Source organism: Podarcis vaucheri (genome assembly GCF_965113315.1).
Source record: "Podarcis vaucheri genome assembly, chromosome: Z".
Taxonomy (NCBI): Eukaryota; Metazoa; Chordata; class Lepidosauria; order Squamata; family Lacertidae; genus Podarcis; species Podarcis vaucheri.
The window spans coordinates 27,338,719-27,409,490 of NC_138758.1; the positions used below are offsets into that span (position 1 = coordinate 27,338,719).

Sequence of the window (70,772 nt, forward strand, 5' to 3'; positions counted from 1 at the left end):
ATGAGATTAAGTTAAAGAACATTGCATTAAACAACATATGTAAAAACAGCCAAACAGCCAAATAAAAGAAAGGCAGATAAAAATATATACTGTATTTTAAAAATCTTCAATTGCATCCGCCATCACCTGATCAAGAGTAGTATGTCTAATGGAACAGGTGAATCCAAATAGCCCTGATAGAAGCAACTGGTGATGGATCCAGGGAGATCTGTCCAGCAGGGCATTCCACAGTCAGGCTACTTGAATATAAAAGACCCGCCTCCTTTACCTCAATCAGGCATCTGACTGAGGTAGATCAGAAAGCAGAGGTGAGGCCATTGATCTGATCAAGCACAAACAGCTTCAGATGGGAAGTGCATCTCTCAATATATCCTGGTCCCGGGCTGTAGCGTTTGTTACGTTAGTTTCTCTCAGCAGTGTAAGCTGTGTGGGCTCTAGGGTGTTTTCTGGGGAAGGGAGGCTTGAGCAACACGCTCTCTATGTGCTCCCCTTCCTGAATGGGCCTACCTCTTCTGCACCAATGGTCCTGCTGCTCATTTGCTTGCCTCTCGCTCTGGATCCAGTCAGCACTACCTCCCAGAATGAGCGTGGCGGAGGTGTGCAATGGAGGTTGTCTTTCTTCTCCTTGCTCCTTTTGCTACTCACCCACTTGCAGAGTGCAGGTGAAAAGCCAGCAGCAGAACCGACAAGGTCTTACAATGGGCCTCCTACTCCTGTGTGGGCTTCAGCAGTGGTGCCAACCCTGCCTGTGAATCAATGGGGAAAGGGTTGCTGGTTCTTTTAAGCCAACTTTCCTTGTACAGAAAGAGCACCTAAAATGATCAAATGGCTACAGCACCTTCCCTACAAGGAAAGAGGATGAAGGAATCAGCTGAGGTGTCCATACAGCTAGAGTGTCCCTATTAGCTAGTTACCAGGTTTCTGCTCCCTGGTCCCAATTCCACATCTTCCTATGAGACATTATCTTTTTTCTTCCACAGCTCCATGCCCGAATGCATGAGTTAAATCCTGGAACTCAAATTTGTAAAAGCATCCCATTTGGATAGAAAATCAACTGGATCACATCCCTAGAGATGTAACAAAATGGTGTATCAATGCCACTGTCAGTCATTTAATTGTATTGAAAACCCATCAAAACCAATTAAAACCATCAAAGACAGAAATGTGTTCAATTGTATTTTAATCTATTTATTTTTAATTGGCAAATTTATATGCCGTCTTTCATGACACTGCAAGACAGTTAACACAATCACAATTGCAAAAATGGATGATATGTAAAATGCAAAAAAGGAGAGGAAAAACAAGTTGCCATTATAGCTTGAATAATATATATTTTTTAAAAATAATAATCTTTAAGGAATTCTCAGTTATTTGTGGTTTCTCTGCAGTCAGTCACACACAAAAGTGGGTGTGGCCAGAGGCAAAAGTGGCCAGAGCATCTTTGTATTGAAGGGCCATAGCTCTTGCCTTCCATGCAGAAGGACCTGGGTGTCACCCCAGCTTCTGCTGGGGAGAAAAAAACTCAAACACGTGGCAGAGTTCCCAAAAATAGACCAGAGGCAATTGTACTTCATCCAGCAGAGCTTTTACTTGCTACTGAAGGCAAATGAACATAATGGTCACTAATCCAGTACATTCAGGATTGGCACAGTCCATAAAAAATCCAGTTGCAGTACTTACAATAAAACTTACAAAAACTTATAACAAGACTAAAACTTAACAACACTACAGCATACAGAAAACAGAACACTGGAAGAAAACAAAAGAGAGGGAGAGAGAGAGAAAGTGAGTGAGACCAGGCTCCTCCTGGTCTTACTACAGTGGTGCCCCGCAAGACGAATGCCTCGCAAGACGGAAAACTCGCTAGACGAAAGAGTTTTCCGTTTTGGAGGTGCTTTGCAAAACGAATTTCCTATGGGCTTGCTTCGCAAGACGACAATGTCTTGCGAGTTTCTGCTGGTTTTCCCCCCTCCCCCCCTTTTCTAAGCCGCTAAGCCACTTATGATCCGATAGCAGATAAGCCGCTAAAAGCTGCTAAAAGCTGCTAAAAGCCGCTAATAGCGCTAATCCTTCAATGGGCTTGCTTCGCAAGATGAAAAAACCGCTAGATGAAGAGAATCACAGAACAGATTCTTTTCGTCTTGCAAGGCACCACTGTATTATAATCAGCACAATCTTGACAAAGATAACAGAACCAGTTTAAGCCAACTGTAGCTCAGCTCCCCAGCAGAAATAACCCAGACAAAAACCTTATTCCTGTTTCCTTCACATAGAAAGAAAACTTTCTTTCACAAAGAGAAGAAACCTTCTAGAACCCTCTTGAAACTAATCAGAATAGGAAAGACCTCTACACATCAGATCAATACTTTCTGTACTGAGAAATGCAAACTGACAGTGCAGTCACTGGGTATCTCCTGGTAGGAGTGGGAATGCCCCCTGCCTTAAATTCTGGAGATCCACTGTGAATCCATGAAGAAAGTTCCAAGCTTCATGGACCTAGTGCTCTGATTCAGCATAAGTCGCTTCCTAGGCTACATTCCAGCCATGCAAAAGTCAGAAAACATTATCTCTATCCAAGATACCTAAAATGATCAAAAGGCTAGAGCACCTTCCCTAAAAGTTGATCTCCTACTGAGACAGACAGACTGCCATTGCAGGGATGTGCCACTTCCCCTCATCTTGTTATCACCTTTACCATTGTGTTTTGAGTCTGGATCTTCAGACCACCAAAAACGCTGAATTAAGCTGCAACCCAGCCAAGCAGAGGTTTAAGGTTCACACACACACAGACACACACACACTACTTCTTCATCCAGGCAATTAAGAGGCAATATCACCATTTGATAATACATTCCAGCCATGCAAAAGCACTTGAAAAGAGTGGGAATTAGGACCATTAACAAGTCTGGTTGGGGATGTGGCACTGCCTGAGGAGAGTTTCAATGGAGCCCTGCACCTGAAGTTCCACATCAATGGCACCATCTCCATTTATGCAAGCTGTTTTTTCTAATATAATGCCATTCTCATATACGTTGGATACACCATCTGCTTATATATGCATTTCCATACATATTGTTTGGATGGAGAACTGCTGTTCCACCATCTATTGTTCTCTAATGGTGATCGTGGGGGAGAGTCCCACACCTTGGTGCGTGTTACCTAGCAACCAGCACCACATAGTACAAGACATTTTGGTCAATACTGGGTGGAGCATCTATTTTCACTGGCAGCTGGGCAGTCAGTAGCTCCTGTCTTTTTTAGTGGCAAAGGAGCCTAATGAAGTCTCTGGGGAACAATGCTGTAAAATGTCCACTCACTGGGCCTTACATGTTACTGTTGCTATACTGGCTGTTTTATATATTGATTTTGGTAGCTCTGGCGTCTGAAGAAGAATCAGGAAGCATATTGCTGAGCAATCTCAAAGAGTGAAACACTGGGAATGAACAAAAAGCAGCATGTGAAACAATTCTTATTTTGTGCATTTTGCTGTATAACAGAGCTTCTGTTAATGGGGGAAGCCCTCATCTACTCAATAACTAAGCTGAAGAAGGAGCCTCTGTGATCATTAATGAGATAAAAATAAAAACAGAGAGCTGAGTGTTGTAATTTTTTGATATATATTTTTTAAAGAGACAAGAAGAGAAAGAGAACTAATTTGGTTGCTCTGAAAGGTTGTTTGTTCTACTGATGCTCCAGCTCCCAGATTCCCATACAGTCAATGCTGGGGAAAGAACATCATGGCCGCCTGTTTTTCATTCCTTACCTCTAAATATTCAATTATATTTATTATATTCCTTAGGTTATCTTTCATCTGTCTTCCTGGAAGAAATCCTTATTGATCTTGATGAATTATTTCTAGCAAGGTGCCTTTCATTCTGTTAGCTAGTATATTTGCAAATAATTTATAATCCTTATTTAATAATGAAATTGGTCTGTAATTTTAACCTCCTCCAAGTCTGTTCCTTGCTTTGGAATTAAAGGCCTCTTTCCAAGTTTTTGGTATTCGTCCTGCATTTATAATTTGATTAATAACATTTTGTAGTGGTTGAATTACCGGTAGATAATTTTGCAATTCTTTAAATAATATTTCGCTGTTAATCCTTCTGGCCCCAGTGCTTTACCTATTTTTGCTTGTTTAATGGCATCTGAGAGCTCTGTGATATAGGTGCATTTAATATTATTAATTTTTCATTTGGAAATTTTGGCACTTTGTCTTAAATATCTTTCAGTTTCTGCTTTCTTTTCTAGTCCTGCTCAGGATAAATCTGTAAAATATTTTATAAATTGTTTCCTAATTTCTTTTCGATTATCTGTCACTTTCCCTTCATAATAAATAATCAGATTATTTCTTTTCCTTTTATTTATTTGCAAATAAACAAATCAATTAAAATACTTCCAGCCTGCCCATCGGAAGTGATGCGTTGGTCAGTCCAGGTGGAGGCTTCCACTTAGATCAAATAGGGCAACCCCTGCAGGGACCGCTGTCTGGGGGAGCACCATTGGCCCTGGCCCTGCCTGGGCACACAGACATGACCTGGATCCCTTTAGCAGGATACCGCAGCGTTTGGAGGGGCAGGCGGAGACTACAACCACCCCTCCATCCAAGATAAAGGATTCCCCCGATGCCCAACCGCCAATTGAGGAAAATGCTTACTGCCAAACCACTTACATCTGCATCCAAGCCTGATAACTGCTACAATGTCTGCTAACCTAATATCATTTCCTAATCAGGCCTAAACAGAGTCTCTTCCAAGAATTTAATATTGGGGTTATGAGAGACTGTCTGAGGTCTGAGGGACTGTGGACCGGCCCCCTGATAAAAAAGTTTCCTGACCCCTGGGTAACAGCAATATCACATAGCTCCAGACTACTCTGTCTCGCCTGGCCTGGTCTGTTTTGCTCATAGACACATTCCCCCACTCTTAGTGCTCCAAAGAATGCCACAGAATATGCTGCCCTGAAGAGCCTATGCTAAGGTTACCAGATTTTTTTCAATGAATCCGGGGACACTTTTCAACTTCCTACTATATAGATGGATTTTGTCAGGGGACTGATTTGTAAATCCAGGGACTGTCCCCGGGAAACGGGGATGTCTGGTAACCTTAGCCTATACTCAAAGCGGGACCAGCAAATAGCCAGCAGCTTTTTCCAAATCTGCTTTACAATGTCAAAAGTTATAGGTTGTGCTTGTCAGGAGCTGGGAGGTTAAGTCTATGCCATCCTTCCAAAGCCTTTTTAACCAAGAAACCTGAGCATGGATTGATGGAAAATAAACATTTTGAAAAGAAGGCTGTTCCTGCAGCTTGGACAGAAACTAGGACCTTTCCTAGAAAAGGTGAGCGGACTTGTTCCATCATCCATGTGACAGCCCTTCAAATATTTGAAGCCGGCTATCATATCACCTCTCAGAACGTTGTACTGTGGAATAGAGTCTTTGGGAAGGAGGCAAGAGGTCTTAAGGACCCTCTCAGAACCCTCCTTCCTCCTTCCCAAAGCCCAGCACCTCACTTTGGGAAGGCAGTGTGAGAGCTGGGAGCAGGGCAACAAATGTTGCAGAAGGCCACAAAAAAAGGCCTCAAGGGCTGCATGTGGCCCTTGTCCTGCGCATTGGACCACACTGCCCTACTTGCAAGGGTGCTCAGCATTCCCATTACATTTGCATCAGGAGCTGCAGACCTTGGTATTTCTGCCTGTTCCAATGCAATGAAGGGGCTTTGTTTTGCTAGGAATGTATCATGCGGCTAAATTTAGTGCTGGTCATGCCACAAAGAAGAGGCAAAAAGAAGCCCACAGGGCTTTTTTTTTTTTTAAATTGCCTTGCAATTATGCTGGAAATCACATGAGAAGCAGATGTGGCTGGAGATACGTGAAGGTTGCTCAGAATTAGTACTGAGGGAATATGCAACCCTATCCGGGTTCTGTGGCTGATTTAATTTATGAGGATTCCAGAAAAACTGGTACCTGCTTTTCAAAGGTACTGAATGCTAACAGATGCCATTGGAAGCCACCAGTCTCTGCATTATTCTGTTTCCCTTTTATGAAATGCAAAGAACATGCCCACTTTTACAGGAGCACCATCAAACCTTTCTCATTTGACTTCAGAAATAGCACATCTTGGCTCTGTCTAAATCTCACTACTGAGCCAGATAGAAAGACAGGAAGCTGTGTTATACTGAACAAGACTACTGGCCCCTCTAGTTCAATCCTGCCTAAGCCATGGGTAGAGAATGTGGGGACCTCCACATGATGTTGGACTGCAGCTGAAATGCAAACAGGGGACACAGAAAGGGCTGAACTACTCAATGCCTTCTTTGCCTCAGTCTTCTCCGATAAAGAAAACAATGCCCGACCTGAAGAATTTGGAGCAAATGATTCAGCAAAGGAAACACAGCCCAGAGTAACTAAGGAGATAATACAAGAATATTTGGCTAGTTTAGATGTATTCAAGTCTCCAGGGCCAGATGAACTGCACCCAAGAGTATTAAAAGAACTGGCAGATGTGATCTCAGAACCACTGGCAGTCATCTTTGAGAATTCCTGGAGAACAGGCGAAGTCCCGGCAGACTGGAGGAGGGCAAATGTTGTCCCTATTTTCAAAAAGGGGAAAAGAGAGGACCCAAATAATTACCGCCCAGTCAGTCTGACATCAATAGCAGGGAAGATTCTGGAGCAGATCATTAAGCAAACAGTCTGTGAGCACCTAGAAAGGAATGCTGTGATCACCAATAGTCAGCATGGATTTCTGAAAAATAAGTCATGTCAGACTAACCTGATCTCGTTTTTTGACAGAATTACAAGCCTGGTAGATGAAGGGAACGCAGTGGATGTAGCCTACCTTGATTTCAGCAAGGCATTTGACAAGGTGCCCCATGATATTCTTGTAAAGAAGCTGGTAAAATGCGGTCTTGACTATGCTACCACTCAGTGGATTTGTAACTGGCTGACTGACCGAACCCAAAGGGTGCTCATCAACGGTTCCTCTTCCTCCTGGAGAAGAGTGACTAGTGGGGTGCCACAGGGTTCTGTCTTGGGCCCGGTCTTATTCAACATCTTTATCAACGACTTGGATGATGGACTCAAGGGCATCCTGATCAAATTTGCAGATGACACCAAACTGGGAGGGGTGGCTAACACCCCAGAGGACAGGATCACACTTCAAAAAGACCTTGACAGATTAGAGAACTGGGCAAAAATAAACAAGATGAATTTTAACAGGGAGAAATGTAAAGTATTGCACTTGGGCAAAAAAAATGAGAGGCACAAATACAAGATGGGGGACACCTGGCTTGAGAGCAGTACATGTGAAAAGGATCTAGGAGTCTTGGTTGACCACAAACTTGACATGAGCCAACAGTGTGACGCGGCAGCTAAAAAAGCCAATGCAATTCTGGGCTGCATCAATAGGAGTATAGCATCTAAATCAAGGGAAGTAATAGTGCCACTGTATTCTGCTCTGGTCAGACCTCACCTGGAGTACTGTGTCCAGTTCTGGGCACCACAATTCAAGAAGGACACTGGCAAACTGGAACGTGTCCAGAGGAGGGCAACCAAAATGGCCAAAGGCCTGGAAACGATGCCTTATGAGGAATGGCTAAGGGAGCTGGGCATGTTTAGCCTGGGGAAGAGGAGGTTAAGGGGTGATATGATAGCCATGTTCAAATATATAAAAGGATGTCACATAGAGGAGGGAGAAAGGTTGTTTTCTGCTGCTCCGGAGAAGCGGACACAGAGCAATGGATCCAAACTACAAGAGAGAAGATTCCACCTAAACATTAGGAAGAACTTCCTGACAGTAAGAGCTGTTTGACAGTGGAATTTGCTGCCAAGGAGTGTGGTGGAGTCTCCTACTTTGGAGGTCTTTAAGCAGAGGCTTGACAACCATATGTCAGGAGTGCTCTGATGGTGTTTCCTGCTTGGCAGGGGGTTGGACTCGATGGCCCTTGTGGTCTCTTCCAACTCTATGATTCTATGATTCTATGATCCCTGATCATTGGGCATGCTGGCTATCCCTGGCTAAACTCTCTACACCCTCCAGCAGTTCTCCAGGGTTTCAGAGAGAAGCCTGTTTCTGTCCTGCCTGAAGAGCTAGGCATCTTACCTCTTTGCCATGACTGGAACACAGGGCTTTTTTTCCCAGTGAGTGCTCACTGGAGCTCAGCTCTGATACCTCTCAGGTGAGTGCCATTGCCATTCTAAGGGAACAAGGGAGAAGTTTGTAGTGAGCTCCAGCACCTCTTTTGGAACACATACGTAAACAGTGTATGTGAGGGTAGTTGAAGTCACCCATTGCAACCACGGCAGTGACTGCAGTCATTTAGAGACATTTCCTTACAAGAGACCCTTTTCTAAAGTTATTGAACTCTAAAGTTATTACAGTGATACCTCAGGTTAAGAACTTAATTCGTTCTGGAGGTCCGTTCTTAACCTGAAACTGTTCTTAACCTGAAGCACCACTTTAGCTAATGGGGCCTCCCGCTGCTGCAGTGCCGCTGCCACACGATTTTTGTTCTCATCCTGAAGCAAAGTTCTTAACGCGAGGTACTATTTCTGGATTAGCGGAATCTGTAACCTGAAGCGTCTGTAACCCAAGGTACCACTGTACAAGAATGCTTCTTCTTTTGGGTGCTTTCTTGATTTCATTATACATCTCAAGAGCTACCTGAGCATTTTGATCAAGGAGATGATAGCAAAGTCACCAGTCCTAAATTGCTCTTGAGGTGTAGTATAACAATATAGGAAAAAATAAAACATTTACATATATGAAGATAGTTAAAGCCATTTAATATTTAAAACTCCTTCTCTGCCATCTGCTGCCACTGACTCATCCCCTGTCCCACGGACTCCTCTGCCTCCCCAATTATAAGAAAAAGGGGACCAAAAAGAGGCCGTGTGGAGGGGGGGGGAGGGAGTCAGCAGCAGCAGTGGGGAGGGGGAGAAGGTGGCAGTGGAGGAGGATTCGGCACTGGGAGGGCAGAGGAGTCAGGGGTGATGGCGCAGGAAGTGGCGGCAGTGGCGTAGCGTGGGGGGTGCAGGGGGGGCCCGGCCGCAACATCTGGGGGTTAGGGTGCGCAAATCCACGGGTTAGGGGGCGCAAATTACTTGCCTTGCCCCGGGTGCTGACAACCCACGCTACGCCACTGAGTGGCGGAGGTCCTCATAGGCCCTGATCTGCTGCCTCTCCTTTCTTTCTCCAACCTGCCAAACTGATGCAATTGCTTTAGCTTGCCTTGTAGGCAGGCTGGCCCTGGATGCAGGATGAGGAAGAGAATGGAAAGACCTGCCTTTCCAACTATTCAAGATCCAGAAACTAGCACAAGGCTTGCTAGGTCAGGCCACCTCACCCAGCATTCTGTCCTCACAGTGACCAACTAGATGATTGTTTGAACCCCCACTTTATATTTTGTTTACTCACTGCATTTATATACCACCTTTTTCTCAAAGGAGCTCAGTAGTCTGTCCCCCCCCCACTCCGCATTTAATTCCCACAACAAGCCTGTGAGTTAGGTGAGGCTGAGGGGCACTGTCTCTCATTTGTGCCACCTTGGATACAAGTCAGAGGGTGGCCTAAACAGAAATGCCAGGTAGATAATGGTAACATGAGATCCAGAGGTGTAGTAAAGGTTGAGAATGCAGCGAGGGAGAATGATGCTCTCATCACAAAGGTGATAGTAGAATCCACACCTGTTGATTTAGTTTATGAGATGGAGTCATTTCTTCCACCACCACCTACAAAGGGCCTACAAGGTGTTTTTTGAACATCTGGCAGCTAAGAGGCGGACTTAATATAAAAAACACACCAGGGGAGAAGCCTTCAAACTCTCTTAAACATGAAAAGGTTTACTCTGAGTCTCTGTAAGGGTTAGAACTACTAGATTTTAAAGGGGTATGGCTCTGAGTTCTGGCATTGAGTCACTAATTGGAAAGCTTTGAGCAGTAAGATACCCCATCTCTAGAACTGCAAACAAAAAAACAAAAAGAAACCCTGATAATTAAAGGTCGGTATCTCTTAGCCTAAACTACCTCAGAGGGTAGTTTTAATGTCAGGTTTTTTATGGGGTTTGGATATAAAGGCATATTCAGAATTAAATCATATGCTGTTAGCCAGAAATGACTCAACTGCGGGACAGGGAAGATTACTGTAAGCTTCATTCAGAGTTGACTCAACCCATGACTCCTGGACAATTGGATAGTCAAAGGGCAGTCTGTGTCTGAAATGCTTCTGGCTTAGTTTTCCATCAAGTCTGGGTTGATATATGGGTCATACTGGAGGTCACAGGAAACCCAGTTGGTCTGAAACTAGTCCAAACCTGAAGATTCTGGTTGTTCTTTGCTAAGGCTTGTGGGATTCATTTACATCTAATAATAACAACCAGGAGATGAAAGAATATACAAACTGGGGAAGAAAGAGCACTCCATAAATTCCTGTTAATTAATTTGCCCTGCTTTAACGTCCGTGTGACACTCCAGTGACAATGCCATATTGCTGAAAGGCTGAGTTTCAAAAATGCAAAATGCCCACAGATCTCATTGGTGTGTGTTTACTTACTTACTTACTTACTTACTTACTTACTTATATCAAACATTTATATTCTGTAGTTTCTAGGCAGCATACAATGATGTTAGAAAAGGAATGCAGTAAGAAAAGATTACCTAAAACACATGCCAAAATAGACAAGTTTTCATCAAACACCAGAGCTTTAACAGGAAGGGGGCATGTCTCATCTCATCTGGGAGGGAGTTCCACAAAACTGGGTCCACAATGCACAACATACAGCTCCTTTAGCTGAGTTTCCAAGGCATGAGGAATTGCTAAGAGTGACTTTCCAGAAGATCTCAGTGATCAGGCAGGGATATTAGGAACCAGGCAGTCCTTAAGGTTTCCTGTACCCAAGTTGCTAAGGGTGCTGAGAGTTCTTAGTGGGGGCCTGTTCCCCTAACATAGCTGCAATTCCCGGAGTTCCCTTGGAACTGGGATTGATTATGTACCCTCCAACATTTCTTTGATGAAAATAGGGATGTCCTGTTCTATCATCATCATCATCATTATACACCATTCATCTAACTGGGTTGCCCCAACCACTCTGGGAGGCTTCCAGCATATATAAAAACATTGAACATTAAAAAACTTTCCTATACAGGGCTGCCTTCAAATGTCTTCTAAAGGTTGTGTAGTATAGTTACTTATCTCCTTGGCTCAGGGGTCATATAACTCCATACCCTCCAACATTTCTCCAATCAAAATAGGGGTGTCCTAAGGAAAACGGGGACATTCCAGGATCAAATCAGAAACTGGGATGGCTTCTGTATATCTGGGACAGTGCCTGGAAAATAGGGACACTTGGAGGGACTGTGATTATTTAACCACTCTGGTCCTAAGATGTTTGGGGCTTCAGACATCAAAGCAAGCACCTTAAATTGATTCCAGAAAACAACAGGGACCAGTACAGCTGACAGATCTATGGCTACTGTCTATACCAGGAATCAGAGACCAGTATCCCTCCAGATTTTGGCCCTGCTGGTAAGGGCTTATAAGAGCTGGAGTCCAACAATGCATTGAGGAACACAGGTTCTTTACCCCTGTGTATGCCAGGTTTAGCTTATGCTGTTAAGAATCTTCCTTGGTGACGTGAGGAATATGCGCCAGCTCTCTTTGGGGGCATCTGGGGGTGATGGTCATTGGCACAAGGAGAGACTGAGGTTGCAAGCTGGGCAAAGATAATCAGCTGTGTTGTGTCTCTCCCAGCCTCAGCTCTGCCAAATGACTCTTGTTTACAACATAGCACTTGACCTGACGTATTTTACAGCCCTGAAGATGTAAGTGCTTCACAGCCTTGTGATTCTCACTTGAGAGTAAGATTCTCAGCAGCAAAAGAAGCCTCCCAAACACACATTTGAAGCTCTGCTTTTGTGTGAGATTGTAAAACAAAACCATTGAAAGAGAAGAGCAAGAGAGGCCAAAGACCTGGAAGCTGCACAGATACCTCAGCGCATTGCAGCTATGCTGACTGCTGTATTTGAAGGTGCAGCATGCAGTGCCTGAGCCCTGTTCAGAAGGTGGGGAAATACATTAACAAAGCATAAAAAACAATTTGCAACAAACAGTGTGAGCCTATGTATCTGGTTGCAATATTTTGCAATCTCGTCAGCACTCTGCCAGATAAATGAGCGTTGCCTGGGTTTCTTTTTTGTAGAACCCAATAAGGTTACAACTGTGACAGTGCAGTCTTTGGGGATACTTTCAGATGCCTATTTATTGCCATGGGATCAGTTAGTGCTCCTCATGCTCAACAGCCTTCTTGTACAAGTGATGGAGGTGATCTCAGGCATGGTGATAAAGACATCAAGACTGTTAATGTTACTTCTGGGTGGCAGTATTTGCACACAAAAATCAGATATCACAGGCAGTATTATCCTAACAGATCCAGCACTAGAGCTTTTAATTATTTGATCTCCTGATGACCCTCAGCTAAGCCAACCTGATCTGGTGGTTCTTCTGCTGGCAGCAGCACAATTGGAGATAGCCAGTCACTGGAATTTGGCTGGACTTTCTATTAAGAGGCTGTCTGGACAAAATATGGCATTGTCAGAAAGATTAGCTTACCAGAATCATGTGGTTTGAGGAATAACTAAAAAAAGAGAAATTTGATGCAATATTCCGGCCTTTTATTTCTTATAACAAGGATAAGAATCACTTTCTGTAAACTGCTTTGAGTTTATTTGTTTAAAATCAAGCAGTATATAAATTTTATGAAATGAAATAATTAAATAAAATAAGGACGGACATTTACTACAACCTTCAATGTGTCAGGTTAGACTGTGGAGGGTATATCTAAATAGCCAAAATTCTGCCTAAGAACTTCTGCTTATAAGAAGAAGAGTTTGGATTTGATATCCTGCTTTATCAATACCCTAAGGAGTCTCAAAGCGGCTAACAATCTCCTTTCCCTTCCTCCCCTACAACAAACACTCTGTGAGGTGAGTGAGGCTGAGAGACTCCAGAGAGGTGTGACTAGCCCAGGTCACCCAGCAGCTGCATGTGGAGGTGCGGGGATGCGAACCCGGTTCACCAGATTACGAGTCCACTGCTCTTAACCACTACACCACACTGGCTCTCATTATATTGGACACACACTCTAAATTCTCTTAAATTCTGACTCACTGCATACTTCCTCTGATATTCTGCGATATGAAATTTTGTAGTACCACCTCAAGTGAGGTTATAGACATTGCTTTAATGTACTTTGTCTACATTGTTCTATGTTCATTTTATGTTTTCCAAAACTCAATAAAATAATTTACTAAGGATGACTGTTTGTCTTGGGAGATGTCAACATTCACACCAATGCCATATTGTTTGGAGTAGCTCAGGACAATCATGGGAACATCCCAATATTTCATCAGAGCAGTATATGTAGCTAGCACACTCTGGATTTCATTTTCTCAAGCAGGCAGGGAGAAGGTGGTCTGAAGGTGGGGGACTATAAAGCAGTCCCTGTGTCATGGTCAGATCACCTCCTGGTGAGTCTCACAACGTCTCCTGGTGTGGCTTACAGTGGCCTTTCCCCACCCTATAAACCACTTTGTGGAAATAAAGGACTGTCCTCCATACGTTAGGTCAGGTGGCTACCCTGTTTCTACTTCTATGTCTAGGAAAACACAACTGAAGGCTTCTGTAACTTACAAATCTATCATTGTGGGTAGAAACTGTGGGTTTGCAGCTGAATTAAGGAAAGAAGAATGGTACTTATCTTTCAAGCAACTTACTGGCTGTAAGTGGGTGCTGAAGTATTCCTGCTCCTGAATCACCATACAGGTCTGTCAGCAATGGCAACAAAAACTCATCAGGAAAGGCTGATTATGTTCAGAGAGAGAGAGAATATGACAGATGGACACCCAAAAGACCAAACATATCAGCTGGCACGCTTTGTTCCTTGAGGAATCTGTGAGCTCTAAAAAGCCATCCAACCACTGAACTGAATCTCTGAGTGAACGAAAATCATTTCCAAAGGTTGCCTGTTCATGACAGTCAATATTCTGAAAAATGTCGTAGTTTTAAAAAAATGAATAAATTCTGAGGAGTGGTTTATTTTTGCCAGCACTGGGAAGCTACAGGATGGCTACCACATTGAATGAGAACCAGTGTAGGGGTACTTAGGGTGTTGAACTAGGACATAGGAGACCATGGTTCAAATCCCCACTCAGCCATAAAACTCACCAGCTAACTTGGGGCTCTCTCTCAGCCTAACCAACCTCACAGGGTTGTTGTGAGGGTAAGATGTGGGGGAGGAAGTACCATGCATGCCACCTTGAGCTTCCAATGAGCTGCTATGTTTTTACTGTGGGAAACATATTGCCTACTGTGAACAAGAACTCCTGGATTGGTCTGTTTTTAATGTAAAATAGTCATTATGTGTCACTTTTGTACAGAATGCATTTTCTTCCTTTGCTATCTCAAGTGCATCTGTCAGAGCTGCCACCCAGTCCCAGCTCACATAGGACCAAGTCCGCCAGTGTTCACTTTATAAGAGTCTTTATTAAGTTACAGGTTTCATTTCCGAACTGCAGCGTGCAGCTCTACACCTTCTGCCCTAGGTCGGCGAAGACCCGTCTGAGTCCCCGCCTCTTGCACACCAGCTTAATACCCTAGCCTTGCTCCACCTCCTTCGCCTCTCCCTACGTCTCTGGGTCCTTCTGCCCCCCTGGGCCTCCTCCCTTCTACTCTCCTCTGACGCTGACCCCCCTGATCCTTCTGCCTCCTTGCGGCGGGCTTTAGGACCTGGCTCACTCTCCGGGCTGCTTACTGCTCCAGCTTCCGCTGCATTTGAACTTGGCGCGCGCGCCCAACTCTCTACTTTCCTCTTAACCGTTGCCTCGCTCTCTGAGGAGGGCGTGACCACCCCGACTCGTGCCCTCCCTCCTGCTGACAGCCTCCGGAACCCGATGCCTGGCTACCTTCCTCCCTGCTGCTCTCAGTCTTGAGCGTGGGTCCCGACTTCCAGCTGCTGCCGCCCTCAGTTATGAGCGTGGGTCCCGACTTCCAGCTGCTGCTCTCTGAATCTCCTCTGTTCCCTTCCTCCTGGGGTGTCCCCCCGGATCCCCCCCTTGCTCTGCTCACTGGGGCTCCCTTTTGGGAGTCCTCTGACTCACTGCTTAGGCTTGGAGATCTCGGGTCGTCATCATCACTCATTTTCCCTTCGGATTCCTCCCCCTCGCTCTCTGCTTCCTCCCTTCTCTGCGTCTCTGCTCCTGAACCCCTGACATCCATCCCCCCCTCGAAGCCCCCCCTTCCCCCCTCCCCGCTTTCAGGTGTGGGTGCTGGGTGCTCCATCATCACGGGAGGGAATGCCGGATACAGTTTGCTCCCCGTGGTTGGCCGCCAACTGAAGACCTCCGAGTCTTCCTCCTCGCGGTCGCCGACGTTGACCTGTTCCGCTTCCATCTCTGTACCGCCGTGCTCGAACCCAAGGTCCTCCCCGAACACGTCCATGTCAGTCTCTGCGTCGGTCGCTCGACCTGGCATCTCCAGCCACTTCCGGCGCCATTGCTCCTCCGGTCGATCGTCCCACCAATACGAGGTGTCTGACGCCGAACCCGCCGGCGATCCTTCTGGGGAACGGGTGCTCAGTGCGGGTTCCCCGTCCGAGTCGAATCCATGGAACGTGCTGGAAGAAAGTGTGGGCGTGAACAGCCAGTCGTCGAAGAAGCTCGCTGGCATGGGTCTGTGTGGGAAAAGGGCATGAAACTCGTCCTTGAGCAGGGGTTCCTCCAAAGCGTAGTCTGGCACCCAGCTATTGGCGCTGGCCCGGGTGCCCTCTCTGGCTAGGAGGTATTCGACTCCCTCTTCCCCCCATCTGGAGTCCAAAATCTCCGTGACCTCGTTGATGGGGTCTTGCTGCGTCACCCCTCGCGTCTCCGTCCGCTCCCGGAACGGACTCGGTGCCGTCCCTGGCTCCTGGAATCTGTGAGGTGCCTTGTAGGGAGTGAGCACCGACCTGTGGAACACCGGATGCATTCTGGAACCCTCCGGCAGCGCCAGTCGGAAGGCTACCGGGTTGATCTGTGCTTCGACTTGGTACGGACCAATTTGCTTGTGCCCCAACTTCTTCTTGGCTAGTGACCTGGTCGGCACTGCGTGGGCTGCCAACCAGACCCAGTCTCCCACTTGGATCTCTTCGCCAACCCGCCTGTGCTTGTCAGCTTGCACCTTGTAGGCGTGCTTAGCTAGCTCCAGCTGCCGTCTGAGTTGATCGTGTACCGCCTGCAACTCTGACGCGAACGCGTCCGCCGTCTGTGGTTCTCCGCCCCCCACTCTCTCCCGTCCCGGGAAGGTTCTGGGATTCCTCCCATTGTTGGCGAAGAACGGCGTCACCCCTGTGGACACGTGCTTCGTGTTGTTGTAAGCGAACTCGGCGAGCGGCAGGTAATCCACCCAGGTCGCAGGTTGTTGATTGGCATAGCATCTCAGGTACTGCTGCATGATGGCATTGACCCTCTCTGCTTGCCCGTTGGTCTGCGGGTGTCTTGCTGATGCCAGATCGACCTTGACATTTAGAAAACTCATCAGCTTCTGCCAGAAATTCGAGACGAACTGGCGCCCGCGGTCGGACAGGATAGACCGCGGCAGACCATGCACTTTGAACACGTGATCTATGAACAGTTTGGCGGTGTGTTCCGCCGTGGCCACCTTCGCACACGGAATGAAATGTGCCATCTTGGTGAACAAGTCCACCACCACTAGTACAGCTGTCTCGCCTCTCGAGCTGGGTAGATCCGTAACAAAGTCCAGGGCCACTCTCTCCCACGGTTCAAACGGCGTTTGCAGCGGTTCCAGCAGTCCCGCCGGTGGTTTGTGCACCGGTTTGGCCCTCTGGCAGGTGTCGCACCTCGCAACGTAGTCCGCGACTTCCCCTCTCAGTCTGGGCCACCAAAAGTCCCTTGCGACTAATTCCACCGTTTTTTCCGTGCCAAAGTGCCCGGCCGTGGGTGCGTCGTGCAGCTGCTGCAGTACCCTGGCGCGAAGTTCGTCTCCCGGCACGTAGATGGCCCCTTTACGTAAGAGCAAGCCGTCTCGTATCTGGAACTCGTCGCCCTTCGCCGTGCCCTTGTGCACCTCTGCCATCTTCGCCCGCGCGAAGGAGTCGTCCTGCAACGCCCGCCGCACCGCATCCAGGTCTACTGTGGCTGAAGCGCACGCCCACGCTGTTGGCGCGAAGATGTGCATGGCTGCCGCTGGCGTCGCCTCTTCGAGGTATTGCGGTTTGCGGGACAGTGCATCCGCCATGACGTTGGTGTCGCCTGGGACGTACTCTATTCGGAAATTGAAGTCAGCAAAGAACTCCGCCCAACGTATCTGCCTCTGGTTCAGGAACTGAGCCGTGCGCCAGTGCTCCAGATTCTTGTGATCCGTGCAGACCTGCACCGTGTGCTTGGCGCCGATCAGGAAGTGCCTCCACGCCTTGAAAGCTGCATGAATGGCCAGCAACTCCCTGTCCCAGATGGTGTAGTTCTGCTCCGACTTGCTGAGCTTTCTGGAGTAGAACGCTCCCGGCCTCCAGACCCCCTGTGGGTCCCTTTGCAGCAGGACAGCTCCCACTGCTCTATCGGACGCGTCTGTCTCTACCCGCATCGGTTTGCTGGGGTCGATATGCAGCAGTTGCTCTTCCGACGCGAAGAGACGCTTGAGTGCCTGAAAGGACTGCTCCGCCTGCTCCGTCCAGATGAATTTCTTTTTCTTGGAGCTTAGCGTGTCCGTAATGGCCGCCGTCTGCATCGCGAACCCCTTGATAAACTTGCGATAGAAGTTGGCGAAGCCGACAAACCGCTGGACCTCCTTCCGATTGCGCGGGCTCTTCCAATCCAACACCGCACGAACCTTGGCGCTGTCCATGGCTAGCCCCTTGTCCGACAACTTGTAACCCAAGAAATCCACCTCCGTCGTGTCGAACTGGCACTTCTCCAGTTTGGCGTACAGTCTATGCTGCTGCAGCCTCTTCAGCACCTCCCGAACATCTTGGTCATGGGCTTGCTGCGAGTCGGAGAATATCAGGATGTCATCCAGAAAGCAGACGCACTTCTTGTAAAGGAGTCCCGCCAACACATGATGCATGAAAGCTTGGAAACAGTGAGAACCGTTTTGCAATCCAAACGGCATCACTCTGTATTCGTAGGTGCCCAGAGGCGTGAACATGGCTGTCTTCCACTCATCGCCCTCCCTCATGCGGATGAGATTGTACGCACCTCGCAGGTCCAACTTGGTGAACACGCGTCCCTTGCGCACCGTCGCTAGTAGGTCGTCAATCCTGGGCATGGGGAAATCAGAAGGCTTGGTCATCTTGTTTAAGAGGCGAAAATCCACCACCAGTCTTTTTTGGGGCGTGTCCTTCTTCTTCACGAAGAAAACAGGACTGCCCCCTACTGCCCTGGACTCCCGGATGAAACCGCGCTGCAAATTGTGATCTATGAACTGTTTGAGTTCCTGTAATTCGTCCTCAGACATGGAATACAGCTTCCCTTTCGGCAGCGTCGCCCCTGGTAGGAGGTCAATCTTGCAGTCATATTGCCTGTGCGGTGGTAGCTTGTCAGCCTCTTTCTCGCAGAAGACCTCCAGAAAGTCTGCGTATTTGTGGGGGACTGCTTGCAACGTTCCCAACTGCAGTTGTGATTCCTCCTCCTCTCCCTCCTGCCTGGGCAGGATGCAGTGTTCTGCGCAATAAGAGGAGCCGAAGATCAGCTGTCTCTGGTACCAAGCCAGTGTCGGACTGTGCCTGTCCAGCCAACTCATGCCCAACACAATGGGCGTGTCCGACAGTTGGGTGACATTAAAACTGATGACTTCCCTGTGGTTGCCAAGGCGCATCACCATCGGTGGCGTTTGCTTCACCACCTGCCCCCCTAGCAACTCTCTGCCATCCACTGTGACGACTTGCAGGGGCAGAGTGGCAGGCAGTAGCTGTATAGCGTGCTGCTCCACAAAATCCTGCGCTATAAAGTCTGCGTTGCTTCCAGAATCCACAGAAAGCGGCACTTCGATAGTGACGCCATCGGGTAGCTGGAGAGATGCTGTGAGCTGCACTACTGGTTTGGGTGGGAGGGGGTCCGTGGGTTGCAAGATCGCTGGGGACTGCTTCACTGATGCGTCTGGCTGGGCCCCAGTGCCTCTGTCTCCAGCCAGACATCGTCGTTTCCCTGCTGTGGTTCTCCTTGCTGCGTTGCTGCAGTCACCATTGCTGAGGCTGCAGTGTGTTTGTGGAGCCTCCGGGGACACTCTTTCGCCAAATGGCCTGTATCCTCGCAGATGTAACACTTCCTGTTCCCTCTAGGAGGCTTCGCTTTCACTGCTGTCGGTGCTTGGGCTCTGGCTGCTGACTGAGCCCTTGCACCTCCAACCTCCATCGGTTCCCCTCCCCCTCCTGGCGGAGGTGTGGAGTGCGCACGCGCTGCTTCTCTTGGAACGAAAGAGAAACTTCTCGCTGCTTCTCGCCCTCCACGTCCTTCATCTCTGCACCAGGGACGTTCTTCCAGCCTCACCCCCACAGTCAGCGCCCTTTGGACCACCTCCTGCGTGCTTCGGGGCCTCTCCCCCCTTGCAATTTCATCCTTGACCGCTGAGCTTAGACCCTCCCAGAACAGGTCTCTGACAGGGGGCGAATCCCGGTCCCACTCTAAGGCACTGACCAGCGCAAAAAAGCGGGCGTGGTACTGCCGGACGCTTGCCCTCCCTTGTTTGAGTCCATGAATCTCCCGTCGGGCAAGATCCACATCAATAGTAGACAAAAAACACGCATCCATCGCTTTGATAAAGGCATCTGCATTCTGAAGCGCCGGATCTTTATCCCTCCACAAATTGCGTAGCCACGCTTTAGCATCCCCATGCAAATGGGATAGTATGAACCCCACTTTCTCTTCCTCATCTCTAAAGTCTTTTGCCAGCAGTTGCAGTGCGCACATTACGTCTGCTCGAAAATTGGGGTACTGTTGTAAATTCCCATCGAAGTGAGCCACAAGCCCTCCTGCTCTCCGTGCCAACCCAACCCCCTCCGGTCTGGGTCCTGGCTGCCCGTGTTTAACCCATGCTTCAAACCTGGCGTGGAGATCTCTGTAGGCGGCTGCCGCATCCTCCTCCCTCTTCTTGGATGCCAGTACCTCCGCGTTCAATTGGGTAACTGCCTGTTGCAGCGCTGCAACTTTCTCTGCTTCCGTCATCTCTGCTGACCGTCGTGAGCTTGCTCCCAAACACCGATCCCCTCCTCCAGCTGCCTCTCTCTCCGCTGCGAGATATCAGGTGTCCGAAGCTTTTGAGAGACGGGTCTTACTGTCTGAGCTGCCACCCAGTCCCAGCTCACATAGGACCAAGTCCGCCAGTGTTCACTTTATAAGAGTCTTTATTAAGTTACAGGTTTCATTTCCGAACTGCAGCGTGCAGCTCTACACCTTCTGCCCTAGGTCGGCGAAGACCCGTCTGAGTCCCCGCCTCTTGCACACCAGCTTAATACCCTAGCCTTGCTCCACCTCCTTCGCCTCTCCCTACGTCTCTGGGTCCTTCTGCCCCCCTGGGCCTCCTCCCTTCTACTCTCCTCTGACGCTGACCCCCCTGATCCTTCTGCCTCCTTGCGGCGGGCTTTAGGACCTGGCTCACTCTCCGGGCTGCTTACTGCTCCAGCTTCCGCTGCATTTGAACTTGGCGCGCGCGCCCAACTCTCTACTTTCCTCTTAACCGTTGCCTCGCTCTCTGAGGAGGGCGTGACCACCCCTGACTCGTGCCCTCCCTCCTGCTGACAGCCTCCGGAACCCGATGCCTGGCTACCTTCCTCCCTGCTGCTCTCAGTCTTGAGCGTGGGTCCCGACTTCCAGCTGCTGCCGCCCTCAGTTATGAGCGTGGGTCCCGACTTCCAGCTGCTGCTCTCTGAATCTCCTCTGTTCCCTTCCTCCTGGGGTGTCCCCCCGGATCCCCCCCTTGCTCTGCTCACTGGGGCTCCCTTTTGGGAGTCCTCTGACTCACTGCTTAGGCTTGGAGATCTCGGGTCGTCATCATCACTCATTTTCCCTTCGGATTCCTCCCCCTCGCTCTCTGCTTCCTCCCTTCTCTGCGTCTCTGCTCCTGAACCCCTGACAGCATCGTTTTTACTTTCTGATTTCTGTGAGATAACCTCTTCTTTCTTTTCTTTTGCATGTCAACAAGAATACCTCAGGCATCATGATATCACCCAAATCTCAAGTAGTTCCCAATAAAACTGGGAGCAATGAGTCTCTTATGTTGGACATCACACAGTGCTTTGGTGCACCTGCTCTCTGCAGGACGTTTGGGCTGAGCCTGTACCAGTCACTTACTTCTGAAAGCAGGTCTGGTCCTACTCTTAGGCAAGATGAGGCACCTACCTCAGGCAATAGATACTAGAAGTGGCAGCAGCCCCTAACCATTCTTCCTGAGTCCCCTAAGCTACCGCTAGCCTGCCGCGCTCAGTTGTGATGTGGGATATCATTATCACATGTTGCCAGTGTTGAAATAAGATTCTAGTGCCAGTCTGGTTCGATTTTGCACATAGAATGGGAGGGGATACCATGTTGTATTTCATAGGAACACAGGGAGTCAGACTCTTGGTCTGCCTAGCCCTGTATTGTCCATAGTGAATGACAGCAGGGTCTTTCTGCATGCAGAGCAGATGCTCTGGCCTCTGAGCTATTGCCTTTTATCAAATGCAATTCTTGGCTTTATCATTTCCACAGTAACCCATCTGCATGTATATGTAATGTCATTTCAGAACATTCAAGGATCATTCCTCCCTTCCTCTCCTTGTCTGTCTCCCGCATCTTCCAAGTGATGGTCAGCATCATTGGGCACCTGCAGAGGGTCCTGCCAGGGTCCGTTGCCAACTCCCAGAGCCACTATGCCCTACTTGTTTCCCCTTCTCTCATGCAGCAAAATACCTTGGGCCAGTCTTTTCTGAACTCCCCTCCCCAAAACCAGGCCAATGGGTTGTGTCCAAATAGGTGTCTACATGTAATGGGCATTTTTGGCCCCGCAGGATGTTTCCTATTGACCTAGTTGCATGCTATAGCAGTGAACTGGGAACCCCGAAGCTGAAAATGGCTCTACACCTGAAAGCAACCAGGATTTCATTCTGTCAAATGTGGCTGCATACAAACAGAAGGGGAGGAAACTTGCAAGTTACCGTATTTTTTGCTCTATAAGACTCACTTTTTCCCTCCTAAAAAGTAAGGGGAAATGTGTGTGCGTCTTATGGAGTGAATGCAGGCTGCGCAGCTATCCCAGAAGCCAGAACAGCAAGAGGGATCGCTGCTTTCTCTGCGCAGCGATCCCTCTTGCTGTTCTGGCTTCTGGGATTCAGAATATTTTTTTTCTTGTTTTCCTCCTCCAAAAACTAGGCGCGTCTTACGGTCTGGTGCGTCTTATAGAGCGAAAAATGCGGTATATGACACAAATATCATTGGCTGTGATGTATTGCACTTACTTTATTTTGAAGGTTTTCAAAGCCCTGGGGGTGGGGGCGGAACCCTGAAAAACATCCTGATTTGCATGCCTTGTTTGACTATATATTTAAAAAGAATGCTTCCAATCCTACAAAATGTTTTTTAAAAATCTCTTTTTTGTTTTGTTTTTATAAAAGAAATCATAATGAGAGAGTGATCATTGCCTTCAAATCTAAGCCTCTGCTTTGTGGCTGGTTGCCTAGAGGGAAAAGGACCAGCCTGCAGCATGGAAGGAATTAAAAAAGGCTTATAGAAACTTTGCTACTAGTGTTGTTGGCAGCTTTCTTTTTTTTCCACCTCTCTCTCTCCCTATTGATGAAGCATAGCTGCGCTTGGAGAGATACCTTTCCCAGCTTACTGTTTCTGTTGCCTATAGAAGCAAAAGGAGGAGAGAGAGAGAGAGAGAGAGACGGTTGACGGAGGCTGCTGTGGTTCAGCCATCCAGAAGATATATGGATCTGTCTCACCCGTGCAGGAAAACCATCAGCAGCACAGTGAGAGCAGGACCATCAACTAGCGTCTAAGGAATTAAGCAGCGCCCCTCCGCCTGTCGCAATGCAAAACTGTGGCGTGCAAAGGAGACGAGAGGAAAGTGTACTTTCTCCTTGGAAAGCCTAGTCTTCCAGCTCAAGCGACAAAACAACAGCTGGTCTCTTTTTCTTCCAAAGCACCTGCATCTTAGAGGGGATGCTTCCAGGACACCTTGCAGAAAGCAGTCTAGGGTACACCTACCAAGGAGGTGTCTTGAGGGGTCACTCCTCTGCTCCTGCTTACGATGAAAGGTAATTGGCTGCACTTGTCAAAATCCAACTGTTTTTATCTCTGTGCCAAGGCTTAGTTAGAAGAATGTGCTATTTTATGCATTTGATATGAAAGGAGAAAATAGACTATCTGCCAATAAAAAAAGGAAAGCTAGTACTTCCAATTGATGGTCTTTCTTTTTTTTTTAAAAAAAAGCATGCATTGAGGTATCAATTTTCTTGGTGTCTGTGCTTTTTCAAGGGGAAGTAAAGAAATTATGTGTGCTACAAATGAGCTAAGCAAAAGTATTGATTTCAGTAGTCAGATTAAGCCCAGACAGCTTGTTTTGGAAACAGGCGGCCTTCAAAAACGCACTAAATGCTACAGCAGCAGAGTGTTTTGACTAACTTTTTCTGCAAGCAGTACCGACTTAATTTCTAGCCCCACAAATATTCACAATAATACTATGCTGTCTACTCTAAAAATCATCCCAATCTGAGTTAACCTAAAAAGCTAAAACTGATCCTTTTAAAAAGATGGTTAATTTGTTTGTGCTTGGTGAAAATAAGACAGATAGGCTGACTTGTTTGTAACCGCAAGAAAGATGTTTACTGCAGTTGCTTAGTCTTGTTATTCAATCTCTAGAGCTGGGGATAAATAAATTGAATTGTAGAGTTGGAAGGGACTCCAAGGGTTATCTAGTACAACACCCTGCAATGCAGGAATCATATCCCCCCTCTTCATTTGTATGTAGGGGCATTTAGAGGCAATTAGCTCAGGAGCACAGGAAATTGTGATCTTTTTAAAGCAGAGTTGTGGACAACATACCACCCTCCAGAAGATGTTGAAGGAAGCCTCCAACTCCCTTCAGCCCCAGCCAGTGTGGCCAACATTTGGGGATGATGGGAGTTGGAATCTAGCAACAGCTGGAGGGTTGCAGGTTCTGCATTCTCACTATCGAGTTAGGCATCCAGTGAGTTGCTTAACTGAGGATTACTTTTGTGGAAAGATCCACAAATCTTCGAATATGGGATAAAGGTGTCATGTTGTAGTAGTATTCATAGTTCTTCCTCTTTTATCCTCACAAGCCCATGAGGTTAATTAAACTGAGAGAAGGTCGCTGGCCCAAGGTTACCCAGTGAGATTCATAAGTGAGTGAGGATCTGAACCTGGATCTCTTCCGAGTTCAACACTGGGACCGCTAGAATGTGGGTGTGTTTTATTCACTATAAACTACTTCATGATCTTCTGGTAGCAAGTGGTCTATAAACGGAAACAATAAGTAAATAAATAAATACTCCCATCAGCCCCAGAATGACCAATAGTCAAGCATGATGGGACTTGGAGTCCAACAACACCTGGACTCCTCACTCCTCATGCAAAGTAGGACATTTGGCTATACTGTCCTTGGGAGATCTGGCTCAGAGGGTTCCAAGGTGAGTGTCTGTGGGTCAAGGCACTTCTGGTTAACAGACTCTGCCTCTGGCTCAGTATTGGTGACAGGGTCTGGATAATAATAATAATATTTTTTTATTTATACCCCACCCTTCCCGGTTCAAAAACCGGGCTCAGGGTGGCTAACAACAAATTTAAAACACTTAATTGTAAAAGCAGCATAAAATACAGTATAAAAACATGAATAACAATAAAATTCAAAATTCAGAAATCAATTTTGGGGAAAGTAAGCATTAGATAATCCCCAGGGCTAGCTGGCTGAATTGGTCCTACTTGGGCCAGCGAGGAGGCCAGGGGAGAATTAGCTGTGGGGTCTCAGAGCGGGTAATCTTCATAAAAGGCGAGGGGGAGGGAAGAGAAGGGAAATAAAGGATCAGGCTGAGTTCAAATTAAAGGCCAGGTGGAATAGCTCTGTCTTACAGGCTTGACGGAAGGAGGTTAAATCCTGAAGGGTCCTAGTCTCATGGGACAGAGCATTCCACCAGGTCGGAGCCATCACTGAAAAGGCCCTGGCCCTGGTGGAGGATAGTCTATAACTATGGTTATTCATGGACCTTAAGGTCCTCTGCGGAGCATACCAGGAGAGGTGGTCCCATAAATATGAGGGCCCTAAGCCACAAAGGGCTTTAAAAGTCAAGACCAGCACCTTGAACCTGACCCTATACTCCACCAGGAGCCAGTGCAACTGGTAAAGCACTGGGTGAATATGCTCCCATGGCAGGGAACCCGTGAGGAGCCTCGCTGCAGCATTCTGCACCCGCTGGAGTTTCTGGGACAGTTTCAAGGGCAGCCCCACGTAGAGCGAATTACAGTAGGCAAGTCTGGAGGTGACCGTCGCATGGATCACTGTGGCCAGATCAGGGTGGGAAGGGTAAGGGACCAACTGCTTAATGCGGCGAAGATGGAAAAATGTCGCCTTAGCTGTTGCTGTAACCTGCGCCTCCATGGAAAGGGGGGTGTCAAGGATTACACCCAAACTCTTAACAGATGGATCCAGCACCCTTATGGCTTCTGCCCCTGGCCCTTCTGATCTAGTTGATTCCTCTGCAGAAAAGAACATTTGCAGAGTGGGCTTATCTGTAGCCCTACCATGCTCCCTACAAGAACTTTACTGTTCACAAAAAGAAATTCTATTGTATGCAAAGAAATGGGCTCTTCGGCAAAAGAAAACAAGAAAGCCCTTGTGCAAGGAAGCATGCACAGACTTTTCAGCTGAGTCTATTCATTCAAATCGATTTGACTCCCCCATAATTTATTTGATCTGTATGTGTAAAGCCTCCCCTGTGGCATTCCTTATAATCTTCTACAAGTCAGGAGGTGTTCTGCATGAAGATTCCCTCTTGCCCTCATCACAGAGCATTCCCTGACACAGAAGACAAGGCAGGAAGTCCATGCACACACATAGTTTTGTGAGCAAATCAGATTCTTCCCTTGCAAGGAATTGAGCAACTACTCTTAAGACTGGAGCATAAAACGAACCACAGGCATCCATGCTAAACTCCCAGCCTCATTGAATTATCTCCACTCCTTAATCTCTTCCATTTATTAGAAGTGCCTTGTAGAGGCTCATTAATTTGGGGCTCTTGTTTTGTAATTGATTATTACACATGAACTTAAGGTTAATAACTTTAACATAATGCCACCTAATTTTCAGAAGTAACATCTGTGACACGTATTATTTCATTACCAAAAATGGTCTGTTAGGATTTGATGCGAGCTCTGCCTTTTTCAGCAGAAAGAGCTGCAGAAGACAAGAGAGGGTGGCTGTCACCACTGTCATGCCACACACCCTCCTCTGCCAGGGGGTGCTCTGTCACCACCCAAAATTACCCTGTACCACTTCTCACTCTTAACAAGATGTATGGCTCTGAGCTGTGTTTCTTATGGGTAACTCTATAACCTGCTTCCACCCCAAATAATATTTATCTGAATAAGTGGGTGGGGTATAATAATAATAATAATAATAATAATAATAATAATAATAATTCTCCTGATGTTAGCAAAGTATGAGGCATGCGGTATAAAGCAATTAATTTATTGAAGAGGACTCATAAACAATGGCTGTGTGATTGCGGATTGTACCTAAGCACATGGTTTCAATCTGTTTATCTTATTTGTTGCTTTATTTTATATACAGCAGTAGCTACTATAATACTGATACTACATTAGATGACTAACCCTGCTTCACATCCGCCACCAACTCTCACACAGTCTACCACCCACCCCCAAATGCAACTCCGCTGTCAACTCAACTCTCAACTCGATTCCAAACCCTCTCAAACTAGTATTCAAACTCCCTTTCAAAACCCCCAACCAATCACCGCTCACTATCAGCATTCCAAATTCACCCCTCCCTCTCATCTTAGTTCCTCTGATTTCATTTTTTTTTAATTAATTGCATTTATATCCCACCTTTTTCTCCAAAGAGCTCAAGGTGGTTCTCCCCACCCCCCATTTAATTCCCACACCAACTCTGTGAGGTAGGTGAGTCTGAGAGGCAGTGGCTGGCCCAAGATTGCCCAGTGAGCTCCATGGCTAAGTGGAAATTTGAACCCTGGCCCTAGTTTCACCCTTTAACCGGTACATCACACTGGCTCTAACCTATGCTTACCAATGTATTTACCTTAGTTACTCTATTGATATACGTGCTTATAATGTACAGAAACACCTGAACCTTGCAATCACATTTAACCTCTCCATATTGCAACCCATATCATGATATTCAATAGTATCCATTTGCTTCCTCCAATAGTAAGCTCAGTACCCCTTTGCTAGTAAGGGGAAACAAGAGGGAGACACCAGGATGCTCAAGAGAACCTTGAAGTTTTTAGCAGTACTGAAAAAACAAAACAACAACAACCACCTAATGCCAACTGACCATTTTCAGTGGCAGCTAAGGTGTAGAGGAATGTGAATGAGCTGGCTTGAGCCCATCACAGCTGGGGTATGATGGAGAAAGGCATGGCTGACTGCAACTCCGAAAAGGACTCAAGCACGCTCCTGTTAGGGAGCAATACTGCAAAGCTTTGTTGCAGAGCCCGTTTGCTGTCTCTACTTAACTTCTGTGTGATTTGTAGTCCGATCACCATATTTAAATGGGTTCACTTATTTATGCCATTTTAACCTGCATGTTCTAGACAGTAATGCAATTATCTATGCAAGTCCTTAGATATCTAGTACACTGCTAGATCTCAGAGAGTAGACACAGTATAGTACTCTCTACCTGAGCTGTAGGAGCCACGCCTTGAAGAATGCTTAAGGATGCTGATGGCTGACTCCGTGCGTATAGAATGTGTTTAACAGTGTGTTAAATAAGGCAAATGGAGTTTTCTCCGGCAGGGCTAGATTAGGTAATTAAGATTGTGCCTTGGATGACTTAACTGTGGTATTGACCAGGCAAATTATCAAAGTACTATTATGTCTAGGAGTTATCATGTATTACTGCCAAGACTCACTCCTAGTTTATGCGCTAAGGAAGGTCACAAGTTCAAACTATAACTTTGTTCTTTGTGTCCCAAGTCTGGGCTTAATCTTCAAAAGCATTTTTAAAATGACAGCAAGGCTGAACTCCTCGGTAGCATATCTTTGCTCCTGCTTCCGACAGACATTCATAAAAACATCTGGAAAAGCTTATATATGTACAGACTGTACATCCATGGGTTCCGTCAGTATGACATGGGGAATAGACCATTTGTATGGAGCCTACACACAGAACAGTTTATATGTGTGCTGAATGCACATAAGAGTGCAAGAGCAAGGACAATGGGTGTGATCCCATCCCTCCTACATGTGCTCATTTTCAAGTGTGAACTGGAATCTGGCCAGCAAACCTATATCTTTTAATTAGTGCAGTGCAAAATAAAAAGAGGGACTCAGGTGGCGCTGTGGGTTAAACCACAGAGCCTAGGACTTGCCGATCAGAAGGTCGGTGGTTTGAATCCCCGCGACGGGGTGAGCTCGCATTGCTCGGTCCCTGCTCCTGCCAACCTAGCAGTTCGAAAGCATGTCAAAGTGCAAGTAGATAAATAGGTACCGCTCCAGCGGGAAGGTAAACGGCGTTTCCGTGTGCTGCTCTGGTTCGCCAGAAGCCGCTTAGTCATGCTGGCCACATGACCTGGAAGCTGTACGCCGGCTCCCTCGGCCAATAAAGTGAGATAAGCGCCACAACCCCAGAGTCGGCCACGACTGGACCTAATGGCCAGGGGTCCCTTTACCTTTAAAAGAAAAAGTGAACAATAAATCTTGCCCCTGATTTTCCACCAATTAATGGGAGAAGAAATTGCATCCAACGGGGTGGGGGGTGGGGGTGGGAATCAGTAAAATTTTAATGGACTGGGTATAGGGTTTTGGGTGTGCTTCTGTTATTGCTGAGGTGGCTGAGAGGTGCAAGCAAGTGCCATTTATTTGGGTTGTATCTCATGCTAGCCCTATTCAGAGTAGACCATTGAAGTTAATGGAGACTGCTAAATTAAGGACATTAAATTCAGCAGGCCTACTCTGAGAACTTGGTTGGATGCAACCCTTTCATTCTGCAAATCATCCTGCCTGTTGTCTGTGCTAAACAGGCTTTCCTAGGGTGCTCATGCTTCAGTCAAAGCTCATGGGAAAAATACCCTGAGAAAACTCCTCCTAGACATTTTTCTCAGATCAGGAACTGTGGACAGCATGGGAACCTGCAGAGAACTGGACAAATATTTAGCCTTTGGCCACATTGCAGTGATAAGGGAAGCTCAAAACCCAAGGCTGAAGGAAGTTATAAAGGAATTTAAAAATTACTGTGAGAATGAAGCAGATAAATTGAAGCCTTATTTGCAGAGGAAGAGAACTTATGAGAAACTGTGAGTACAGATTTTGGCAACGCAGTAATTTTTCCTTTTATTACCAAGAGATTCTCTACAATCAAAGAGATTATGTGAAAGTTTGCTTAATAATATAGTCTCTCTCTCTGTCTTTTTATATCTTTATAGAAATATCATGTTGGCTACTGGTACTGCTGTCATTTTGGCCATCTGAAGGTGGGAAGCGGAAAAAAACCAGACTCTAGTTTTTCTGAATATAGTCACTGATGTTTGCCTTCTAGTGAAGACAGGAGTCTGCTTCCAAAAGTAACCAAAGCAGACTTTTGCAAGGTACCTCATGGATCTGTGAGCCATTGGGTGACACTGTTGGTAGGAGATCCTTACCCGCCAAACTCCATTGAGACGTTTATTCCTTACTGAAAAGAACACAAATATTTTTCAGCCAGGAAGGTTTTTTAAAAAGTAGAAAAAAACCACCACCCAGAAGGAACCTTTGATTGATTCTGCCATTTCCTTAGGCAAAGCCATGTGAGAAGATGACCCTTTGATGAGAACTATTCCTCTATACAAGGCAAAGACTTCAGCCCATCCAATATTGATGCGTGAATTACCTCCTAATCTAATCTTTAAGACACTATCAAAGAAGAAGTAAGGAATTCATGAGTGAACAGAGAAAATGGAAAAGGCCTGAGTAAGAAATGACTGAGGTCTATTTCAGATTCCGTGGAAATCTTACTGGTCGTGCCCACCCACCGCCAACCCTGGCTACAGGAGTGGCAAATGCAGATAAATACTCCAACTTGTATATGTATGTAGGGTTGTTTCTGACCCTACTGGCCATCCTACTTATTCTACTTTTCACCATGCTCCTGCGTCTGAAACACGTCATCTCCCCTATTACCACATCTCCAGAGAGCACCGAGAACATCCAGCAGTTTACAGATGTTGAAATGCATGGCAGGATCCCCAGTACTTAGCGGGCTGGAGGCTGGGAAGCAACTGGTTGCAAAAAAAGATTGTCTGCGATGAGAAACCAGTTTCATATGGTGGAGTGTGTGGAGTGGAAGATTCTGCTCTCTCATTCTAGATTTCTGGAGTGCAAACTCTGGACAGCACTGGCAGAGGGTTGGCCTGGATGGCCTTTAAGGTCCTTTCCAACTCAGTGATTCTACATAGAATTCAGTTTGCCTTGGAAATGGCAAGACAAGTATCCAGCAAGCTTAGCTTGACACTAAGAGCTGTAAGCAGCAGGTGCTGTGACGTTTGGTTTCAAACAACCTACATATAGACATATGAAGCCGCTTTATAATGAGCTGGTATAATCTGGCCCTGTACTCATCGTTCTGGACTGGTAAGAGCTCTCCAAAACAGCCCAGGTGACTGGTTTTTTTGCAGGAGAAAATAGAGGACTCCTGGACTTAACGATGAATAAAAGCAATAGAAGGAACTAGCACTATATCAAAACCTGTTTGCCTATCTCTCCCTCTGTGAAAGAGGTTGCAGGTTTATCTGCCTTATTCTCAGGACACTTGAGCACTTCTTCAGAATTCTGGTAGTTGTAGGATTGAGACACCCTTGGGTGGTATGGGAGCTTTTCATTCCAATAAACACTTATCGGTGCTTCTGCAGCCTCCCTAGCTGCCTGTGCTTCTGAAAGAGCCCCATGGGAGAAACTACCGGTACTTCATGACTTATTTCTGGGTTTTAATTGAAGCATGGGAAACTTGGAAAACTATTACTGAGTACCTGAGACTGCTGTGCTTACAGATTTTATTTCTAAGAGATATATTTCCTTTTTAACCTTTCCACACTGATTTCTTTAAAAGTACAAAGACTTCACTTAAGAAAACAAACAGTTGTCAGGTACACAGTGGGCAGCCTCCTCACCTTCCCATACGTTAAGAAAAGCCCAGCTGATGATGTCATGGCTTTGTCAGGAAGGGCACCCAGGAAGGCTGCAGAGCACAGACTACTGGGGAGATGATTTGTAGAGTGATATAAAACACACTCACAAACAACTCTAGGCCACCTTGAAGGTAAGTGCAACAAAAACAAAACAAATCTCCCCACAGATTCTTTTTAATGCAGTTTCTTGAGAAAAATGCAGGAGAATTTTTCAATAGAGCATGAGAAGCAATATGAGCATTAACCACAAGATTAAATACTATATAGCTTCATACCTTTTCTTGGTTATAACCAGAACCAGTGCATAATACAGGAACTAAAGTGTGAGTGATGTATTCTTGAAGGTCATCTTTGTACCCAAAGAGATTCTGTCTCTGCTAACATGAACAGTGGCTTAGTAATTCTGAATGGCTCACCACAGGAAAGCAAGGAAGTCCTAAATCTTTCTCTCTCAAGTGATTTGCAAAATCTAGCTTTCCTGCAATATACACATTCCAGTACAGCATTCTGTTCCAAGACCAGAACAACTCTAAAGAATGAGTTCCTGGTTCACTTAAACTGCAGGAGCCAATCCCCATTGGATAGATTAGTTTGTTCCACTAAAATTAACAGGAACTGCTGTGTATGTGTCCTATGCACTAGGATCTCTGGATTGGCAAAAATAACATTCACACTTTTGGACACTAATTTGCCAATCTATCAATGAGTTGGGCAACCTGCACTGGCTCCAACTGAAAAATAATAATGCTAAAATACCCCCTTTCTTTAATCCATCTGGATACTATTCCCTCTATTTCAGGTTCCTTCCCCAAATCTTTGAGGCCTCTTGGCTTTCAATGTGACTATGGTACCAATTGGTGCCTTGTGGTTTCTTTTGAAAGGACAGCCCTGAAGGATAAAACCAAGGACCCATCTAATCCAGCACCCAATTCTCATAGTGGCCAGCCAATGGGAAGCCCATGAGCAGGACATGAGCACAACAGCACTCTCCCCACTTGTGATCCCCACCCCACCCCACCCTCTTGGCATGCCACCTCTGATACTGGAAACAATACACAGCTGCAATACTCCTGCTTCTCTCTGCCTCCCAGGTCAGACCTGACTCAGGAGCACAGCTGAGGCTGGGTGTGAGCGCTCGCTTGGGGGCGGCGGGGAATGGCGGCCCCTTCAATATTTTTTGGGGAGGCTCAGCCTCCTACCTAGAAATATTGAAGGAGCTGAAGCCCCTTCTGCCCCCACAGCTGGCGTTCCTCCTTGCTATTGCTGCAGCTCCCTGTCCATGTGCTCTTTTGTGTGGACCCTGTTCATAAAAACAGACACAGGGAATAATAATAATAATAATAATAATAATAATAATAATAATTTATTTGTTTATATACCGCCCATCTGACAGGGTTACCCCAACCACTCTAGGCAGCTTCCCAAAAATTAAAACACAATGCGACATCAAAGTGCAAGACTAGTCACCTCTTGCTGGCAAGCAAGCTGAACAAGGTGAATGGGCAGTGACTCCAAAAAGGAAAGGAGGAGAGTCTGCGGACTCTAAAAGTGGGCAGTGGGGTCCCTTCTGGGAAATGGGGCCTGATAAGCACCCAACAATGCCTACCCTGAAAATTTGACACTGCCAAATAAATGAATATACAAGGTGGAGAAAAGTCTTTCAACTATAATGGGTCTTGGGGGGCAGCACTCAGGAGGTTATTCTTAGCAGGTGAGTAGAGATATTATTGCCAATATACAAGCATATCTCTTTTAAGTGTTCTTTCAGAGTGAGCACCTGAATCTTACACAGCAACAGAATCCATCTGTATAGCCGTGTGCTTATGAATTACACTAGCTAATCAGCTAACGCAGTCCTCTTTGGTTTTTTTTCATTAGAAGGTGATATCTGCAAAGCCATCTGTGTTAGGTGTGTAACATTTCAGGGACATGAACTAATCTCAGCTCCATTTTGCAATCTAGCCTAGAAATAAAATCCCAGAGGGTATTCTACTATATAGCATTCATCTGCCAATTCCCCTCTCTCCATGAAGTGCAAATTCCCCAAACCTGAGCCATGCTAAAATTAGCAGTCATACACACACTCTTGCTTATGACAATAACAAGACCATGTTTCATCCAACACTCTGGAAATTATGGTGTGTTTTGTTTTGTTTTCAAACAAAAGATGGATGAATCTGTCCATTTCAGTTTCTCCTCCCAGTTTCTCATTTTTTTCAGTCCTATGTTTGGTTCTCCACATGTCCATATTAGTTTGTGATTTATTTACTGTATTTTTTAAATACAGTAAATTCACCAGCATTTTAGTGGGAATTTCTCCCAATATACACATTTGTATACAATTTTGCCCAATACGCTTTTTTTTTTTTTTTTGCAAAGCAGTTTCCCCTAAATTAATATGTTTGTGTATATTATTTTTTACTAATATTTGCATTGTCATGCACACTTTGCTGCAGTATACGCAGTTTTGTACAACATTACTTGTCTGGAGATCTGCATTGCAAAATTCAGAGATGACTGGGTTTGCTTATTGTTCTGGAAAATTTGAATGAGGAAGGTTTGCCTTTAAATGCTAATTTCCCCTCAACCACTATTTTTAATACACACACATGGTTCATTCTTGATGGGGTGTTACTTTTCCCTTGGGAGTTTGGGCTAATATTGTGTATGGGGTGGGGGACTACTAGAATACAGCTGCTCCTATTTATATCCATAGCACCAGCTTTATGCAACCCTTTTGATAAGCAATTATCTCTGTGCAACCTAAGCTCCAAAGCACTGAAAGAAAGCCAAGGCCATAGTATCTGCTTTGCATGCAGGTGTTCAGCACAATGAGTTCTTTTTCATATACTGTAACCATCAGTACTGTGAGATTTTTTTCCCCCTATTGTAAATTTTTAAAAACCTGACTGTATATTAAACTATATATTGTATGCAGGATTAATACTTAACATTGTCAGAAACGACAATCCTATTTATCATTATAAATATCCATATTTTCCTGTCTAACGTATTGTGTCCTTTAGTGAATTAGGGGAGGTTGGTCACTGCATAGTGTGAGCCTTCGAAACACCACGCTGGGGAATGTCAGGTTGGGATGAAAAGTCAACCAAGTGCTCCAGGCACCTGGACCAATATTGCCCCTTGATCTGTATATGAGCAAGGTCCATTATTCAGTCCAGTCTTTTATGTATATTCCAAGGAGGTGATAGGGTGGGAATCTCCTTACATTGGGAATCCACCATGTGGTTCCAAAGAACATTCACCTTTTCTTTGGGACAGTTTGTTCTTGTTGTTCATTTCTATCAATTCTTTATTTGCAAAATGTAGACACTCATACACACACCTCGCCCTGGCCCTTCCAATGCATTTGGAATCACTCAGGGCAGCTTAAAATAGAATTTAAATACTACCCCACAAAAGGAATCAAACAATCAGAAATGGGCAGCAAGGTTTGGATTTCGTTCAACAGGGAAGCTTTAACCAATCTGGGCAGGAGAGGGAGTAGGTGGGTGGAGAATTGTAAGAGGGTGTCAGGTATATTTTCTGAGTAAGGCAGAAAGGAGCCTCACTGCCTTTACAAATGCAGGATGCACTGTAATAATGAGAGGTCATCATCACTTGTCCACACCCAAGCAAACATTCATAAATCCTTTATGCACAGAAAAGATACCTCAGTTTGCCCAGAATCTCCCATCACACCTAGTTTGTGAGGTCATAGGTGGCAGCTATCCAAAACATTTCCCCTCTCTAGGCCTAGAGCCCAGCATCCTAAGATAAGCATAGTACAGCACAGCACAACACAGCACAGAAAAGCATAGTATCAAAGCAAGCCAGTTAGCATATATCAAAGCAAGGAGACATAGACATATATGACCTCATTCTTGCCACAACTACTCATTAGTTTTTGGGGTTATGCTGACTACCAAGATGGCGTTTGCAGGCCTTCTGGATCATTTCACTTCGGTTCAACACACTATTTTTCTGCCTAAGAGGAAGTATAAGGTTGTGCTCACAGACAGAAACCAACCAAGCTGGAAGCTGAATCTTACTTCAGCACTAGGGACAGACAAGATGGCAACATCTACTGCACTGGTCTTCAACTGGTAGGTTGGGGCCACTACTAGGGAGTGACCTGAAGTAAGGTGGGTTGCAAGAACAGCACTACCACCATACAAACACTTGGTTTAAAAAGAAAAAAGAAATGGGTCCTCAAATACATGCTTGATTTAAAGGTGAGTCCTGGGTAGGAAGACGCTGTACCCGAAGCAGCAGGTTAGCTTTGTCCCCCAGCAGAGAGAAATGCCTCAGTGGAAGACAGGGGTGTAGCTTGGGGGGGGCTGCTGGGGTGATGGACCCAGACACATTTTTGGGGGGACACTGGCAGGGTGGTGTGAGGAGAACACAATAGGCACGTGTCCTTCCAGTCTGTCTTATTGCCCTGGGCGCCATGAAGAAACAGTCCGTCACTGGTGGCGGAGATTGGAAGCAGAAGGCTCATTCCATCATCTTTACTGGGGCACCAGCACTATCAAGGACCACTGCCCGTTAACTATGTTCAACAGCTGTTGAAGAATCCATTCCCGAGTTTGATTCCACCCCTCTTCCCTTCCTACCTCTATTCCCTTCTTTGTCTTTTGAAAAAATAAAATTAAAAAGCCTTCAGGGGAGGGGCTGTCTTGCTTTAATTGAGTGCATGTAAGCCACTTTTGGCAGGGATGTGGGTGGCGCTGTGGTCTAAACCACTGAGCCTCTTGGGCTTGCCGACTGGAAGGTTGGTGGTTCGAATCCCTGCGATGGGGTGAACTCACGTTGCTCGGTCCCAGCACCTGCCAGCCTAGCACTTCAAAAGCACATCAAAGTGCAAGTAGATAAATAGGTACCACCCCAACGGGAAGGTAAAAGGAGTTTCTGTGCGCTGCTCTGGTTCGCCAGAAGCGGCTTAGTCATGCTGACCACATGACCCAGAAAAACTGCGGACAAACATCAGCTCCCTCGGCCAGTAAAGCGGGATGAGTGTCGCAACCCCAGAGTCATTCACGACTGGACTTAACAGTCAGGGGTCCTTCACCTTTTTAAAAGCCATTTTCAGCCAAAGAGTGGGAAGCAAATGCTCTAAATGAATAATGGATAATAAGGAAATGTTGCACAGGCATGTCCACTCTGTCTGACAGGAGCTCTCCAGGGGTACAGGCTACCTGAACCTTTTCACTGAAGATTCTGGAGGCTTCTTAACCAGGTAAATGTAAATTACCATCAAACTGTTGGTTGTACTCCATTGCAGGGCAGATTTTCTGCAGAATGAAATGTGCATTGCCACTGACCTATATGACAGGGCCTTTTCAGATGTGGTTTCCCAGCTGTGGTATGCCCTCACTAGTGAGGTGCACTTGTCTCCATCATTATTGATGTTCAGTAGGAATGTGGAAATATTCCTGTTTACCCAGACATTTGGAGCTTGAGGAATACTGTTCTTGGCAATGGCAAGATCATGGAATGGAAGAATGGTTTTTAATGATAACTCATTTTCGATGTTTTTAATTGTAATCATTTTTAGACCTGATCTGACAGTTTTATAATGTTTTACTTTGTCTTTGCTTCTAAATTGTGTATCAGTTTGCTGCTCTGGGCTCCTTGGGCAGGAAGGGAGGGATATAAATTTAATAAATAAATAAATAGATGGTGACTCTTCAGACAGCAATAATGAAACAGCTTTGGAGAAGCAACATGGAACAACTAATAAAGCAGAATGGCGTGTGGATGATCCAGTATAAATCTATCTCTAATAAACTATTATTGCATCAATAAGATGTTGCAAAATACACAGGGGAGGGGGAACCAATCTGGAGGACCCTTTTTATGCTCAAGTGATGCTCACATAGACCTGGGGACAAAGGTGATCCTGGGTTGGCACATATTTTCTCTGACGGGCAGGCTGGGAACTGTTTTATAATTGGTATTCAAGGTTTTAAGGATTTCCTGGGGGATTTGTTCTTTAAAGAAGGATGGCTTTTTTCAGTGTGCCATTCACACCATAATTAGACAAAATGATGGCTTAAACCCCCAGTGGTGAGTAAACACTGTAATTGGTGCTCATTTGTGCCAGATAAATCCATAGAGACAATATTCTGGTTCTCTTCATCACAGCCACTTTAATGGGAGAGGCCAAACTAGGGGAAGATTCTCTCATATAGCATCAGCTTAGTTCTTTCAGGTAGGGATTTTTCTTTTTGGTAGGGGAGGGCAGGAGCTACATCAAAATCTACTGGAAGATCTCTGGGCAATTTGCAGTAGATCACAAGCAGTTTCCCCCTGAGTCCAAGTCGTTTAACAAGAGCAACAACTAAGACACACTCCTATGTAAGCTTACTAGTCTGATTCATAGACAAACTCTCTATTCCTTGAGCCTCACTGTTGCCTTCCCTTAAACTGGAACTTTATGCTTAAGGGTGCTGGCATAACTTTCTGTTTCATAAAATTGCAAGTTAGTTTCTTTGTTGGTTTCTTTGTTTAATCATTACATAGTCTCAGTGTTCCTAGCCTATGAAATGGGAGTATAAATTGGTTGCTTTTGAGCAGGCCTTGATGCTGTTTTTGTTTTGTTTTTAGTTCTGCATTAGGATCTCCGATCTGCCATCACGCAGATGTAGATTAATACTTGGATAAGGTCATTCCACAGCATGACACATGGGGTGCACTAATGCCTCTAACATCCTCAGCTACTGTTTTGCATCAAGCCTGGTTGTTGGCGCTCACTGCTCAAAGTAGATCCTGCAATCCTGAAATCTGCCTGTCACTTGATGTAAAGCACAATGCTCATTGATGGTGCTACATTTATGCAGGATTAAAAACAATTGTTGGAGCAGGCGTAGTCAACATAATGCAACTCCCAGAAGCCCAGGCCATTGGGAATGCTAACTATGGGCTGATGGGAGTTGTAGTCCAGCTCCAGGAACATGTGGAGGGCACCACGTTGGCTACCCTTGTGATGCAGTATGCACAATTCTAACACATTAACCTTGCCTTTCCACAATATGGGAACAAGATGGTTATAACAACAATGGTGACACCCCTACTAAAGCATTCATATGCCACTTCAACAGCCTATGGAGAGGCCCGGGAACTGTAGTTTGCTAAGTGTGCTGGGAACTGTAGCTGTGTGAGAGGTTGCCTAATAATTCGCAGTTCCCTTTACCAGCGGCGTAGCGTGGGTTGTCAGCACCCGGGGCAAGGCAAGTAATTTGCGCCCCCTAACCCGGAGCAAGGCAAGTAATTTGCGCCCCCTAACCCAGGGCAAGGCAAGTAATTTGCGCCCCCTAACCCCTAAGCTGCCGCCGCTGCCAGCTTCTTCTTGCTGCTCCCTGGTCTGGTCTGGTGTGGTTCTCTCCCGCGCTCAGCGCTGCGCTGGGCAGCCGCTGCACTGTCCCTCCCCCAGATAGTCCCTCGCTCTCTCTCCGCACCGCACGCCTGGCACCCACCCCCTCCACAGTGGGCGGCGACCCAGCGGCTCGGATCGGATTCGCACAGCACTGCAGTGAGAGAGAGTGAGTGAGCCAGGTAGGGGCAGAGAGCTGCGAGTGCGAGCGGCCCCCCCAAGATGTTGCGCCCGGTGCGGCCGGCCCCCCCTGCACCCCCCACGCTACGCCACTGCCTTTTACCAAACTGCCAGGATTCTTGGAGGGGGCAGCTAAAATGTAAAAGAGTGTTTTAAATCTATTGTGTGAATGTGACCTACTGCAAGGTACGGACATGGGTGGCGCTGTGGATTAAACCACAGAGCCTAGGACTTGCCAATCAGAAGGTTGGTGGTTCGAATCCCCGCGACGGGGTGAGCTCCCGTTGCTCGGTCCCTGCTCCTGCCAACCTAGCAGTTCGAAAGCATGTCAAAGTGCAAGTAGATAAATAAGTACCGCTCTGGTGGGAAGGTAAACGGCGTTTCCGTGCACTGCTCTGGTTCGCCAGAAGCGGCTTAGTCATGCTGGCCACATGACCCGGAAGCTGTACGCCGGCTCCCTCGGCCAATAAAGCGAGACGAGCGCCGCAACCCCAGAGTCACTCACGACTGGGGGTCCCTTTACCTTTTAACCTACTGCAAGGGGCTTTCAGAGAGAAAGGAGCATGGCACTTTCTGGTGTTTGAGACTGGTGGAGCAGGATAAGAGATGGTCACAGACATAGATGTGTTGGGGTTTAAGAGGGGAAAGATGGGGAGGGAGCCATGCAATTGAAGGGCATTTAAAGTACGTTGCACAGGATCCGTGCACAGAGAAGAAGCCAGTTTAGAATGCAGCATGGTGTGCATCTGTTTGACAGGGTTGCAGGGCAAATTTTATATGGGATAATGAATGCGGAAGAGACACAGAAGAGAAGGTCTTCTCCCAAAAGCTGAAGTAATGCACTGTTATTTAGTCTTATTTACTGTGCTTAGTACATCAGCAGTAAGTAGCACCATGGTGAAGAATTAAGGATCTTAACTCCGATGAAAGAGCAGAGCTCCTGATCTGAGACAAAACCGCCAGCAAAATAAGATCGCCTCAACCGCATTGACAAGCCACCATAGAATTTGGAATGTTAATGAACTAAACGGATTCACTCACCTTGACCACCACGGTCTGTGTATGGAAACAAACACACATCACGGCATGTAACACTTGAAGCTAATTAGCACCTTGGGGCAAGTTGTTTACAAACAGAAAACAATAAGGAACATGACATATATCCCCAGCAGTGCACTGTGCGCTACTAATCCCGAAGTCAGCCAGATCTTTTTCTTTGCTATGTCTTTGGCCTTTCCCATTTTTAAAGGAATGAACCATACTCAGTGAATCTGCTCAAAAGTTGCCCCAAGCACCATTTTGGCAAGGTCTGGGTAAGACATTCTCATGTCCAAGGCGAAGGGCAAGACTGAGCCCTCTCCCCTTTCTACATACAGAAGCCAACATACAGATAGCACCCCTACACACCCCAAGGAAGATAAGAAGGTATCTTGTATTGTGATGAGTCGGACCATTGATCCATCTAACTCAGTGATGTCTACACTGACTGGCAGTGGCACTCTAGGGTTTTAGACAGGGGACATTCCCAGCCCCTCCTGGAGATGCCAGGGATTGAACCAAGGGCCACCTTCATGCAGATCTCTAGCTATGGGCCATGCTGGCTGGGGCTGATGGGAATTTGAGTCCAAGATTGCCCGGAGGGCCACAGGTCAGCCATGCTTGGGCTACACCTCTACAGGCTTTACCCAGGCTAAGACTTGCTCTTTGAGGTATGTGATGGGACACAGGACCACAGGAAGTTATCTTATAACAAGTCAGAACATTAGTCTATGTTCAGTGTTGTCAACACTGACTGGCAGCAACTTTCCAGGATTTCAGTTGGAGGGCATTCCCAACTCCAAGTAATATTGTGGGGAATCGAACCTGGAACCTTCTGCATGCAAAGCATGTTCTCTACCACTGAGCTATGGCCACTCCAGGGCAGCCCAAAATACAAGTGAGTTAACATATAAGACTGCATACCCCAATGTATGTTGGACAGATAATAGGGTCACTGTGGGCTTCACAATCTGGTCAAGGGAGAAAGGTACTGATTGACACTTTGTCTAAGGCTAACTTTGCTCTGCTACGTGAGCAGTCGCTGTTCTGTGGAATAACATTTTCTTCATAGCTGCCAATTCAGAACCCAAAATGCACATATGAGACTTGCTTTTTTAAAAAACAAACAAACCCATAACTAACTGCACCAAGCTCTAAACCTTAACAGAGGGCAATTTGCTTCTATTTGAATCAAGAACAGTCACTTTTCATTCCAGTTTTAAATGGATGCACTGCAACAAGAACAATCCCTTCAGAGTATGATGACAAGAGCTGAAGTAACTTTTGCACACATTTGCAGCCTGAACACCAGCACTGAAAATCAACCCTCATTACCTAAGCTATAAGGAGGCAGTGGCAGAGCAAATGAACAGAGAGGAGCAAATAATTTTTCGTGCACTTGGTGTATGAAGACTGTGATGATCGGTTCAGCAATGCACACCTACTGCGTAGGAATGAGAAAAGAATTTGATTCAGTCCACATATTTTAAAAGGAATTTTCCACCCCTATGGATCCTGCTGCCTGAGGCAGTTGACTCAACTTGCTTCATGGGTGAGCCAGCCCTGCCTACGACCAAATGTTGCAACAGGGATAAGTCCTGGGTTTCTTCATTGTTTCAGCCAGCCAGCCATCATATCCTCCCCCAGAACACTCCATTCCAGCCCCCAGCCCCTCAACAGTCAGCCAGCGCTCTGTGGCCTGCGAGCATACTCAGTTCTCATCCGACTCACTTGATTTTCTTTAAGGTTTTCTGTACTTCTGCAAACTTGGAGGTCCCTCCAAGCCTGCTACTAATTCCTACTTGTGCTTGGATAAGCAAATGCGCTCACAACTCAAACACTGGAAATAGTGGGAATGATACTACTTAAGGCTACAATTGGGGTATGCTGTTTATGATAGCTCCCTCCCACCCACTCAGATTACTTGGAAATAGAAGATTAGCATATCTGGAGAGAAAGGAGGATTCTAGCTCAACCCTTTCCCTATGGTACTAGTTTTCTAGCAGCAGGGAGTACAGTGGTACATCTGGATGCAAATGGGATCCGTTCTGGAGCCCCGTTTGCATCCTGAGTAGAGCGTAACCTGCGACTGCGTGTCTGCGCGGGTCACGATTCGCCACTTCCGTGCATGCGCGTGACGTCATTTTTAGCGTCTGCACATGCACGAGTGGCGAAACCCAGAAGTAACGCGCTTCATTACTTCGAGGTCGCTACGGAGCGCAACCCAAAAATACTTAACCTGAAGCGACTTCAACCCGAGGTATGACTGTAATTAACATCAGGGAGGAACTGAAAAAATGTGTTTACTTTATTCTGCCACTGGGTGTTTAGACCAGCTTCAGTGTGAACATTACTTCTTCTATTAAGTCTGCAGTCTGGACTTTTCATTCAGATTCTTACCCCCCCCCCACAAATCTATCTTAAAACAACAACAACAACATTTAGACTGAATAATAATTATTCTGAAGTAAAGGTTTACTTGTTTATATTTTTACATATTTATTTTGTGATGTTTCAGTTGGTCCATGTAACATTACCGTACCTCTGCTGGTTTTGGATTTATCCTTGTGAACAAACACTGTCATCTAGTGGATGGATAAAATTATGTACTTTCTGTCCAGAGATCTTTAATTTATCATAACCGATTAGCTGTTTGCAGGTGCACATTTGTTTTTCAAGGGGGAGAAAGTATATATTTATATCTCCATAGCTTTCAAAAGCCATTGACTTTTGATTTTTATTTACTGTGTTATGCCGTTAGTGTGGTGGCTTTGCAACAGCAGCCATGATGGTTGGTGTTGCAAAGTGCTGTTCCTTTGTTCAATTTCAAACCACAGAGGCAAGGAAATGTAATGCCAGGAAAATGTGATGTCAGGTGACTGATAGGTGACTGGATTGCTTCCAAATGACTCTTAAGGACCATCTGCTTTTGGAGTTCCCTGATAGCATCAAGGAACACTGGACCAAGCTAAAAACATCCATTATTGCAGCCTGTGAACAAACTTTTGGATACCAAACCAAGAAACACCAGGACCGGCTTGATGGGAATGACAGTGAGATTTAACGCATTACTGACAAGAAAATGAAGAAAGAAATTGTGCCACTAATTAAAAAACCTATGCCAATGCTAAGGCTGAGGTTCAAAGAAGAACCAGAGAACTAAAGAACACCTGGTTGATTAAAAAAAACCCCTCAAGAAATCTGGCACTTAGCCGACACTCATGATGCACCAAGTTTCTTTAAAGCCACAAAGACCATCTATGGGCCAATAATTCATGGCATATGCCCCCTACACTCAATAGATGGTACCACACTTCTAAAAGATAAAGAAGCTATTACACTGTGCTGGAAAGAACACTACCAGCATCTCTTTAACTGCAACTCCCCCATAGCTGTTAAGGTCCTCTCACAAATTCTACAGAAATAAATTAGAGATGAGCTTGCAGTATCTCCAAATCTGGGAGAATTGTGTACATCTCTTAACCAAATGAAAAACAACAAAGCCAGCGGAGCTGATGGGATACCTGGTGAAGTCTTCAAAGTGGATGGAACTGAACTTACACAACAACTTCACAAGCTGATTGAAAAAATCTGGGAAAGAGAGGAGATCCCAGCAGCCTTTAGGGATGCCAAAATTATCAATCTATTTTAAAAATGTGATAGAATAGACTGCGGGAACTATTGAGGAATCTCTTTATTAGAGGCGGCCAGCAAAATTCTTGCAAGGATCTTAGCAAACCGTCTTCTAACAATATCCGAGGCTACCCTTCCTAATCCCAAAATGGTTTTTGACCTTCTAGGGGGACAGTGGACATGATTTTCACCACACAACATCTTCAAGAAAAATGCAGAGAGCAAAACCAAGTGATACCTCGGGTTGAGAACTTAATTCGTTCCAGAGGTCCATTCTTAACCTGAAACAGTTCTTAACCTGAGGTGTGCTTTCGCTAATGGGGCCTCCCGCTGCTGCTGTGCTGCTGGCTTGAGATTTCCGTTCTTATCCTGGTGCAAAGTTCTTAACCTGGAACAACCACTTCCTGGTTTGCGGAGTTTATAACCTGTAGCGTCTGTAACCCGAGGTACCACTGTATATGGCATTTACTGACCTGACTAAGGCTTTTCGACACTGTAAATTGTAATGCCCCGTGGACTGTCCTTCTGAAAATTGGTTGCTCAGATAAATTTGTGAACATCATTCGGCTCCTCCATGATAATATGACAACAACAATTGCAGATAACAATGGCTCTCAAAGTGAACCATTCACAGTGGGATCAGGTGTTAAACAGAGTTGTGTTATTGCCCCAACTCTATTTATTATTTTCATTGCCATGATCCTACACTTTGTCAAAGGGAAACTCCCCACCAGAGTAGAAATCGTATATCAAACAGATAGAAAGCTCTTTAATCTGAATAGGCTGAAAGCAAAGGGTAAGGTTACCATAACTTCCATCATAGGGCTTCAACAATGTAGTGTGTAGTGTGCACACTCAGAAGATGACCTCCAAACCATCTTAAATTAGCTAAAGTGGTGCTTCAGGTTAAGAACGGTTTCAGGTTAAGAACAGACCTCCAGAACAAATTAAGTTCTTAACCCGAGGTACCACTGTACTCTATTCTGAACTTTAAAATGGAAGGGTAATGGTGGTGGTCAACAAAAGAGGTTTAAAGTCTCTCTCAGGGCAAATCTAACAAAATGTAGTATAAACACCAATAACTGGGAAACACTGGCCTGCGAGCGCTCCAGTTGGAGAACAGTCTTGACCAAAGGTGTCATGGTTGCTCAAACTCAGGACGCAAGGGAGAAATGTGCTAAGTGGAAGGCACGTTTGGCAAACCCTCACCATGATCAACTCCCGTCCAGAAACCTTGGTCCCCACTGTGGAGGAACGTGTGGATTCAGAATTGGTCTCCACAGTCACTTACTGACTCGTTGTTAAAACCGTGTTCATGGAAGACAATCTTACTCAGCTATGAGCGATCGCCAAAGAGGTGGTGAACCCTGCTCACCTGTCAAACCTGGCCAATTCTTTTTTCTCCAAGGAGCTCCAAATGGCTCTATCCACTCTTCATTGTTATCCTCACAGCAACCTTGTGAGGTAGGTAAAGCTAAGAGAAACAGTGAGTGGCGTGGAAGGTTATCCAATAAATTTCCTGGCCGAGTGGATTCCAACCCTTCACCTCTAAGATTCCTAGTCAGGAACTCTAACCGCTAACTACCACCGTCTTTTGTCTCCGCCAACCTGCGTCTAAAAGAATGGTTTCCAAACGATCTTGAATTTACCCACCGAAACAAGGAGATGCATTTCTCTACACTTTCCTATCTCTGGGCGACTTTTCCCGGCTCAGCTCTCCTCGCAAAGCATACTGGGATTACCATAGATACTGCTCGTTTCAGAAGGGCGCCGGCTTTCTGGTGCGTGGGGAGGTTGTTCCCATCCAAGACGTTGCGTGACCTCCGCTCTAGCTTTCCTTCCCTATGGTCACGACGCCTCTCCGCCGGCCATGAAATCCGCCTTTGTCACAGTGGGCACGACCAGCTTCGACGACCTCATCGCCGCCGTGACGGCTCCGGAGGCTCTGCAGGCGAGGCTCTTGCACCTTCTTGCCCCCTCTCTTTTCCCGCTTTCCCCGACTTTGGCCGCCGTCGCTAGGCAACCGCCGGAGGCGAGCAATGGACGGGCGGAAACGGCCCGTGTAGCCGGCGTGGCGTCACATCCGGCGTCTTCTAGGAGTTCTGCGAGTCTTGCTTTTTTCTGAGTCCCTGTCTGGAATGTTGCTTCCAATAAGAAAGGGAACCCCAGTATTGCTCCGCACTTTGCATGGAAGGATATTGGGGGTGGGGGCGAACGTGATAGGTGAAGAAAGACAAGGGTGCAGGATGAGTCCTGCCCTTCCTCTAGCTTGGGTTACTCAGTAGTAAATTCCACAGTGATCCATGGAGGTGACAGCACTGTTCATTTACATTATAAGCAGGCATAGCTTCTTTCCGCAAAACGTCTTGGAAGCAGCAGTTTGGTTAAGGGCGCCGAGAGTTATTAAGAGACACACGTACACTCTATTCCCCTCGCAGATTCCCCTCCTGGGTAGGGGGTATTACTAATTGGTAAACCCCTCTAAAAATTGGAGGTCCATGAGGGGGAACATGGGAGTGGGGTCTTCTAGCAACTCTGAGCACCCTTAACAGGTCCCATTGTACTTTTGGGGGGTGGTAGTGCTGGTGGAATGTACCTCAGTGGTGCAATCCACGTCACATTTATCACCAGAAATAAGCACTCTTATTGTTTTAATGCAGGACTGGGGATCCTGTGACCCTCCAGATTTCCCTGGGGGCTTCAGCTCCCATCATTCTCAGGCATACACCATTCTGGCTGGGGCTGATGGGCAAGCCTGTGCAGAGCTTGTCTGAGGCCCAGGGCAGGAGTCTTAGAATAAACTGCAAAAGCCCTGGTGGGCCTCTGTGGGTGACTTAGCCCTCTGAGGCCCAGGGCAAGTGTACCTGGCTGCCTCCTTCACGGGCCTGCTGATGGGAGTTGCAGTCCAACATCTCGGCAGCCATAGGTCTTCCATCTCTGTTTTAATGGGAGTTAACAGATACAGGTGGAATATCAGAAGTGTATTATCAGCCTATGTGTGCTTGTGTGGCCCCTGATTTAAATATGAATCTGCCTGGTCGAGCAGCAGCCTCCTATCTATGCAGGGATGAATGCACCAAAGCCTAGTGGAATAAATGGGCTTAAGGGAATTTAATTCTGCATAGGATTAGTAAGAGATCAGTACAATTTTACAGCAAAATCTCCACCATTAAGAATGTAGTGGGATTATGGGGAAACTTGCACTTTTGCACACAAATTGTCCCAGTCCTGCACAGCCACCCTGCTTGCAATACAAAGTCCAAGGCAAGCAGTAACTAATTCACAGAAAATGATATTGAATATGTGGGTTACAGATACAAGATTGCATTACGTACCTAATTAAGGTTAATGCAAATGACAGTTTTATCATATGTGATGTACACTAATTTCATTTTACTGTTTAAACATAAAGACTGTCTCTCACCAAGAAGATACAAGCACACTGGTAAGTTGCCAAATGCTCCTATATATTTTTGCATCTGGCAGGGCTTTATGTACTTGGAGGGCAAATTAGCTCACATTTGCAGCATCTGATGTGCTATTCTTGCATTTAATCTAAGTCAGTCTGATTGTAATTTCCTTTCCCTCTACAGGTTTTACAGGATCTTGGCTACAGCAGACTTGTCCTTCAGGTTGGCAGGGGCACAGTTTGCCCTGTTTCAACCAGCACACCTACATTTACCCTGGAAGTGTTCAGGTTCAAGAACTCACTCTCTGAAGATGTGCAAACAGCCGATCTAGTCATAAGTCATGCAGGTAAAACTTCTATTTCAATGAGAAAAGTCTTGATTGGCATCAACACAGACTTCCAAAAGGGCAAGTTCAACCAAATGGCTCACTTTGTTTGGCTAATGTCAGTGAAGTTTCAGGAGAGAAGTGTTTCCCTTGCATGTGTAAATCACTTGTCTTCCCTTGCATGACCTAATTTTGATGGCTTAATATTCAGCTTATAGAGCAGTCTATAATGAACCTCCCTGCATGTCAGCCAAGCACTTTCAACAAGCCTCTGACTTGCAAGGAGATCCTCCTCAGAGGTCTCTGAGGTGCGTTTTCTCCTGAGCAAGGAGAACTCTCCTGGGTGCTCTACATTTTACTCAATTTTGCATATGCATGTGTGGGCCCAGAACATAATCCCTGCATAAAAGGGGAGTCACCTGTATTGCTTATTTCCATGAAAACTCTTCCACAATGGCTGCACATGTTTACATATCCCACCACATATGGGATGTTAAACCAACTGCGCTATATCCTCACCACCACATTAGTGAGGGTTCCAAGGCTGGCATAGTTCCACATCCTTTCTGGTGTTGTGTCAGGATAACATGGGGCTTTTAATTTGGTGAATCAAAGGCCTCCCCAGATCTGGCCCAGTGCCCTTCTGAGGGGCCTTTTGTCTGGAGAGAGGGAGGTCTGCAGCATCTTACGGGCTCTTAGCCACCCTTCCACCAAACACAGGATTGCTTCCTTAATATGTGTTTTATGCCCCTCAGTGTAATGTTAAATACATCAAATTAATGAGAGTATGGATGCTTGACAAGGGCAGGCTTCAGAGGAACAAAAGCCCTCAAAAGGTAGATGTTGCTGGATATGCATTTCTAGCCCTGGTAAATTCTTGTTCACTGCTAAGTGAAATTGAACGTTGTTGCTGAAGACACACCTCTTTGCCCTCGCTTTTGATACTTGAGATGTAACACTTGTTTCGCTGATCGTAAGTTGTTGTAAACTGTTTTTAGCATTGTACTTTGATTGTTGTCACCTTCCCTGGGATCTTAGCGTGAAGGGTGGGTAATTTAATTATTCTTCACTGCTGTTTTCCTACTACAGGTGCTGGTAGCTGCTTGGAAGTATTGGAAGCAGGGAAGCCACTACTGGTAGTTGTAAATGACAAGCTTATGGACAATCACCAGTTGGAACTGGCAAGGCAGCTGTGCAGGGACGGCCACCTCTTTTACTGCACTTGCAGGTATGGATCTTTTTAAACACTGTTTTGGTTGCAAGCTTTCCTGCAAACTTACTTACTTTATTATTAAATTTGTATTCCGTACTACAGCCATAAGTCTCAGGGCAGTTCACAACACAAAGTTACAAAAACTTTTGAATCAATTTAGTGCTGCAGATCTTAATCACCCTATTTACTGGCTCTTGAGTTACCTGATGCAGAGGCTGTTTAAAGCAATGTGCATCTCATTCCCCCTAACTTGCAGGCATGGCTCTTCTTCAACACCATTTAGTTGCCCTCCTGCAAACTATCCATGTTGACCTTCCTGGAAGCAAGGAAGCAACAATGCATGTCTCAAACCAATGGACTGTGGCAGGAAGAATGTTCACAATCGAGGAGTCCTTTTCTTGCCATTAAGATACAGCACTTTTTGCATTCTCTAGCTAAAGCCAGAGCCCCAGCTTCAAGGAATAAACATTGATCCTTACAGAGATCCCTTCTTCGTTAACTTTGGAAGCAGAGTCCAGGTGGTGTCATGACTCCATTGACCTAGACGAGGAGGACTCCAAGGAGGGGTTGTTGTAGGAAGCATGTTCATACAGTTCTTGTTGTCTAGGAGCTAGGTACTCACTCTGAGACTTCAAGACCCCTTCTTGGTTAGCCCTCTGAAGGTACATAAGCCCCCACCTACCTTGCAGAAATTCAGCAGGCCTGCTTCCAGTCAGTGCCTGGATGGAAGACCGCCTGAGAACCAATCAATGTAAGCTGCTTTAGATTTCATAATGGAAGAAAGCTGGGGGTATAAATGTAAGGAAATCCATGAAACACTGAAACAGGACTTAGAAGCTGAGACTTCATGAGGGTCACCTCAGCCTCCTGAGCTTGACTTCCACACTTGGAAGCTGTGTAACGAAGATACCAGAAGCACCTTTGTGGGGAGGGTGTTCTGCAACTTAGGGGCTGCCTCAGAGAATGCCCTCTCCCAGGCCACTACCACCCAAGCTTCTGAAGGCAGAGGAACTACCAAGATGGCCTCCCCTGCTGAACCTAACACCTGGGTGCGTATTCAGGGGGATATGTGAGAAAGAGCAGCAGTTTGAAGACAACCCTTCAATAAATAAAACACCTGCTTAGTTTCCTTGTCCTCTCTCTAGGGAAAAAAACCCAAAGCAGCCAAACAAGCAAGCGAAATGTTTTTTTTTTCTTTTCTGTGTTCTTCTGAAATGTTATAGTAAATGCAGAACTACCAGTGAAAAAAGCAGCCTCCACATTTCATTCTTCCACCTAGGACTAGCAGTGCAAACTATATCATACAGAATCATTGCCACTGTGAGTTTCCCTGACCTCAAGGAGCAGCCAGTAAAGTGGCACTCAGAGGCGGGAAAACCTGCAGCTTAATGGAGTGGCATCTCACATTTTGTGTTACTGGATGTTACTAGGAAGAAGGGAAGCAGGACTACTATTTATTTATTTATTTATTTAAAATGGTAGCTGCACATCTGTTGTAATGTGCAAATCCAGCTCATGGAAAGCTTGTGAAATTGATCATGGGATCCAGCATGGTGTAGTGGATCTAGTCTTGGTGTAGGGATTACCGTATTTTTCGCTCTATAAGACACACCAGACCACAAGACGCACCTAGTTTTTGGAGGAGGAGAACAAGAGAAAAAAAAATTCTGAATCTCAGAAGCCAGAACAGCAAGAGGGATCGCTGCGCAGTGAAAGCAGCAATTCCTCTTGCTGTTCTGGCTTCTGGGATAGCTGCGCAGCCTGAATTCGCTCCATAAGACGCACACACATTTCCCCTTACTTTTTAGGAGGAAAAAAGTGAGTCTTATACGGTAAATATTTGCTCAGCCAGGAAGCTCATCAGGTAATCTTGGGCAAGTCACTATAATGTAATCTGTTGTATCTTGCAGGGCTATTTATAAGGGTAAAAGAACTGAATGAACTACCTCTTCCAAAATTGTAATTTTTGTGTGGGGGGTGTTTTTTGGGGGTTATTTTTCTATAGGACCCTTCTGAAGACACTTCAAACATCAGACTTTTCAACCCTGAAGCCTTTTCCTCCTGGACAGCCAGAAAAATTTGCTGCATTCTTGGACAAAGTAATTGGCATTTGAATAAATCAGCTGGAAAAGGAAGCTCACACATTTGAAACTACTCCTGTATATATAATTTCGACATACATGTGTGCTTGCAGTGGCAAATGAAATTAAATTATGGTCTGCTTTGCAGCAAAAGAAAACCAATTCACTGACCTGTAGCTTTGACATGGCCTTAGTGGTCCAGGAAGCAAGCAGTAGCAAAAATCCCCCCTCCTGCCCACCTCTAAACACGCACTTCTTTGCTCAGCCCTATTTCAAATAGGGCACAATGTCATTCAGGTTTTAGACTTTTGATTATGTTTCAGTATTGAGTTTGCTTGAGGTTACTTTGCCATAAACCATTTAGCAGACAGTATCCATTTGGATAAGAAAATGCTTGGGGGAATAGGATTTGATAACGGGGGCTATAACATACAGGTAACTTGCAACTTACCATGCCAGGGATTACATTCCTGGCTGTCGTGCGCATAAGCAAAATCACATAAAGCCAGAACACCCCTTAAAAACCATTAAAAAAATTACTCGTCTCCATGGCCTCCTCCGCACCCTCTTCATCTGCCTCTTCACCCAAACACACTCAGTGAAGGCTGCTGGCTTTCAATTTTTCACTCTGTGTGCCATTTCTGCATCATTTTTAATTTACTATTGTTATTTTTGGCAACGTGCTTAAAGCTGTGAGCACATAAATAAGTGTAAGTTGCAAGTTACCAGAAATCAGCATTAAGCCTATATAAGTACCTGAAGTGGAAGCTCAATAAAGATTAGTAAGATCTCTTATGAAAACTGTTTCTGTTAAATATATATTAGCAGTAGGCATGAGCCTTATTCATGCATTATTCACCTGTAGAGCTCTCGGAGCCATTGCCCTGACTTTAACATTATTTGATTTTGACCTCTTACCTGCCCTTCACCCTAAGGGCTAGCACTGCATTCCAATGTTGTGTGTGGTTGTCTGCGAAAGAAGTGCTAAGTGCCAGCATCTGCTGAGCTTTTAACGTGACAGATGGGGTTAGCATAATTTCATGCGTAACCCCTGCTTCCAGCTGCAGTTGCATACTGTACTTTGGGCTAACCCTCTTATGTAACTGCTCAGTTTTATGGCTAAGAGTGAATTTTCGCACAGTTGGCTCTGAAACTGAGAGGAGGAATAATAGAATCACAGAACTGGGAGGGGACCGAAGGGTCATCTAATCCAACCCCTTGCAATGCAGGAATCACAGCTAAATGAGATGATCCAAGGAGAAAAGATGAGGGAAATACTGATATCATACCATAGTTGGGTTGCGTTATATCTACCCTGTCCCCATGAGTTTGTAAAAGGTTATCTGAATCCACCTGCAGTCTTCAGAAGACAGATGTTTTCAATCTTTGTGACTTTCATGACATTATCAGCTTTCATGTTAATGTGAACATTAAGCCTGAGTTCAGCTAGTCAAGCCTTCAGTGCAAACCAATCACGGATTGGCAATTTTCTGCAGAAAATGACGCGGAAGTACATCATGCAGCTCTATCTACTGCTTAAAGGAAAGATTGCTTATACAACCTGCCAACAGTTCACAGATGAAAACCAGGACCTGCTTGTAATGCCCACATCGAAGATCACAGCCCAAGCCCACCCACCGATATGATGCACCATGTTGCTGAAGGCCACTTTAACTGCTGTATTCATTTGCTCTAAAGAAGCTCGTCCACTGAATTTAAAGAAAAGAGGGTCCTTTCTGCTTTCATTAAAGATACACTAGAATAAAATAACATGAGGCTTGAGCAATATGAGAACTACTATGGCATGGGTGGCAAAGCTTGCACCTTCCAGATGTGGCTGATCTACAGTTCCCATCATCCCCGACCACTGGCCTTGCTAGCCGAGGCTGATGGGAGTTGGAGTCCTAACAGCCTCCCTGTTCCTTGATGTGCCTGGCAAAGAAAAGTGCAGCCCTACAGTATACATTTAAAACATATCCAACACACATTTAAAGCACATGACTTCCCCTAAAGAATCCTGGGAACTGTAATTTGTTAAGGGGGCTAGGAATTGTAGCAATGTTAGCAGAAAACTACAGTTCCCATATTATTTTGCAGGGGAGCCACATGCTTTAAACGTGCATTGGATGTGCTTTAAAGCCATAGTGTAGATGCCTGCTAAAGTCTGTGCAGGAGTCATATTGTGTGTTATAAACAAATTGGAATGAATGCTCAGTAAGTATCAAGCAATTCTTATCTCACATTTCCGAGTCATTTCTCATCACTTTGTACTGTGAAAGTTTGATGGGAGGCAAGGGTATATTTGTGTGTGTGTTTAAAATATTAAAATATAAGCACCTGTAATTAAAACATGCAATAAAACAACCTCATTAAAAACAGCACTGTAATTGAAACAGGAGACTAGCTCCAACCAGTGATCAAGGGTGATGGGAATTGTGGTTCATCAACATCTTAAAGGCCACAGGTTCTAGTTACCGTATTTTTTGCACCATAACACTCACTTTTTTCCTCCTAAAAAGTAAGGGGAAATGTCTGTGCGTGTTATGGAGGGAATGCCTACGGGTGGCATGCCTACAGATATTCCTCCTCTAAAAACTACATGCGTGTTATGGTCGGGTGCGTGTTATAGTGAAAAATACGGTACTTCTCCTTATCCCTTCATCTGCTCGTTTCCATTCCATAAGCTTTAGCTATGAATACAGTGGTACCAGAGGGATGCAGGTGGCACTGTGGTCTAAACCACAGAGCCTAGCGCTTGGTGATCAGAAGGTCAACGGTTTGATTCCCCGTGATGGGGTGAGCTCCTGTTGCTCGGTCCCATCTCCTGCCCACTTAGCAGTTCAAAAGCACGTCAAGTGCAAGTAGATAAATAGGTACCACTCCAGCAGGAAGGTAAATGGCGTTTCCCTGCGGTGCTCTGGTTTCGCCAGAAGTGGCTTAGTCATGCTGGCCACATGACCCGGAAAAACTGTGCGGACAAATGCCGGCTCCCTCGGCTAGTAAAGGAAGATTAGTGCTGCAACCTCAGAGTCGTCCACGACTGGACTTAACAGTCAGGGGTCCCTTTACCTTTACCTTTTTACAGTGGTACCTTGGTTCCGAACTTAGCGTAATCCTTTCTGGGAGTCCGTTTGACTCCCAAAACGGTTTGAAAACCAAGCTGCGGCTTCTGATTGGCTGCAGGAAGCTCCTGCAGTAAAGCAGAAGCCGTGTCGGATGTTCAGCTTCCAAAAAACGTTTGCAAACTGGAACACTTCCGGGTTTGCAGCATTTGGGAGCCGATTTGTTAGGGAGCCAAACCCTTCGAGAACCAAGGTACCACTGTATATCCAAACCATGATTCCCTCGCATTATTTTTTTTTCATTAATATTTTATTAAGTTTTATCAATAGAAAAGTTCAGAAAAATACAAAAACAGAAAAATACAAAATTACAAAATACAAAAATACAAACATTAAACACAAAAATAAGAAGAAAAAACACATAAAAAACCTCCCTCTTTCCTGATTTCTCATCTTTAGTTAACTTATTTTCCTGACTTCCTCGCGCCTCCCTTTTTTGTATCCCTTTTAAGAATTGGTTCAGCAAATTCATATCCTATTAGTTTATCTATTATCAATCCCATCTTACATTTTACCTTGTTGCTAGAACCCCTTCAATTCATTTCAATGTCATCAGCATTCAAAAATTTTACAATATTTCTGTAAATAAGTTTTAGATTTCCTCCAATCTTCTTCCACCAACTCTTCTCCCTGGTCTCGGATTCTGACAGTCATTTCCGCCATTTCCATATAGTCTATTAGTTGCATCTGCCATTCTTCCAAGGTGGGTAAGTCTTGTGTCTTCCAGATTCCCTCGCATTATTGTGTATGGTGGTGGTACTTACTGCTACTGTTACAGGAACAGATGTAAGCAGTGCTTTTTTATCTAAAAATATGTTTAGGGGGTACTCTCATTTTCCTACTCATATTGAAATACTGCCTCTCAATGAGGCCAAACTTAGATTCATAAAATGTTTAGGGGTATGCGTACCCTTGCATCCCTCCCAGAAAAAAAAGCACTGGATGTAAGAAATCTTGACTACAGCACATCCCCTCTGCTTTGTGGTTCTTGTCCATCATTTTGTGTGTGTGCATATTTTTAGCCACTGGATGGTGCTGTAGTGATGTTTTTGTTTCTGGCAAGTTTCAAATAAGCATTTTCAGGAGAAATAGTTGCAAGTAGGCAAAACGGCTGTGAATTGAGGAGTTCCTTTGTCAGTCATTTCTCTGCCACATTTTCCATCAAGGCTTTTTGTTTCCAGTGAAAACTGACTCTGCAGTGGCGAGGTTTGTTCCCGCATTTTCAAATAAGTTCTTTTCCTGCACATATGCCAAAAACTATGCCAATCTCCTTGCTTTTTGAACCGTGACCTCTTGGGATTTAAACTCTTACCAGTGAAAGACCAAGTAAAAATCATTGCTGTTTTCTAGAAAAAGAGGTGCTGGAACTTACCATGAATGCCTCCATTGTTCTCTTAGTAATGGTGCCCACCTGAGAGGTACCAGAACTGAGTTCTTGCTGAAAAAAGACCTGGTAAAAATAATACAATACCTGGCAGAATGTGAAGCACTGAGTGGATACAGACAAATAGATGTATGGGAGTAACCTAATTAGATCACCTAAGCCCACTTAAGAAAAGGCACTATCAAAGCTCCTCTCCTTAAATAAAGGCCTGCCCTAATGACAGAAATGAAGGGGCCAAGTGGATTCTAATTGAGAAAGAGTTGCACAATGCAGGGCCAACACAGCTTCATGTACTTACCAGCTGATGTTTCCAGTGAGCGCCCAAGCAGGACCTCAGATGTTGACTTCAGATCACAAGAGGGGTCAGTGGTGTAAGCCATCCTTCAGGTAGCCTAAACTGTTTAGGGCTTTGAAAGGATATTCTGTGCATATGGGTTATGGATTTGTATGCTTTATCGAACTGAGTTGATGCATTTCTTTTTAAATATACATAATTTTTCCTGTGCCTTCCCAGTATCACCCACCTTCTGTTCAGTCTGATTGTGTTGCTGGGTACAAAGAGGGAGTTATTGTTCCTCTGCACTCCTGCCACCCAAATGCATGCGACCTGCCCAAGGGTAAGAAACTATTTGGGGAGGGGTGGTGGTAGATAGAGACAATTTTGGGTGGGGGAAGTATTTATTTTAATTTTACTTACTAAATTTGTATACCATCCTTCATTCGAAGACCACAGGGCCATTCACAACATCAAAACATGAGGCTAGATCTGTACAGCGTAGCCAGAGATCAGACTTCCACATAAAAATACAAAATTGAAAACACAGAATATATAATAAAGCAAAGCCAAACAAATTAATAACCCCTTGAAGCGCTTCAAGAACTTGTTACTTGTGAGTTCCAGTACAAACCAATCTACGTTTTCTAGTGTGGATTCCAACTTAGTTGTCTGCCAGCCTTGGCACTTCCTGAGTATTCAAATGTATTAAAATAATAATAATAATAATAATTTTTATTTATACCCTGCCCTCCCCAGCCAAGGCCAGGCTCAGGGCGGCTAACAAGCAATAATAAAAACAAGTTGAGTGAATACAACTTAAAAACAAGATTAAAATGCAACATTAAAATATTAAAATGCAGCCTCATCACAGGAGGAGAAAGGAAAAAGAAAAAAGAAAGAGAGGGAGGGAGGGAATCAAATTGGCTCCAAGCCAAAGGCCAGGTGGAACAACTCTGTCTTACAGGCCCTGCGGAAAGAAATCAGATCCTGCAGGGCCCTGGTCTCATGAGGCAGAGCGTTCCACCAGGCCAGAGCCAGTGCTGAAAAGGCCCTGGCACTGGCTGAAGCCAATCTAACTTCCTTAGGGCCCGGGACCACTAGGGTGTTGCTATTTATGGACCTTGAGGCTCTCCGTGGGGCATACCGGGAGAGGCGGTCCCATAGATACAAGGGTCCTAGGCCGTGAAGGGCTTTAAAGGTCAAAAGCAGCACCTTAAATCTGAGCCTGTACTCCACCGGGAGCCAGTGCAGCTGGAAAAGCACTAAATACGGTACATTTAAAAGTGGATATTTTGGGAGAAAAGTACTGTATGCATTTTTTAAAAAGTATGTACAGTTAAATGCAAGCGTCTGTAAGGAGAATTTGAATTTGCAGATTAATGAGAGATCAAGACAGAATGGCATTGTGGGAAAAGTAGCATGGGCTGGAGAGCATGAATCCACCCATGAACAGGATCTGCTTCCCTCTCCTTGTTAGGTTCTTCCTTTTCCCATGAACTCACTAAATAAAGAAGGTGGAAAGCAGCGGCTGCCTTCCTCTGTGAAGTCGGTTTTGCTGGTTTGAATATGGGATTTGGCTAAAGGTTAAACAATTGCAGGGGGTAAGGGCTGTCCCTGGGAATTGGGTGCAGTTGTTATGAAATGGCAGCCTGCTGAAGATGTGCAGATGTGCTTCTCATACGCTCTGCTCCTGTGTTTGTAAACAAAATGTGTATTATACACCATGAATTTCCAGTGTTCCCTGGGACTTCTTGCCCCTTAGAAATGGGGAGCACATTAAGAATAAGGCTTCCCATCTATCTCTGTTTATCAATGCACCTATATTGGTTCACACATCCCATTATTCAGATAAATTTCAAGTTTATAGTGGTTTAATTCACCAATGGTTTCTTTCTGCTGGGTGGAGAATATTTCCTCAAGGAAACCACAGATTACCAGAGCTTAATTTCTGGATCCAGGGCAGAGATTGATTTCTGATAGGAAAAACAGTGAGTTCAAGGAAAATGAGTGAATTTAGTTGCTTTGGATATGTTGGGCACAAGCAGTCAGCAATCCAAACAGTTTATTGATTGCCTTCATCACGGAGATTCTCTGCTTATTGGGCATATTGAACTAGATGATACTCTTGAGTAGACCCATTGAATTGAGTCACATTTTTTTTATTTCAGTGAGTCTCCTCTGAGTATGATTAACACTGGTTATCATACATTGTTTTCACACCTTGTAAAAATTCATTTCTTTCCAATCCAAGATCCAAAATCTATGCCTTCTAACTTTTCAGCTTGTCAGTTTCTGTGTAATCCAGTACTTTACTAAGCCATTTTTCTAGTTGCTATTGATACAGACCTCCAGAGCTAACCAAAGAATAACCTATGTGGCTATAAAAAGATTTTGAATAGTATTTTGACCTTGATGATTATCTTCCCAAGAGTTCAGTATAAAAATCTAACAAACAAATGAAGCAAATCCCTTGAACCCAGCAAGACTGAAATGATGGCATCACTATTGAAGAGAGAACATTTAAATCTGTGACAAGTTATTGATGCTGAGTTCTTCCATCAGTGTTTAAATATCTTATTTAATCTTGCTAGAGTTATATACCAGTGGTAGCCATAGTTTGTCTCCAGCTTTCCTAAAGGCAAGCCACAGAAAATCTCCTTAATTGAGTTATACATTTTGCACCAGATTATGCCCAATATAGCAGTTTCCAAATTGCTGGCCCAGAACTATCTGAGATTCCTTTTAATTCTCCATCTTCGGGTTAATTTATACATTTGGGTCATCCTACTTTTCTTCCCTGTGTATTTTCCCATTAAGTCCTCAGATAAGTTTCTTAATTGCCTTCCCCTTCTTGTAAAAGCAAAACAATTACCTAGTGAAATTATTGCTGCCTAATCGCTTTCTACACAGCCCCTCACTTTGCTGCTGGTGGGGTGTATGAGGATGATTGGGAGAGCATTTCTGTGTATAGTTATTTCCCTCTATCTTATATAACTCCTTATCATGCCTTAATGTAGGACAGAGTGTGGGGGACATTGAGTTTATTAGGTTAATAAAGTGACCACAAGTACTGGTCCATCTTTATTTTCACTTTAATTTTTTTAAGGAAAGCCTCCTGCTTGTTCACATGTAGGGTCATATAACCGTGTTAGGATCCCAGGCTGAAAGAGAGTATGTAACTGGCCCAGGGTCACCTAGCAAACTTCATGGCTGAGTAGGATTTTTAATCTGACACTCTAACCATTGCACCTCACTGGATCTCTGAAGCAGTTGTTTGTTCATTCATGTACTTGAGGGGATATCTAATCACTGCATCCTCTTCAGACCCTAAAGTTGTGCAGTTCTTTTACAATTTAGGCCTTTAAGTAAGTGCTTTTTTTAAAAAAAAAAATCACTTCAGTTTTAATTTCAATACTTCTGCACCATTTCCCTCCTAAAAATCACATTTTGATTCCAGGTCAATTCATAAGACAGTTCTGGTAAAGGGGCTTGGGCAAATGTCAACTCTTGTTAGATGGCTTGGCTGAAGGGCCAAGCAAACCTCTCTGGGGTAGGGCATGCCATTCTAGGCAGTGAAACTTAATTTTTTGCAAATTTCTTCAGTGAGGGGTCTTAAAAATGTGGTTTGGGGTATGAGGAATTCAAATCTGCTAGTATTTATGTGATTGGACAACATTTAGCTTGGTAAATCTACTTTTGATTAAAAAGCACATAAACTGCTCTCAGAAAACCCAAGAATTTTAATTTTATTGCCAGTAATGCTATAAAAAATAGTTTCCGTGCATAAAATATATCCTACTGAACAAACAACATTACCTTATAATCATGAAACAACATTAGAAAGTAGTGACATAAATTAATAAGAAATATAAGCAACAGGTTTCATCAGTCTTGCTTTGATTTGTTCTTGGACATCAGCCACTGACTTGCTTCTTGGCCTCTGATGTAGCCTTCATGTTTCTCATGTGTATGCACCCTGCTTGTTGCCTCCGTGGCTTGTTTCACATTGTGCGATTGAGGGAACTTCTCATGTGGTCCTAAACCAACAGGAGAGCAATGAGGTACAGCTATACCTCGGGTTTAATGTGCTTCGGGTTGAGCGCGTTCAAGTTGCGCTCCGCGGCAAGCCGGAAGTAACAGAATGCGTTACTTCCGGGTTTTGCCACTCGCACATGCGCAGACACTCAAAAATGACATCACGCGCATGTGCAGAAGCGGCAAAACGCGACCTGTGCACGCGCAGATGTGCCATCACGGCTTACGTTGCGTTCAGGATGCGAATGGGACTCTGGAATGGATCCCGTTCGCATCCCGAGGTACCACTGTATTGACTTTCCCTGGCCAAATGGTGTGCAAATCTATAATATGGAACAGAACTCACTGGCAAAGTTTCGGTAGCTGTTGAATTGAGTTAGCCTGCAATCACATATCTAATCTAAAACTTGTTTTTCTTGCCTTGACCTTCAAAGCGCTATCGCCAGAACTGCTCAGATCCTGTGATGTTGGCAAGGTGCCGTCGCTCCATCCAATGGGCACTTTCCATCCATTTGGTCCATCTGCACCCTGGATATCTGTAACCCAATATCTGTAACTCCATTGGCATGTATGCAGTGATGCAGAAGCATTGGCATTCTCATCTGACACAACACATTCCCTTACTCAATGCATGCAAAAGTTCTCAGAGCTTTGGTTCTCCACCAAAGACTCTTAGAAAGACTCTTCTTAATGGGTAGAGTAACTAGTTTAAGCAAGGTAGAGTATAGGGTGTATGTTTCTCATTGTCTTGGCACAGCTAAGCCCTAGTAAACTGGGGAGTGTTATTACTCTAGGACAAGATCTAGGTACAAGGGCTGCATGCCAGTGGTGGGCAGGGCTAGAGGCAAAGGTGGGTAGAGCAATCAGCGTGCCCATTTCTACAGTAGGCTACATTCCAGCCATGCAGTAGTCACTGGTTTTGTCTCTGTCTCTCACTCTTGGCAAGCAAAGGGGCATGATCACAGTTCAAGCTGGGACAAAAGCACTGGGACTGGGATAATGAGGGAAGGTGACCTGTGGAGAGACATCCACCCACCCACCCCAGCACTGGACAGAGGAGCCTGAGATTCTGCATTGCTGCTCTTGGGAGCACTAAGACCAGTGATAAACCTGGTAATCAGTTCGCCAGAAGTGGCTTAGTCATGCTGGCCACATGACCTGGAAGCTGTACCCCGGCTTCCTCGGCCAATAAAGCAAGATGAGCGCCGCAACCCCAGAGTCGGACACGACTGGACCTCATGGTCAGGGGTCCCTCTACCTTTAACTTTACCATACAGACAATGGAGCAGTCAGACTTTTCTAATTATGAGGAGTAATTACTTTGGATTAGAGACCCACTTGTATTATCCAGTTATGATTCTTGCTAGTTTCTGATTTCTAAGACTATCCATATTTTTCCCCTTTGGGAGGAGAAAACAGCTTTATCTATCAAGAGTAATAGCCGGGGTGTGGGGTGTGGGAAGAGACAAAGAAAACAAGAAAATCTTTGAGAGAAACATCCATGCAACTGGGCAGCAGTTGACCCAAAGAAATATCTCTTAATGTATGTTAAGGGAAATGTTGGCACACCTTAAAGCGCATAGAGCCGTTAAATCATTGGGGTGACTAGACTGGGTATTAGCTATGTACTTTGCCATTACTAAAAACAATCTAATTTTGTGGCTTTGCCTAATAATCATAATAATAAAGCCAGTGTCTTGCTTAGATTCTACCGTGAGTCATTCTGCAAATACACATTTTGGCAGGAATGTTAACTACCATGATTACTGATGTTTATCAGCTATGCAAATTACAATACATTGTGCATGGGGCTGCAAGATTGAATCAGATAAATTCACCAAATTTAGCTTATCCATCAGGCGATTTTTAATGAGGAGGAGTTGGGAGTAGAGTCTGCATGTCTTTTTCAGGCTGTTTAGAGGATGTTAAAAAAAATAAAAATTGAAGTCTGTCTCTAACACTTGTTTGTAGTTTTTGTTAATTGATAATAGACCACATTTCTCTTTGGCATCTTCATGAACATTTTACTTTTAAAAGTTAGGCAATTAATCAACAAAAAGCTATTTAATCAGTTTGTATCTCTGGTGACAAAGTAGATAGTTTTCCAATGCTTTTCTTAATTATCAGCTTCTTTTACAAAACAAAAGGGCTTGAGAAATACTATTCAGTGTTATATGTTGACTATCTCTCCCCTGCCTCTCTCTCTCCTGGGTGCAGGATCCTTGTCAGAATCGTAAGTTCCTGCGCATAGTCTAGTTTTTTCGAAGAACCCCAGAACCCTATTTTTGTACCACAGCTATTGCATTTGCACCATGAATGCCATGCCATTCCATGAGGTCAGATCCAGGGCACCACATGGCGCAGCTAAAGGTAAAGGTAAAGGGACCCCTGACCGTTAGGTCCAGTCGTGACCGACTCTGGGGTTGCAGTGCTCTTCTCGCTTTATTGGCCAAGGGAGCCGTCGTACAGCTTCCAGGTCATGTGGCCAGCATGACTAAGAAGCTTCTGGTGAACCAGAGCAGCGCACGGAAATGCTGTTTACCTTCCCGCCGGAGCGATACCTATTTATCTATTTGCACTTTGACGTGCTTTTGAACTGCTAGGTTGGCAGGAGCAGGGACCGAGGAACGGGAGCTCACCCCGTCACGGGGATTCGAACTGCCAACCTTCCAATTGGCAAGTCCTAGGCTCTGTGGTTTAACCCACAGCGCCACCCACGTCTCTTTTACATGGCGCAACTAGTTATCCGTAAAAGAAGAAATTTCCAGTTGCCAAGCATTCCTGTGTTTCTTTTTTATGTTTCATTTGACATAATATTTTTTTATATAGAGGATGGGAAAGTCTATATATTGCAAGGAAGAATTACTTCACTAATGGTTGGGGATTAAAGTGCACTAATAAGCAGCAATTTTTTTAAAAAAAACAAAAACAAAATTAGTCTGGCTGTCTCTCATTGAGTGAAGGAGCCTGGAAGAGAAATTCCATCTGGATTTTCTGGATGGTGAAAGAGCAGATGAGAGATGGGCAAATCTGTCACCTTTGGTTTTATTTTCCCGAACATAACTTCAGGTCCCCGCATTTCCACATCAGTTTGATAATATTTTTTTAAATCCCATGAAGATTCATCAGCATCTTACTGCTATTTTAGCCTAATGCACATATCTGTGAATGCAGTTTTGTGTAAAATACATTATTTGCAAAGCCCATTATTCCCAATATAATGCATTTTTACATGTTTACTAAGATGCATTTTCTTACCCTATGCACTTTGCCCTAGTACAGTTATGCAGGGGTCGCGTTCCAGGAATTTCATGTACAGTAAAGCCAACATTGCATTTGGTCAAAAACACGTTGGGTGCAATGGTGAGTGGGGTTGTCAAAGTCTTCCCACACACTCCTGGAAGTATTTCCCCCTTTTTAATTTGCCAAAGCTTGAATGTACACAAGTTAAATGCACATAAGTTGCAGACTTGCTGGATACATATTTTTGTACACATTACAGTGGTACCTCAGGTTACATACGCTTCAGGTTACAGACTCCACTAACCCAGAAATAGTACCTTGGATTAAGAACTTTGCTTCAGGATGAGAACAGAAATTGTGCTCCGGTGGCGCGGCGGCAGCAGGAGGCTCCATTAGCTAAAGTGGTGCTTCAGGTTAAGAACAGTTTCAGGTTAAGAATGGACCTCTAGAACAAACTAAGTACTTAACCTGAGGTACCACTGTACTTGGATGGAGAAAAGTACAAGATTTGGAGTGCAAATTTTGAAGGATAGCTGTGTTCCTGTTTGTGTGTTTATTACATAGGCTTGCCTTTAAATGCAAACTGAATCTACGGTAATTTCTCCCCATCCCTAGCAGGGGTGCAGAAAAACCTAAGTCCTTCCTATTTTAGGAAGCTTCAGAGTAACAGAAGTGGCAGCAAGACTCTGGTGTCAGCTTTGTTTTATAGTTACTGGGACAAGTTTGAATATACAGTTGAGCTGTATTTATAGCTGTAATTCACTGTTCTGGATAAGATACTGTACAGAATTGCCTTAATTCAACTTCGCCTGAAGAATTTAGATGTCTGTGGGTTTGCAGGACACATGCCTATGTGGTGTTTTCATTCATTTGTCTCTAGATTTTAAACTAGGTCTGCAGTCCCAGGCCAGGTGGTTGTTGAGAGCACATTGTTCTTTTTTGGCAGTGAGTGGGAAAGCAAGCTCCCTGCAGCTTCCCCTTTGGGCAATGGATGGGGCCATTTTGTCTTTTCCTTTGCTGTTATATTATTCCCAGAAACAGCTTTCCAATGGTCTGTATATAGTCATCAGGCCAGTGGCAGAGGCCAAGGTGGCCTTTCCTTCAGTTCTGTGCCAGGACAATGCCTTGGTTTTAGAGTTTACAATTAAGCTAAAGTATGCATTTATTTCATTTAAATCTCACCATTCCTCCAAGCAGGTAAATGTGGTGTACATGGCTCTCCCTGCCCATTTCCCTGCCTCACAACAACCCCATGAAGTAGATTGTTGTTGTTTAGTCGTTTAGTTGTGTCCGACTCTTCGTGACCCCAAGGACCAGAGCATGCCACTGTCTTCCACCTCCTCCCGCTGTTTGATCAAACTCGTGTTCGTAGCTTCAAGAACACTGTCCAACCATCTCGTCCTCTGTCGTCCCCTTCTCCTTGTGCCCTCCATCTTTCCTAACATCAGGGTCTTTTCCAGGGAGTCTTCTCTTCTCATGAGGTGGCCAAAGTATTGGAGCCTCAGCTTTACGATCTGTCCTTCCAGTGAACACTCAGGGCTGATTTCCTTAAGAATGGATAGGTTTGATCTTCTTGCAGTCCATGGGAAGTAGGTTAGGCTAAGAATATCCATGAAACTCACCACTCTACCCTTTTAGGTTGACTGTTGTTTGTTTACCCAAGCTGGATTCAAAACATTTACAGATGCTCCAATATTGATTAATTACTGGGTTACAGTAACTGGTTTCCCAATGGGAGTCCGCTTTGTGGGTCTCCACAAGAGATCAGGACTCCCCAAAGCCACAACCCCTGGAGCATCCAAAACAACCAAAACAAACCAACAAACCAAAACAACCAAAACAAAAAGATTTTGAAGGTCCTGTGAAACTCTCACTGCTCTTCAGTGTGGGTCCCAATGGATGCTGCTGGGGAAGCTGTTGGAATCAAAGGAACTGGATGTGTGGGAGGGGAGGGCTATTTGTGCTATTTGTACTGCTTCCTCCATCCTCATAAGTACCAATGCATTTCTCAACACAGAGTTAGGTTGCTGATGAAACTGACCATATCCTCTCCCAAATTCCTAAGCATGTCCCAGATCTGATTACACACAGACTTTTCTACATCTGGCCTGTTACCTCCATGAGGAAGTTACCCTTACATCCCTTGCCCAACCCCCTCCTTAAGTCCTTATGTAAACACAACCTCTTGTTTCTGCTATGGTGTCTGTCCGTCATTCAAACCTGCCCATGAAGTGGCTCCTCCTTTGCCAAAATCAGAATGGCCAAAATTCCTCCACCAGCCTATTTTATTTAAAATGATATGTATTTTTGTGTTTTTATATTGTAAACCACCCTGTGATCCTCAGATGAAGGGGGGGTAATAGAAATTTAATAAACGATAGATAGCATCTTCAGTACTTAGCAGCTGTAGATGATTCCTTAAGAACTGAGCTCTACGGCCAGTTTCTGCTGCCTTCTACCTAGTAGATGAGTAAGATCTGACAGTGAATGTTCCTCACATCCCAGCAGAGTGCATGGTCTATTTAAAACTTGAGCATGAAGTTTGCTGTTAGACTACAGCATTTATTAATTTCTAGAATTAATGAAAAACATGAAATTAATTAAATGAAATTAATTATTGAAAACATGGAATTAATGAAAGACATGAAAAATTGTTCTAGTTTCTTGTTACACACTACACTGAGCCCACTAATTCTTTTGTTTAAATATAACTTTGCAGTGGGTTGCTGCAAAAATTAGAATGTGTGTCGGGGGGAGTGGAGAGAGTTGTTCTAGATTTTACAGATACTTGAGCAAGGCTCCTGGACCAAAAAATCAAGATGCTTCATTTGACATCTAGGAGCAACAGCATTCTGAGCCTCTCGGCTGGTTCGGCTTTGCATGATGTTCTTGTTGAGAAGTGAGGTGCTTAATAATTCAGATGCCTTGGAATTTATCCACAACTAGTTCTGACTGCTGCAAGATTCATCTACCCATATAATGCATTGTTAGCTTGCCAGGTAAAGCTCTTGGGACCCAGCCAGCACCAGGTGACCTGAAAGGTCAAATGTTATGCATTCACTCTTACACAGTTGCTTTGGAGGTGATTTTTTTCTTCCTTGGGTATTATTATTATTAATTCAAATTTGTACAGTGGTGCCTCGCAAGACGAAATTAATCCGTTCTGCGAGTCTCTTCGTCTTGCGGTTTTTTCGTCTTGCGAAGCATGGCTATTAGCGGCTTAGCGGCTCTTAGCGGCTATTAACGGCTTAGCGGCTATTAATGGCTTAGCGGCTTTAAGAAAAAGGAAACAAACTCACAAGAACTCGCAAGACGTTTCGTCTTGCGAAGCAAGCCCATAGGGAAATTCGTATTGTGGAACGACTCAAAAAACGGAAAGCTCTTTCGTCTAGCGAGTTTTTCGTCTTGCCAGGCATTCGTCTTGCAGGGCACCACTGTATATTGCCCTTCATTCAAAGATCACAGGGCTGTTCACAACAGAACAATAAGAAGAGATGGTTTTGGCCTTCAGGAAGTAAGAGATTTTGAGATACCTTCAGATAAACTGTATCATGGGAAGGTTTGTCGCTGAAGGGTACAGTGCATGCTTTGTGGGGGGAAGCTTGGTGCCAGTTTCAGTTCCCTAATATCACCAAGCAGGTCTGTCTGGAAACCATGGGGAACTGCTATCAGTGTAGACAGCATTATCCCTGACAGATTTGACTTGGTTTTAAGTAATATACCATGTTCCTAGTCCAAATTCTAGCTTGAAATATGTTGTGTACAGTTGGGTATATTTTGTAATAAATGCACAGAGTTTAAGGATGTAGCTATCTATTAATTGGACTAAGCAGGAAATTAACCATTGTATCCCACCAGATTATGTTTTTGTGTGAAAATGCCTACCATAGGAACAGTTATATTGGTGGGCTGGGAGACGTGGGCCTGGTCTGAATCCAGACCAGACCATACATGACAGGTGGACAATCTAGATGAGATGGACTGGTTTGAATAGTGCTCTTGTAATTTGATCTCTTGCCATTTTTAGAAAGAGAGTGTACCTTCCACTTCTATGCTCCAGCTGTTCATCTGCAGTTCTAACAGCCCCCAGATGCTCATCAACATAGGAACATAGGAAGCTGCCTAATCCTGAGTCAGACAGGTGGTCCATCTAGCTTAGTATTGCCTACACTGACTGCAGACCTTTCAAGTGTCCCTATTTTCCAGGGACATCCCTAATTTAGAGAAGTCGTCCTGGTTTCTGATTTGATTCCAGAATGTCCCACTTTTCCTTAGGATGTCCATGTTTTCATTGGAGAAATGTTGGAGGGTATGGAGTTATGTGAATCCTGAGCCAAGGAGATAAGTAGATATACAACCTTTAGAAGACACCTGAAGGCAGCCCTGTATAGGATTTTTTTGAATGTTTAATGTTTTACTATGTTTTTATATACATTGGAAGCTGCCCCGGTTGGCTGGGGCAGTCCAGTCAGATGGGTGGAGTACAAATAATAAAGTTATTGTTGTTGTTGCTGCTGCTGTTGTTATTAAATGGGGCATCCCTATTTTAAAAACTGGTAGGTTTTTTTGAAAATGGAAAATGGTAATGCAGACAACTCTAAATACTCCTGTTAATGCAAAAGTAATGCAAGATTGTTGTAACCTATTCTACTAGACCTACTCCCTGAAGAATGTAAAAAGAAAAGAAAAGCCACATACCTGCAGTGAAGTTGAACACTGGACGTGTTTGATCTTGTTATCAAGCTAGTCTCAGAAATTGTTGCAGACAACACTGTAATCCCATTAAAGAGTGTTTGCTAATGATAAATTCTGGGATGCAATACTAAAATGGATATTTGAAACATTTGGTGTCATTCTTACCATGGCTATTGAAATTGTATTACTCAGAACTCTGCATTTTGGTTGCTACAGGAAGCTGCAGATCCCTCCAGTTCCATGGTACCTCATCCCTCAGTCATATTTAGTAATGCAAAATGTGTGAATATATGAATATTGCATGGTGAGTTTCCCCACTCCTGGAAGCAGCAGTCAATGGGCTGAAGTGTGTGTGTTGGGTGTAGCCTAGCCTTGTGTCATACCTTGAATGTTTTTTCCTTCCTCAATGGTTAATTTACCTACAGGGGTGGCTTCTGCTTGCAGGAGGGTGTGAGAATAACAGAAAGAGGACAAAATCCAGTTGGCAATTTAAATTGGATAGAGGGAGAAATAGAAATCTGAGCATTTCTAGCAGCAACTGGGAGATGCAGCTTTGTAAGGTAAAGGTAAAGGTACCCCTGCCCGAACGGGCCAGTCTTGACAGACTCTGGGGTTTGTGCGCCCATCTCACATCTATTGGCCGGGGGCCAGCGCTGTCCGGAGACACTTCCGGGTCACGTGGCCAGCGTGACAAAGCTGCATCTGGCGAGCCAGCGCAGCACACGGAACGCCGTTTACCTTCCCGCTGGTAAGCGGTACCTATTTATCTACTTGCACCTGGGGGTGCTTTCGAACTGCTAGGTTGGCAGGCGCTGGGACCGAGCAGCGGGAGCGCACCCCGCCGCGGGGATTCGAACCGCCGACCTTTCGATCGGCAAGCCCTAGGCGCTGAGGCTTTAACCCACAGCGCCACCCGTGTCCCAAGGCTGAACAATTTGTCCTCTGGGGATCTGATGCAGGATTTGCAGCTGCTCATAGGGGGCTGTTTGCTTTCACTATGTTCTGCTTACATATTTGTAAATAAAGCAAATATTACAAAGGCACCTGAAGCCTCAAGTGTGCTTTCGTCCAAAGGAAACTAAACCCTGAGGTATTAGCCCTGGAGCTTCTCACAGCTTGCAGAACTGTAGAAGGATGCATGGCAATAACTTTACCCATGTTGTAAGTACGTCAGCTGAATATTGCTGTGAATAGCAGTGTTCGGAAAGGGTAAGCTACTGTGCCAGAACAAGCACCTTAAATATCCAGGAATGGAAATGCTGTTCTAGAATCAATATAGCAAGGAATACAAGCCAGCACAGAATCTGATCAATGCAATGAATGGTTCAAAATTGGGCAGTCATCTGAAAGACTTTGGCAAACCTACTCAACGAGAGCAATATAGGCATGCTTGCCATCCAACTTTCAGGAAAGGCAGATCTCTGGGACTGGAAGGCCACTATATAGAGTTACTCAACAATGTGGGTAGGGAATTGATTCTGAATAACACTGAACTTCGTTTCCATCACAGGCTTCACTAACCTGGTGCCTTCCAGAAGTTTTGGAGTTCAACTCCCAATAGCCCCACTCAGAAGCCTTATCAAGTGTTAACCCAGAAAAGGTAAGATGTTCGCTCACAGTTATGAATGGGGTGAGTTTTCAGTTCATATGAAACAGAGAACCTTGCTTTAAAGTTCTCTATTTATTTTTGGGCCTGAACACATGTGCTCCTTAACTGTGAAACGGTCAGTACTACATGGCAGGCACTTTGTTTTACAGGTATGATCTCATGAAGTAGATCAATTTGGGTGGCAAAATATAGCCCTGGGATTGCTGGAAGGAGAATATAATGACCTCTGATAATCAAGGTGCTCCAGCCCTGCTTGGGAGGACTATGGGGTTCTCTCTGTTTCCCATGTATGCACAAAACTCTTTATCTGTGAATTCTCTGGATAGGGACCACTATGTCATCTGCTGACAATTCAATTTTTATAAGTCACAGCAGGAGCTGCAAAAGTGCTAGGTTTGTACTCTCCTCCCCACCAAAGCCTTTTATCTAGGGGTGAGGTGGTTAACAGCAGTACTCAACCCAGGCTCAAATATTATAATCCAGGGCTGTGCAATCAGAACACAGGAATATGATGTTTCCTATAACACCTGACAAATTGTGGCAAAACTGTACTGTCAATCCCTTCTCCATGGGTCTCATCCAAGGGAGGTACAGAAGCTGATGACACAATAACAGGCTTTTTCGGTGGTGCCCTCAACTCTTGTGGAATGCTGTCCCAAGGGGAATGTGCCTGGTTCCATTATTATTAGTTTTTAGGCACGAGGCTAAGACATTTTCATTTGCTCAGGCTTCTGTTGGTTAAGTTTGGCTTGGCTTGCTTGTTTTTCAGTGGGGAAGGGCAGGATTTGTCCTTATTGTACTCATGGATGAGCATTTTAGGAATTTGATATTGTGCTTTGTTTTTAAATTGTATGTATTTTATTTTGGTGCTAAGTCACTTTGAAACTTTTTTTTTTTTGTATAAAATGACTAACAATAATCACTTGCAAGAGGTCCTCTGCTCTGGATGCACTGATTAGCTCATTGCCTAAAAATGCTGGTGTGTCAACTTAGGGATGGGATAAGCTCTCAGTTTTAGTTTCTCATTTTTTCCTCAATCTAAAGTTCAGTTATTCACATTTCCACATCAGTTTCTTAAGTTTTAAAAATTTTCAGCATTTTAGTGCATATTTCTCCTAATACACATTTTTGTATGCAAGTTTTCCCAATACACGTATTTTTGCAAGCAGTTTCCACAAACATAATGCATTTTGGTGTAGTGTTTTCACTAATATATGCATTTATATGCACACTTTTCCCTAGTATATGCATTCTGTACACATTATTTGGTTGGAGATTTCAAAAAATTCAAAGGATGGCTGTGGTTTGGTTCACATGTTGTTTTAGGATGTGTGAATGAAGTATATTTGCTTAAATCCACACTAACCCCATTGTTATGTAAAATATAGACATGAGTTTGGATGTCAAATATGCTGAATACCATTTGTGTCGGGGTTTTTTGCTATTTCCCTGGGACAATTGCAATGGCATACTACTATATCTGGATGGAGGGGTGCACGCAGAGGGATGAGAAAACAGAATATTTTGAAAAACATCTGATGCATGAAAACAGCAAGTAAGTTCCAGAACTCAGCTTTAACTCATTGTGATAATAATTTACAATAAGAAAACAATATGCAACCTTAATAAAAGACATACAGTTGAGTTGAAATCATGGGAAGTTGTATTGCTTGAAAGCGAAAAGCTCATTATATATTTGAACCCTTAGCCTTGCCTGTAGTCTCAGTCTGGCTCTTGACTTCCAACTAAGTCACTGAGCATCTG

General features: G+C 44.8%; 3 protein-coding genes and 2 long non-coding RNA genes across 14 annotated transcripts in view; 3 read left to right on the forward strand and 2 right to left on the reverse strand.

Moving 5' to 3' along the window:
- Positions 1-1,313: 1,313 nt before the first annotated feature.
- On the reverse strand, positions 1,314-45,188 carry LOC309523993. Of its 3 annotated transcripts, none has more exons than XR_014215724.1 (4): positions 44,990-45,188; positions 13,765-13,815; positions 8,099-8,192; positions 1,314-1,749 (listed from the first exon to the last, which is right to left on the reverse strand). It is a non-coding gene; the product is annotated as an uncharacterized lncRNA (long non-coding RNA). The 3 variants fall into 3 exon arrangements; XR_014215725.1 differs by lacking the exon at positions 44,990-45,188 and adding an exon at positions 43,506-43,575; XR_014215723.1 differs by lacking the exon at positions 13,765-13,815.
- Positions 22,465-34,397, forward strand: SERTM2 (serine rich and transmembrane domain containing 2). Its single transcript, XM_082208308.1, has 2 exons — positions 22,465-23,270; positions 29,652-34,397. The coding sequence occupies exon 2, from the start codon at positions 30,182-30,184 to the stop codon at positions 30,458-30,460; it is 279 nt and encodes a 92-aa protein (XP_082064434.1). The 5' UTR covers positions 22,465-23,270; positions 29,652-30,181; the 3' UTR covers positions 30,461-34,397.
- A 170-nt stretch (positions 45,189-45,358) lies between the features above and the next one.
- Positions 45,359-50,805, forward strand: ALG13 (ALG13 UDP-N-acetylglucosaminyltransferase subunit). Of its 2 annotated transcripts, none has more exons than XM_082208302.1 (4): positions 45,359-45,565; positions 47,208-47,370; positions 48,439-48,577; positions 50,568-50,805. In XM_082208302.1, the coding sequence occupies exons 1-4, from the start codon at positions 45,485-45,487 to the stop codon at positions 50,674-50,676; spliced, it is 492 nt and encodes a 163-aa protein (XP_082064428.1). In that variant the 5' UTR covers positions 45,359-45,484; the 3' UTR covers positions 50,677-50,805. The 2 variants fall into 2 exon arrangements, with proteins under 2 accessions (XP_082064428.1, XP_082064429.1); XM_082208303.1 differs by lacking the exon at positions 45,359-45,565 and adding an exon at positions 45,738-45,782.
- A 15,390-nt stretch (positions 50,806-66,195) lies between these two features.
- Positions 66,196-70,772, forward strand: part of LOC309523996 — a 53,702-nt gene continuing 49,125 nt past the window's right edge. For both annotated transcript variants that reach the window (XR_014215728.1, XR_014215729.1), the window contains exons 1-2: positions 66,196-67,703; positions 68,910-68,999. This is a non-coding gene — a long non-coding RNA (uncharacterized lncRNA). The remainder of the gene's footprint in view (positions 67,704-68,909; positions 69,000-70,772) is intronic.
- Positions 69,006-70,772, reverse strand: part of TRPC5 (transient receptor potential cation channel subfamily C member 5) — a 177,973-nt gene continuing 176,206 nt past the window's right edge. For all 6 annotated transcript variants that reach the window (XM_082208239.1, XM_082208236.1, XM_082208240.1 and 3 more), the window contains exon 11: positions 69,006-70,772. This exon is cut by the window's right edge and continues 1,138 nt beyond it. The gene's annotated coding sequence lies outside the window, so the exon portion shown is untranslated.

What these genes read in the sequence shown, in the direction of transcription:
- SERTM2 (XM_082208308.1), top strand. Translation starts at nt 30,182, where the DNA reads ATGACTGAGGTCTATTTCAGATTCCGTGGAAATCTTACTGGTCGTGCC.
- ALG13 (XM_082208302.1), top strand. Translation starts at nt 45,485, where the DNA reads ATGAAATCCGCCTTTGTCACAGTGGGCACGACCAGCTTCGACGACCTC. An exon ending in TCTAGTCATAAGTCATGCAG is followed by an intron (nt 47,371 to 48,438) that starts GTAAAACTTCTA and finishes TTCCTACTACAG; the next exon opens with GTGCTGGTAGCTGCTTGGAA. An exon ending in CTCTTTTACTGCACTTGCAG is followed by an intron (nt 48,578 to 50,567) that starts GTATGGATCTTT and finishes ATTTTTCTATAG; the next exon opens with GACCCTTCTGAAGACACTTC.